The sequence below is a fragment of the Brachycentrus maculatus genome, unplaced genomic scaffold, assembly GCF_059751285.1.
Source record: "Brachycentrus maculatus isolate JH-2025_06_01 unplaced genomic scaffold, ASM5975128v1 h1tg000606l, whole genome shotgun sequence".
Lineage (NCBI taxonomy): Eukaryota > Metazoa > Arthropoda > Insecta > Trichoptera > Brachycentridae > Brachycentrus > Brachycentrus maculatus.
This window is the reverse complement of record NW_028281345.1, coordinates 27,472-99,560: the sequence shown is the minus strand read 5'-3', so window position 1 is coordinate 99,560 and position 72,089 is coordinate 27,472. Positions and strand designations below refer to the sequence as shown.

The window sequence follows — 72,089 nt, the reverse complement described above, 5'->3', positions numbered from 1 at the left end:
AAATTTCAGTATGGGTAGAATTGGTGAATTTGACACGTGTGTAAAGTGATCACTTAAAGCAGCCTATGACGGTCGTCAGCCTCGTAAATGCAAAGACTTCCATATTCTTTGTCATCTTTGATGAGATGTCAAAAAGTTAGTAAAACATTAATTAAAAATGGTTAGATTTTTACACAAAGTGACTGTCGAATCAATTAATGAAATTAGAAAACTTCTTAATAATTCGCTGGTAATCTTACGAGTGGAACCATGAAGAGTTTAAAAATATTTTACTTGAGAGTTTAAGGAAGGTATCTGAGAACGTAAGCCAAGAAAAATGAGAAAAGTTGAGGTGAGTGCAGACAAAGACGTTCAGAAACAGTTAACATTGATGCATAATAGAAAAAGATATAAATGAACATACGAGTGCACATCGCTCACTCCTTTCAACAACGTCATATATCAAAAATTGTTAATTTTCAGTTGTGCATGTTTTTCAAATGCCCAGAAAATGTACTATATCCCAGCAAATGCGACGTATTTTTAACTTAATATTTACCCGCTACAGGGCAGAAAGTGTGGTTTTTGCATTTCGAAGAAAAGGTTTGTTTAGTTATATTTTTTTAAATACAATAAATATTTTTCAAATGGAGAAAAGACCTTCAGGTTTTGTTAAAAAAATCTGTTGCACAGTAAAAACTTCAATAAGTGGCTTGATATTTATTTTGAATAAATTATACTATATTGTTATACTTTAAAAACGATCTCCTTAAAAATCAAGTTTTTTGAAATGTGACGTTGTTGAAAGGAGTGAACGATATGTATCTAATATAATGTGGTATGTAGTGAGCTTAATATGGAGGTTAGTACAGCTACAGGACTGCACAAAATTCAACAATATTCGTATAGCAACATTTTGATTGTGTAAAAAAGTCTTTGTTTGCGAATCTGGGTTCTTTCTTTTAGAAGAAATTTTTACTCACATTTTAAAGAACGTGTCAATAACAGGATATAGATTATATATATATATATATATATATATATATATATATATATATATATATATATATATATATATATATATATATATATATATATATATATATATATATATATATATATATATATATATATATATATATATATATATATATATATATATATATATATATATATATATATATATATATATATATACATATATATATTTATATATATATATATATATATATATATATATATATATATATATATATATATATATATATATATATTTATATATATATATATATATATATATATATATATATATATATATATATATATATATATATATATATATATATATATATATATATATATATATATATATATATATATATATATATATTTATATATATATATATATATATATATATATATATATATATATATATATATATATATATTTAAATATATATATATATAAATATAGGTTTTGAGACCTATCCGTCCCTTCGTCAGGACAATCAATACACCACCATGTAAACAATACTACACGTCACTACCATAGCACTATTCACACACTTGTCCCATATATTCCTGACAAAGAGACGGGTACGTCTCTAAACCGTTAGTCACAAATCTCGGTGTTGTTTAGTTATATTTTTTTAAATACAATAAATATTTTTCAAATGGAGAAAAGACCTTCAGGTTTTGTTAAAAAAATCTGTTGCACAGTAAAAACTTCAATAAGTGGCTTGATATTTATTTTGAATAAATTATACTATATTGTTATACTTTAAAAACGATCTCCTTAAAAATCAAGTTTTTTGAAATGTGACGTTGTTGAAAGGAGTGAACGATATGTATCTAATATAATGTGGTATGTAGTGAGCTTAATATGGAGGTTAGTACAGCTACAGGACTGCACAAAATTCAACAATATTCGTATAGCAACATTTTGATTGTGTAAAAAAGTCTTTGTTTGCGAATCTGGGTTCTTTCTTTTAGAAGAAATTTTTACTCACATTTTAAAGAACGTGTCAATAACAGGATATAGATTATATATATATATATATATATATATATATATATATATATATATATATATATATATATATATATATATATATATATATATATATATATATATATATATATATATACATATATATATTTATATATATATATATATATATATATATATATATATATATATATATATATATATATATATATATATTTATATATATATTTATATATATATATATATATATATATATATATTTATATATATATATATATATATATATATATATATATATATATATATATATATATATATATATATATATATATATATATATATATATATATATATATATATATATATATATATATATATATATATATATATATATATATATATATATATATATATATATATATATATATATATATATATATATATATATATATATATATATATATACATATATATATTTATATATATATATATATATATATATATATATATATATATATATATATATATATATATATATATTTATATATATATTTATATATATATATATATATATATATATATATATATATATATATATATATATATATATATATATATATATATATATATATATATATATATATATATATATATATATATATATATATATATATATATATATATATATTTAAATATATATATATATAAATATAGGTTTTGAGACCTATCCGTCCCTTCGTCAGGACAATCAATACACCACCATGTAAACAATACTACACGTCACTACCATAGCACTATTCACACACTTGTCCCATATATTCCTGACAAAGAGACGGGTACGTCTCTAAACCGTTAGTCACAAATCTCGGTGAGTGGTTATATACTAGCATTACTATCATTTATACTTTTTTTTGTTAAAAAAAAGGTATAAATGACTCACTCCAAAGTAAAAGCTTTAAATTTAAAAAAAAAATAACCTTATATTTATACATATAGAGTCTCTTATACTATATCGTTCACTCCTTTCAAGAACGTCATAAATCAAAAAACTTAATTTTTCAAGAGAACGTTTGTAAAGTTAAAAATTTAATACAATGTATTAAAAATAAATATCAAGCCACTTAATGAACTCTTTACTGTGCAACAGATCTTTTTAGGTAAAACCTGAATGATTTTCCTACATTTGAAAAATATTAAGTTAATTTAAAAAAAATAATTAAACAATACCTTTACTTCAAAATGTAAAAACAGCACTTTCTGCACTGTAGCGGGTAAATATTAAGTTTAAAATTTGCCGCTTTTGCTGGGATATAGTACATTTTCTGGGCATTCCGAAAACATGCAAAACTGAAAATTGACAATTTTTTTATTTATGACGTTCTTGAAAGGAGTGTGCGATATATTACATACATATAGGATTTGTGTAATATTTGTAGAACAAATTAATGCATCATACGCGATAATTTCATGAATTTGCCCTGCTGTTTCTGTCACTGGCATTTGTTGTAAATTATGCAATACCACATATGCAGTTACAAATTAACATGTTATCAACAGATAAACTGCTAGATGCAAAGTAATTGCAGTGCGGTGCATTCAATCGCAAATTCAACATTAAAATATTTCAGTTATGATAATTTCAAAATATAACATGCATAATTATCAAGGGAATTGATTGAATGAGTGTAACTAGAGAATAATTTGTGTTATTGTTACCCAATTATCTATTTCAGAGGATATTTTCAAAAATAATAACTCATGGCAGTCAAACAATTATATGCTAAAACTATTCGTACATAGGCATGTAATAATTAACCTCACATAACATGAGAAAACACCCCACAGCAAAGTACACAAATCAAAACTTACACACTTTATGGTAACATACAGAGGACTATAGGATCGAAAACACAGGAACATGTAAAAAAATCAAACACATACCTCTTTTTGTCAAAAGAACTTTGTTTACTATGCAATAATGTTCACTTGCTCCTATTGTCAATAAAGTCATTAATACCCAAATTTTGGAACTCATACATATAACATCACTCTCATGACGCTTCATCATTGAATTCACAAAAGCTATCTATGGTTGAATTGAGAAAGCTTTGATTTAGCAGGAACCCTTTTATTTGGATGTATGCAAGATCCAATGTAAATACCTAGACTTCTATATTCTTCTCTTTTTATATGTATATAAACATACTACTACTACTACTACTGGTACAACCAACACGCCGTTTCCCCACAGAAGTAGGCAGAGAGGATGGAAAGCCACACTCTTCTGTCCTGACATACACTCCTCGCTTCATTCACATCCACACATATAGTCACACATGCCCTCCGATTACGCAGACTTTTAACACCATCAAATCTTAGATTCTGATTGATCTGATAGTGCCAAGCTTTTTTCGACTGTCATCGTTCTGTTTACCCGCTCACTTTCGCAACATTTACTTTCGAAGTCATTCTCTCCTTATCCATTCGCTCCACATGTCCGTACCTCTTTCAAACTCTTCCTAATCCTTTTAACTATCCTTAGTTAAGCCTTACATTACTTTCTAATATCTTCGTTTGTATGCACACGTACATTTTGTAAAATGTGCCCTCGGCACGGGAAATTCCAGTAAGGTCACAATAATTACCGTATATTAAAAAAAAATGTAAAAAAAAACACTTTTTTACTACAGAAAACTTCTCTTATATCCCAAATAACAATTTTTAAACCTAATTTTTGGATTTAAAGATTTATCATTTTTATTTTGTACTTTACTTTTTGTTGTGCTCTGTACACGGATAAGGGAGTTAAGATATAGTGCTTCCTGGTGGAGATTTAAGTTCTGAGAAAAGATTACGGATTGTCGGGATAAGAAAAGTATGTTAGTCAGTAACCCAAATGCTATGTGCAATCCGAGATACATCCGAGTGTAAAATGTATATATAATACATAATATAAAGACTCAAGGAAGTAACATGTATAAAAGTTTGAGGATTCGAGAAAGTTTGCCATTTTTGAATTACCTAACGTCCAAATGACTCCGAAATCTAACTACAGCTTATGCAACACCGCTTAGCATGGCTATACTTAGGCTTGAACTACAGGGGGGCACAAAAAAATCACCCTCTCAAAGGATGCTAAATTTTTTTGTAAATGGCGTCGCACGTCAATCGTATTTGCCATTTGTGAACTAGATGGGTGCACTATACAAACAAATTGATAAAACTTGCACAAATATTTCTATTTAATAAGATTTCTTTCAGTCTATTATTTTTTATCACAAATATATATATATATATATATATATATATATATATATATATATATATATATATATATATATATATATATATATATATATATATATATATATATATATATATATATATATATATATATATATATATATATATATATATATATATATATATATATATATATATATATATATATATATATTAACAAAAAATCTATCAAAACTAAAAGTGTAAAATAACGTACATGGGACGACACTCCAATGAAACACTATCACGGATACTTCCAGACTCTTTTTTCGATTATCGATTTGCAATCCTTCCATGTGTTTGATACTAATGTAGAAATTTATTCGAGAAAACTTTAAGCTCGCTGTGAAAGTTGCTAGTTACAGAAAGGGGTTGGATTACCAAAGACCCTCAGACCTGAAATTTACACTTTCAGGATTACCCTGAAAGGGTTTTTTTCGACAAAACTAATCTCATACGACATTTCGACCTTTAAACGGGATATTTGTTTATTTGTGATAAATTAGATTCTTTTTTCCTAAATTAATGTGTTTGGGGACATATGCCCTCTGAACTAAGAATGTTGCTATAATTGTTTTTTTAGAGAAATATTTATATTTTTACTATAACTTACTAACTAACTAACCATCATGCCGCTTCCCCGTAGGGGTAGGCATAGAGAATAGAATGCCACACCGCTTTGTCCTTGCAAACATTCTTCGCCTCTTCCACGTTCATGCATCTGTTCATACATACCCGCCGATTGTTTCGACTCCTAACCTGACCACTTTCAAGTTTTTGGCATACATGATCGTGCCAAGTTTTTCTCGGTCTTCCTCTGCTCCTTTTTCCAATTACATTCGCCTCATAAATTTATTTTTAATTTTTATTACTTTCACAAATATTTCAATTTCATACTATTTCTGTGAGTCCAAGCGGCTCATTATTAGAAATTGGTATCAAATTGTGGTAGACTGGGTTCCGAGAAACTTTGACTTAAGAGTCCGCGACACTAACCACGGGACCACAGCCCGACACAAATGTAATCAAATTCAACTAACTAACCATAACGCCGCTTCTCTGCAAGGGTTGGCAGAGAGAATAGAACGCCATACCACTCTGTCTTTGCAAACATTCTTCTCCACTTCCACATTATTCTATATCCATTTTTAGCGCTCTTGACTTAGTATTTTACGAAAATGGCGCTTTATAAATAATCCAAAATTATTATTATAATACAAATTTATATGACAGGCGCCGTGGCGTAGTTAGGTAGATGCTCGACTGTGAAACGGGCGTTGTGGGTTCAATTCCCGCCAACTCCAAATTAATTTTTTTTTTAAATTCTTGATCTAAGTGTTTGTGATGTATTTTTCATATTTACATTCCATTTCCTTACTGTCCTACCTTCAAAAAACCCTTTAAAAGAAGAGGCTTTCCGGGCTATTTCTTTTAATATACATATTATTGTTATTTTTTTTATCTCACCAGGCCCAAGTTTTTGACAAACTTGATCATCTTCTGTCTTCTTCTTCCTCGGTCTTCTTCTGCTCCTATTTCCAACACCTCTCACTTATTCGTTCCATATATCCGAACCATCTCAACACACCTTCTCAATTGTGTCGATTATGCTTATCTCAGCCTTGCATTCCTTCCCTATTTCATCATTCGAACATCTTTTGTTCGTCGTTTTGCTGCACCTATATCTTAGAGATCGCATTACGACTACAATCGGCCTACATTCATCTTGCCTTGCATTCCTTCCCTATTTCATCATTCGAACATCTTTTGTTCGTCGTTTTGCTGCACCTATATCTTAGAGATCGCATTACGACTACAATCGGCCTACATTCATCTTTGTTGGCATACCAAGTTTAAAAAGTATGAAAGTAGAAAATTAAAAAAATAACTAGTGCACTCAAGATTGCATGCCACTACTCATACTAGCAATCATCATTTATGTAGATATGTTTTTGCTTACTTAATATTTATTTAAACGCTTTTTGAAAAAATAATTCAAAATATTTTGGACCTTTTTCAATTTATTCCACCATTACCTCATATTTTCATGAATTTTCTGTAACACTGTTATTATTTATTCTTGGGTATACAATCTACAAGACAGCTTGGTCACGTCTTGATATGAATAACGGACGTATACGTTCCTGTGATTTATTGCAACATGTAACGTACTACGTTTTTACGCAGGCGAGCGGCAACTATTGAAGAATTTGTGGGTTAAGAGGTATAAGTCCAAAATTGAATTAGCTCAATTAATCGCATAGAAATATGGCTCTACGGCTTAAAAATACACAAATTTGATTATGATTTCACACTTTTTGTATCAAGAGTTTAGAAAAATATTGCAGAAAACGATATTTAACCCTTTCAATACTGTAGGGACATATTGTCCCAGAGAATTTCTAATAATTATAAAATCTAATAATTAATAATAAAAATGAAAATGGTATTTTCTGGCGTTTCTCATGTGTGTGATTATAATCCAGGATTCGGATCTCACATACTGATAAAAAAGTTTCTGGTCAATATCAAGCTTCTTTTCATCTCACCAATAGATGTCTCTAGTGAAGTTCTAGTGATTCAAGAACAAAGTTTCTAAATTGGTTCATATATATAAAACACTTCCAAGAATTTGAGTAGTGTGGTTGTCAATAATGGGTAGAATTGGTGAATGTTACACGTGTGTAAAGTGATCACTTAAACCAGCCTATGACGGTCGTAAGCCCCGTAAATGCCCAGACTTCCATATTCTTCTTCATCTTTGATGAGATGTCAAAAAATAATATTATAAAATCATTGAAATGCTTACAAATGCATTGGGATCTGGGATTTTAATACTGTACGGTCATAGGCTCACAAGTCCAAACCTGTATTTTTTTCCTTTCACTGCAACATATATTTTATATGCTCCACTATTTTAGTATAATTACTACTATTTTAGTGTAAAATACTGTTGGGACAAATACCACCCACTCACCAATACTATTGGGACAATATGTCGTCTGTCGTCGTTTAAACTAGTCGTGCATAATGATATAATCACTCATTTAATAGTATTACACAAGTTTTTTTTTTTTTTTAATTTTGCATTTTTTCCGTTTATCACCATTTGAACATCTATCATACATCGTACCTACTGTATTCCAGATGAATTGGTTGATAGACGTCTCACGCTTCGATCGGCTACAACATCTGCAATGGGCAAAGTGATCTTACCAGCTCGCAACCAACGCACTAAATTTGGCGAGCGTGCCTTTGCTGTTGCAGGACCGACGGCGTGGAATACTCTTCCACCAATGGTTAGAAATAGTGAGAGTGAGATGATCTTTAGAAAAAGACTAAAAACACATTTGTTTGCTAAATCATTTCCACCATAATATTTTCCCCAATTCATTCACAGTGAAGCGCTCTTGAGGTATTTTTTTACGAAAATGGCGCTATATATGTTATCCAAATTTATTATTATTATTACTGTCGCACTGAGAGATCGCATTTTGACCGCGAGAGATCGCGTTTCATTCTACTTCTATCCTTAAGTAAGTGGATTTAAAATACCCAAACTAGAGAAGTCTGCAAGGAATTAAAAGAGTCCTACATCCGGTGACAAAGAAGATCATATCTAGAAAATTCCATATATTAGTGTCGGACGCCATTGCGCACTGTCAGTTAAGCTTAAAAAAAAGTTCAGCTTAGTAAAATTGTAACTTATCTCTCTTTCCCCATGAGCCACCAGGCTCGGCCTTATAACAGCCCCTAATAAGGCCATGGTTGCGTGGTCGCTTTATAAACATAATTTATGAAGGTAAAACACTTAATTTTCACGATTTCACAACGCAACGCCGGCGGCGTGTTTTTATTATGTTGTATTGTGGTGATAAATGACAGATTTGGGGGAAAGGAATAATAAACGAAGTAAGGGAGGAAAATGTATTAGCACGGATGAAAACATTTTGAAGATTTTCCTCTAGGTGCAGCTGACAGAGAGTCTCTCAGAACTCTATAACTGCTTCGGGTGGATGGCGGGCTCAGATTCCACAAAAAAAAAAACAAAAAAAAGCATGGCTGAAAACGTTCAAAACGGGCGCACAATTAATCACCTCATCGGAAGATGTTATAATTTTTGCAAATGGCATCGTACGTCAGTCATATTAGACGTTTGTAAACTTAACAGCTGCAGTATACAAACAGATTCAATGTGGCGCAAAATTAATCATCCAATTTATATTTTAAGCACTAACTTTGTGATTTTTCATTTCATAATTAAAATGTAACTTTGTTTTAAAATCAGTTTGAATATTTTATTTTAACTTAATTATAATATCTACCTAACCGTTTCTTTATGAATACTGATTAATACTAATGTCCGCCTCCATAGTGTAATGGTCAGCACGCTCGGCTACCCTTCTGGAGGTTCCGGGTTCGATTCCGGGGGGGGGCGGGGGTTGTCAAATAAATATAAGTGATCTTTTTCACTAATATTTATTCAATTTACCCTGGACTGGTACCTGAAGTGGAAGGCTGATCACCTTTCCTTCGTGTGTTAACGATCAAGATAACACTGTGTTTATATGATGCAGTGCCTTATGCACCATTGGGGTGAGGATAAGGGTTTGAAGAAGAAGATTAATACTAAAACACTATCTAGAATATTCAAAATATTTTCACGGTTAGGCAAAGGAGTATCGTAACGTGTTACGTCACGATAAAATGGCTCCGGTCAGTCCCTACCAAAAGATAATGCGATATGACTCAATTGAAGCTAAATTGTTCGAAATCTTACAAACCTAAAAGGGTAATTCTATTCCCAGTCCTTTCCTTTTCTTCTTTTCCTATCACTGTCATCTCCTTTTCTCTTCATCCCATCCCCTTCTCATGTCTCTTCTTATATATAGACTTTTCTTATGCATAGGTGTGAAGAACTGTAATTGGTACTACATTTTGAGTGTGTCCAAATACTTGTTCACAAAATAATAAAATACTTATATAAGAGTTTCTGCCTAATAAAAAGCTTCTTTACATCTCACCAATAGATGTCTCTTGTGAAGTTCTAGTGATTCAAGAACAAGGTTTCTTAATTGGTTCATATATATAGAATTTCCAAGAATTTGAGTAGTATGGTTGTCAATAATGGGTAGAATTGGTGAATGTTACACATGTGTAAAGTGATCATTTAAACCAGCCTATGACGGTCGTCAGCCCCGTAAATGCCCAGACTTCAATATTCTTCTTCATCTTTGATGAGATGTCAAAAAATTAAAAAGTAATTGGTACTCATGATTTTCTTTTGTATTCTAATTTATCATATATTGTAACTGTTGTTTTACTTTCCAACAAAAAAAAAATTAAAAAAAGACTCTCGAGGCAATGGCATTCAACTAATGTCAATATATTCTCCTTTTGAATGTTTCGAATGCAATACGGATCTTTTGAGAGATCATAAGATGTTGTACGGATGATTACAGTAGTACCTATAGAGAATCTACACTCGAATTTCATAAGTGTTTACACGGAAATTACCACAATCGTCATATGCTAACTAACCGTGTAATTCTGCACCACAACCGGAAACGTGTAATGTATTACGTTTCAATCATATCGCTCACTCCTCTCAAAAACATCAAATGGTTTTTCAGATCGTTTTCAAAGTTTTAAACTTTTATAAAAAGTATTAAAAATAAATATCGAGCCACTCATCGAACTTTTTACTGTGCAAACAGATCTTTTTAGGTATAACGTGAATGTTTTTTCTCCATTTGAAAATGTTTTAGTATATTTAAAAAAATAATTAAACAATACCTTTTATTCAAAATGCAAGAACAATACTTTCTGCCCTGTAGCGGGTTAATATTAAGTTAAAATATGCCGCTTTTGCTGGGATATAGTTCATTTGATGGGCATTCCGAAAACATGCACAACTGAAAATTGATGATATTTATATAGTATGAAAGGAGTGAGCGTATGTGTTATCTTAAAGCCATACTCGCAAATACAAAAATCCATCAGCGGCCGACCTCTTTTTTTAGTTTTTGGCTTTAATCACCTTTTTTGGATATAAAAATAATAATGTTTTCCTCAAAATAAATATAAGGTTTGGATAAAAAAGAGTTATTGATAGGTTTTTTTTCAATATACGAATATATTCTTAAAAATCAAATTCCTTTATTATTCTTGTAAAAAATATTGTGCCTGCAGACACATCTGGCTCCTCGCGCAGCCGTTTGCGTACTAAATTCTATATTTGCTACCCACTATAGATTAAAATAGCTTTGGATCAGTACACTTTGGAGCTCTGAGGGCGGATTCTCTGATAAATCATTTTCAAGTGGTCCGTAGAGATGATTAAAACAAATTTATTGCTAGAAAAGAGATGAACGCCAATTTCTACAGGGGTAGGCAGAGAGAATAGAACTCCACACCACCCCGTCTTCTCAAACAACCTTTACCTCTTCCAAATTCAAGCGTCATTCACATCAGATAGAGCCGCCGGTTATTCCGATTTCCTACCTAATTACGCATACATTTGAGATTCTTGATCTTGACTAATTTTCCTCGGTCTTCCTCTGTTCATACTTCCATTCTCATAATAAAATAGTATCGTTGTATTTATGTCAACGGTGTCAGCATAGTTGGTGAAAATTATTTTTTATTAACTTTATAAAATAAAATAACTTTGTTTTAACCACTTTTTAATCCTTAATGAATAACATTTTGGATTTAGTTTTTGGTAAGGGATTTTAATTCATTATGAGTATTTTGATGTTTTTAATGTTTTAGAATTTAATAAACCCTGATTATGACAAGGTTTTCGTCGAAACCGGTAGGTTAACGTGTGCATATAATAAAAAGTGGTTTAAAAAAAAGTTGTTTTATTTTATAAAGTTCATAAAATGTGCCACAAAGTATCTGCGAAAAGCATTCAAGAAAAAAGTATTATTTATTACTTAATAAAATAAATCTTACATTTTTTTATTTACAACAATTTGAGTGTGTCCAAGTTCATCTCACTAATAGATGTCTCTAGTAAAATTCTAGTGATAGCGCAAAGATACAATTTTTTTAACCCTTTGCAATGGAAACATCGAATAATTTAGCAAGTTTTTCTTGTATCGTCATCTTTTTCTATACTTTTTTTGATATTTTTTTATGAACTTCACAACTTAAAACAATTTTTCATGTAAAATGTTATCATATTATTTTTTGACATCTCATCAAAGATGAAGAAGAATATGGAAGTCTGGGCATTTACGGGGCTGGAGACCGTCATAGGCTGGTTTAAGTGATCACTTTACACACGTGTAACATTCACCAACTCTACCCATTATTGACAACCACACTACTCAAATTCTTGGAAGTTCTATATATATGAACCAATTTAGAAACCTTGTTCTTGAATCACTAGAACTTCACTAGAGACATCTATTGGTGAGATGTAAAGAAGCTTTTTTATTAAGCAGAAACTCTTATATTATTGGACACACTCAAAATGTTGTAAAATGTTCTCGCAACGTCACACACCGAGCCATAGCATTGCGTGGCCCGGTCGCTAGTCTTTAATATAAAAAGCTCTACATCGTCACCCTTTATAATGCAAACGAAGCTTTCAAGTTCACAGCGATTAGAATACACCAGAAACTTTTCAATTGGAGTGGAAATCTATGTAAATCGAGGAAGAAAGGCGTGTGAAGAACAAACAGAGATGAGACGAGACTTTCCGCGACATTTTGAGATATTTCGAGATACCTCTGAGATATTTTGGAGCTTCAGACTACATTACTTATAGGACACAAAGCCAATAGCAAAGTTTCCCCGAAGACAAACACAAAAGGACTAAAGCCTTATCCTATCCGTCAGTGAGGGTCATAAATAAAAATTTATTTTGCCTTAGGGGTTGAACGTGAGACGTATTGGCGTCTCGTCGGGGGTTAGAAACCTAGAATTGGGTGATTTGGGAGGGAACACCACTATGATAATTTATATGTTATTATATTTATTTTTTTTATTTTATTTTTTAAGAGAATTTCCGAAAAACAAGTTATACAAAATAAAGCTATTAGAAATATATTTCGTCTACCGTACACCACTCATGTGAAAAACATTTATTTTAGCACTAACATAATACCTTTTGACATTCTATCAACTTATAAGATTACAAATACAATGCTTCGAATAATTCCGCCTCCGTAGTGTAATGGTCAGCACGCTCGGCTACCGTTCTAGAGGTCCCGGTTTCGATTCCCAGGGGGGTCAAATAAATATTAGTGATTTTTCACTGTAATATTTATTCAATATTCCCCTGGACGGTACCTGAAGCGGAGGGCTGATCACCTTTCCTTCATGTGTAAAGGATCAAGATAACACTGCGTTTATATGACGCAGTGCCCTATGCACCATTGGGATGCGGATAAGGGTTTTTTATTATTATTATTACATTTTAAAACTTTAAAAAGTTCTCCTGAAAAATCAAGTTTTTTTATTTATGACGTTCTTGAAAGGAGTGAGCGATATGTATTTAAGTTTTAAGCCAGCCATACGCCTAGTCGTAAGCTCTTTCATATTTTTAATGCTTCAAATAATGTTGAAAACGACTCACAGGAACACCATACCGATTTTTAACAATGAAATTCATAAGCATAATACACGAGGACATAACAAAATGCATGTGGAGCCGATAAACACTACTTAATTTGGAGTAAGGTCATTAAATTAAATTGCAAATATCCAAATTAACCAGCTGTCTGACATAAATAAATGATCTGAGAAGGTATTTTATGGAGATATATATTTAGTGATTAGTCATATTCTCTTATTTTGTTTTTACCTTATGTTTTTTATATTTTCTCATTTGTTATATTTTCTCTTTCTTTATATTTTCTCATTTGTTATATTTTCTCTTTCTTTATATTTTCTCATTTGTTATATTTTCTCTTTCTTTATATTTTCTCATTTGTTATATTTTCTCTTTCTTTATATTTTCTCATTTGTTATATTTTCTCTTTCTTTATATTTTCTCATTTGTTATATTTTCTCTTTCTTTATATTTTCTCATTTGTTATATTTTCTCTTTCTTTATGTTTTCTCATTTGTTATATTTTCTCTTTCTTTATATTTTCTCATTTGTTTATTTTAAATATGCTTCTATCCTTATGTTATTTTCATTTATTTCTTTTAAATATGCTTACTGTGCCTATTTATTATACCTGTTTATTGTTTTATATTTTGCCATGTATTAGTATTAGTTTTGGTAATTTAAAAAAAATCTTTTTTGTTACTTTATTATTTGTGTTCCAGTTCTGTTAACCTTAATACCATGTCCCAAACTGGGAAATAGAAATTACTCATCGGGAATATTATACGTATATATGTATGTCTGATGTATGTTATATGTTTTGAAATAAATAAAATATTTTTTATTAACGGCTATGGTCTTCAACAATATAAATAAAAATATGTACAACAACAATAAAAAATACACTGATAAAAATCATCACTATCAGCGGCCAGCGGAAGTGGAACGCACAGTTTAAATTAGACATTAATTACCTAAGTTTGTTTCAATTTAAAATATTGCTTAAATTATTTTTTAGAAAAAAACAGATCGAAGCACCTTCTTCTTTTAAACGTATAACTCATGTACTTGTAGTACATAGTTGCTAACTTTTTTCATTTTCATATTTTTGATTTATTGTTTTCTGTTAATTAAAAAAATATATAAAACCCTTATCCGCACCCGAATGGTGCATAGGGCACTGTCATATAAACGCAGTGTTATCTTGATCGTTTATACATGAAGTAAAGGTGATCAGCCTTCCGCTTCAGGTACCAGTCCATGGTAATTTTAAATAAATATTACAGTGAAAAAATCACTAATATTTATTTTACCCCCCTTGGGAATCGAACCCGGAACCTCCAGAACGGTAGCCGAGCGTGCTGACCATTACACTACGGAGGCGGACTGATCGAATTTTATTTCTGATAATATATTTTGTATTCTTGCCAGTGCCTCTATAATATAACCTAAAATTTAATGTATACCCACATACTGGCCATGCCTTTGTGGGATCTTTTTTGTATGAATATTTTTTGTATTTGTAATTATAATATAATAAGTTATGAAATGCAAAAGAATTTAAATATAGAAAAAATAACCATTTTAACATGGAGAAGAAATGCTAAGAAAGTACAGACGTCAAGGTGGATAACGATACATTAAAAAATTCTATACTTTCAAAAGCATTTGCTTCCATGTGAAGCCGCGGAATAGGAGAGAACATTTTAGTAGTTGGCCTTTCATTATATTTGTATGTTTTTTTGTTATAAATATTCATATTTAACACTGATTTTTACGGTCACCTTAGTTGTCTATTTTTTTAAAGATTAAAACATTAGTGTGATAATACCCTTAAAAGGCAAAATATTTGCTACAATTTTTCTATTTATGTTTTTGCAAAATAAAATATACTTCTTAATAGGCCTTAAAAATCGGTGTTTGATTATAATATTTCATTTAAAAATTAAAGAGTTCAAATTAATCGCCAAATCAAAAAATATTATATTTCTTTAAATATTTTGTATTTGATATCAACATACTTATATGGAAAAACGGTCTGGATATTTGCAGGACATACGACCTTACACAGTCTGTTTTTAAAAAATGTCGATTTTTTTGTGGCAGATGTTATTAAACTGTATAAAATAAAACTTAATTAATTTTTTTTTCTTCTTTTATTTCTTTTATTTTTGTCTAACAGGTTTTGACAAGAATTTGTCATATTCAGAGATGGACATGTACATATTCCTGAAGATGACAAGACTCTTGTCGAAACCGGTTGGAAAAAAAGTACCAAAAATTGGTTAAAATCAAAGTACCTACTTGATTTATTAAAGATCCTTAACCTCCATATTCTCGTCGTAATACACGTCTTCATTAATGCTGAGTTATCAATTTAATCTCTGAATCGATGAACACTTTATACTTATACTATAACGGATTGACTTTTTGCATTTTTGAAAAGGTAAATAATTTTTACCCCTTTTTAGCTGCTATTGTGGTATACCCTTAAGGGTGCCAATTGATCCGGGTTAAAGTTTAGTATGGATAAGGGGATTTAAATAATTCATCTTATGTTATGTTACGGCATTGTGTAACGGATATGATCAGGGTTCAATCAGGCATAACAATTGAACGATTTGAAAGCTGAAAATCCAGTTTCAATTTATCCATCAATGTTGCTGAGGCAACAACGCGAACAATTTTCTGATAATAATAGAATATTTAATTATTATTCATGTATAAACCAGAATTTTAATTAAAATTATCAGTTTATGGATTCAGCACTCACTTTGTGGTTAATATCGATCCATTTTAATTAAAATTTTACTTGGTAAAAAACATGTATTCCTTTAGTATATTATGAAACGTGTTTTGATTCATTACTTCTACATCATTTTTAAATACTATATTTATGAATTTTATCTTTAAAACGTTGAAGAATGAGAAGGGACTAGAAGCTGTTTCTTTTTTTTATTTGAAAGTATTTAAATATTTTTTGATAAGTGAAATTTTATTTGTAAGTGAATACCACTATTTCTAAAAATATATTTTTTTAATAGTGGTAATTACGAAGTAAAAAATAAATTACAAACAAAATTTTCAGAGTTATTTTTTCCCTCTTTTAAAACAAGACCAAATATCTTTTTTTCAAACAATTATCTTCATGTCAACTGTAGTCATGAAGTAGTATTTTATATCACACATCTTTATCACACACAGTGAACGATGAAAAATAAGAAGAGTGTTATATTACCGTATCACAAAGTTAACAATGCTAAATAGTACAAAAAAAATTTAATAATTAGTAAACAAGCCCATATTTTTAAATTCTTCTCGTGTTTTTTTTTCATGTGATGCCGTGGAACGGCGTTCTGGCACCGTTTTTCACTGATTTTTTTAGTTATTACTTTTCAAAATCAATCAGACGAAACAATGTTTGCGCTTACATAATAACATTATATATTTATATAATTCATCAAATTCATAAAAAGGTAATGCAATGAATATTTAAATGATATTTGATTTCTTATATATTTTTTTAAGTAAAAAGCTTCACATGAAGTGAGTGTTGGGTCTTTTTGTTTTATTAAAAAGCCTTTATTCTTCTTGACCCATGTTGAAATGCTAATATTATTATTATTTTACACCTAAAAGGGTTCGGAAGATTAATATTTAATAATTAAAAAGTTTTTTTTTGGATTTTAAGTTATCGACCTTGTCAACTACACACTTGCAAAACACCTGCACACGAATGGTGCACCGTTATTATAAAAATACGGAAAATATAATTTGACGCTCACCGCTGTAAGCTGTCAATAGGAAATGTCGCCTGTCAATGCCTGCAGTGTATTGCTACAGAGAATATTAAAACAACCGAGCTCAGTTAATAGAAAACGGATCTTTGAAGCTTGTCAATTTCAAAAACAAAGTTGTATGTACTCTTACGTTTCATAAACAGCCATATCAATGTAAATATCGCTCACTCCTTTCAAGAACGTCATAAATAAACAATCATCAATTTTCAATTGTGCATGTTTTCGGAATGCCCAGAAAATGTACTATATCCCAGCAAAACAGGCATATTTTTAACTTAATATTTACCCGCTACAGGGCAAAAAGTGTTGTTCTTGCATTTTGAAGAAAAGGTATTGTTTAATTATTTTTCTTAAGTATACTAAATATTTTTCAAATGGAGAAAAAAACCTTTATATATATATATATATATATATATATATATTTATATATATATATATATATATATATATATATATATATATATATATATATATATATATATATATATATATATATATATATATATATATATATATATATATATATATATATATATATATATATATATATATATATATATATAAATATATATATATATATATATATATATATATATAAATATATATATATATATATATATATATATATATATATATATATATATATATATATATATATACATATATATATATATATATATATATATATATATGTATTTTATTTATTGTTTCGGCATTAACTTTGTGGTAAGACATGTTACAAAATTAAAGAAAACATAAATAAATGTTATTATACAGACCTGAATGATGGAAGTTTAACTTCTGAAACATGTAGTCTTTAATAAAACTCAAGTGGTAAAAAACAAAGTGTTTTCTTTAATTATTATATATATGTATGTGTGTGTGCATAGAATTATAATTCAGCATCAAGCCGCTACCCACCGAGGTAAACAGAGAGAAAAGAACGGCACAGAATGCAACTCGATTTTCGAAACTTGTTGATATATTGTTTAATCCTTTTACCTACTACACGTGAGTTCACAAAAGCCATCTTTGTTGGAAAAAGGAAAGCTATTTATAAAACTCTTTTTATTTGTTTGCAAAGTCCAGATTAAATTGCATGATACAAGTGCATGTTTAACCTCGGCTCGTAACGCATGTTTGTGCTGAAACCTTTAGTGCATGTTGGTCAATCGCATGTGTCGAATATTTTGTGTAGTTTTAAGTGTGTAAATAGTGCTATGGTAGTGAATGGTAGTATTGTTTACATGCTGTGGTATTGATTGTTCTGATGATCCCGTAAAGACGGGTACGTCTCGAAACCGGTAGACATAAAAGTCTCGGTGAGTGGTTATAAACTAAAATTATTAACATTTTTGTAAAAAAATAAAAATGTAAAGAAAACATAATTTTTAATTTTTATGTAGCCTACAATTCGACCAGTTATTTTATATATAACATTTGGAGTGTGTCCAAAAGTTATATATAAAAACGAATAACGAGTTGTGACTCGTTCACAAGTCTGGATTATCTTCGTAAATGCCCAAACTTTCATATTCTTCATCATCTTGAGATTTCAAAAAATAATACTTTTTTCGCAGATACTTTGTGGTACATTTTATAAACTTTATAAAATAAATCAAATTTGTTTTAACCTATCTTTAAACTTTTCCTCTTGAATGTACATAGGTACATCGAGCCCTGTTGTTTAATTGCGCCGAAACCTTTAGGCTTCCTGGCGGCCCTTACCCCATCTATATCAGGCGGACGATGGCTGCGGCGGAGCCCGTTAATTGCAATCGCTAACGGCTAACGGCTAACGAGAACAGTAACGAGATCCTCCGAACGACCTGAAACCCTGAAACGCCTGAAAAGCCTGAAAACGATATCCAAACGGTTGCGAAACACCCAATCGAGAGGTTATTGCATTCTGAAAGAGAGATTAAGTGAGACTCTTATTTGTCCCGGTTTTATCGGATCTAATCACTCTTGAGAAAAACGTATTTATATTTAAAACGCTCTCTATATCATCCATTGTTCACTTCCTTTAATACCACTTTTATATAAAAATATAAACACATAAATATACATTATAAATACATAAATATATATCAATATATATATATATATATATATATATATATATATATATATATATATATATATATATATATATATATATATATATATATATATGTGTGTGTATATTATATAACCATATCCGCTACCTATGTGGAGCAAATGGAGTCCACAAACTGTCTCCAGCCAGCTCCCTTGCATCCTCCCAAGTAAGATCCGCGTCCCAAAGTTCTGGCGAGAACTGCCGACGAATTGTCAATACACTTATGTATCCTGCCTTGATATCAGTTATTTTGTTTATAACATTTTGAGTGTGTCAAAATACTTATTCACAAATCTGGATTATCTCAATGCCCAGACTTCCATATTCTTCTTCATCTTTGATGAGATGTCAAAAAATAATACTCACTTATTTCTTGAATGTTTTTCACAGATACTTTGTGGTACATTTTATAAACTTTATAAAAGAAAACAACTTTGTTTTAACCACTTTTTATTGGTACACTTTTTCCAACCGGTTTTGACAAGAACCTTGTTATTGATGATAACAAGGGTCTTGTCAAATTAATCGATTTATATCATTTAAAATGTTCGAAATTAAAACTTTTCACTTTTGGTAAATACTTTATTTTATTGGTACACTTTTTCCAACCTATTTCGACAAGAACCTTGTCATCCTCAGGGTTTATGTACTAATTCTAAAACATTGAAATACTCATGGTTAGGTCATAGTTAATTGCCCTTCCCTTACGATTACAAAAACTTTCACTCACTTCGTACACCATATGAAAATGTGATTTTAAAAAACGTGATTATAAAACGGGGGAAAACTCCTAAATATTGCTTTTATTGAACATTGCGCTTCGAATACGTCCATTTATTTATTTATTTAAAATGTATAAAGTGCTACATCAAACTAGCCGATGAAAAAACTTCCATAATCCCTCATATAATAAAAAAAAGCTTTCATCCAATTGAGAATTTTTTAAAACATCTTTATTTTATTACATTAAGTATCGTCGTCTCTGTCAACACCTCATATCGTTTTCCCTTGTAATAAATAACTCAGTTATTCGAGTATCAGTCTAATATCATTTCCTCCTCCATATTGGAAAAGTTTGTCCTTATCAATTTTATATCTCATCTCGTAGATTGCCTATTGGCCGAAGTTGATGATAAATAACTGTCAAAGTATGACATAGTCGATAAACTATTGGCAGGACCTGCCTGTCAGCGAAGGATGGTTTACAGCGACCTGCTTTTGAAATCAGCCAACGACGCACAGTGTGTAAACTATGTAATCTAAATAGATTTAATCGATAAACGTATAAATAGATTTCAGAGATGGAAAGATGGGTGACGTAATCGATTATTGATAGTTAAAGATATCATCTTAATTATGTATTAGACTTTAGTTCTATTGAAATGTGGAAAATGCCGCATATTTGACCATTATTTAATTCAATTAGTATTTTTAACATGTTGAAATAAAACTCACTCCTTTCAACAACGTCATAATTTTCAGTTGTGCATGTTTTCAGAATGCCCAGAAAATATACTGTATCCCAGCAAGGGTGGCATATTTTTAACTTAATAATTACCCGTTACAGGGCAGAAAGTGTCGTGTTTGCATTTTGAATAAAAGGTATTCTTTAATTATTTTTTTATATACTAAATATTTTTTACATGGAGAAAAAACATTCAAGTTTTACCTTAAAAGATCTATTGCACAGTAAAAAAGTTTAATAAGTGGATTGATATTTATTTTTATATATTTTATTATATTTTTAAACTTTAAAAATGATCTTCTGAAAAATCAAGTTTTTCGATTTCTGACGTTGTTAAAAGGAGTAAAGCGATATGTGAAGAATTTGGACATACCCAAAATGTTTTGAAGAAAATGAAAATTTGGGCATTTTACATATATTACGCCTGTCAAAGACTGGATTAAAGTGACTTCTATATGCACTCTATCCATGATTGAAAACCACACTACTAAAATTTAATTATTTTACTTGGTAAATACTTTTATTGGTAAATACTACACACCCACACTATTTCTTTTAATCTATTGTCACACATGTTTCAAAGCATTCGCATCATTTCATACATCGGTGTTTAAAAACCATACGGTGTTTAAAAATGATGCGGAATGCATCGATACACGTGTCACAATAGATTTTGAGAAATAGTGGTATTTCTCAAGTTAAACATAAATTAAAAATGGAAATATATTACCAGGGGCGTGCATTCCACATAGGCATAAAAGCAGTGCCTATCCTAACTTACCCACGTGACATATGAAAACGCAACCAGTACCTACCCTACCTTACTAAGTAGTACTAGCTTACCTTACTACCTACCGTTACTACCTACTCTAGTAATTAGCTTACCTTACAACGTAACTTGATGCCTACTCTAATTAATTCTCTATTCATGCCACTGGATATAACCACAAATTGACTCCCAAATTAATTTATCAAATTTTGGAAGATACTTTTATGGTTCAATTGAACCTTCTTTTATATGCTAGTTCCATTTAAACCAGCCAACGAATACTCAGACTTCCGTATTCTTCATCTTCTATTTTGAGATATCAAAAACGTAAAAATTGCACTTAGATGGAGAAAACACAGATTTTTTAAACGTACTCGAATATTTTGACAAAATCAAAATATTTTGACGAAATCAAATATTTGGACATAATCAAAATATGTTGACAAAATCAAATGTTTGGACATTATCAAAATATTTTGACAAAATCAAATATTTGAACATAGTCAAAATATTTTGACAAAATCAAATATTTGGACATAATCAAAATATTTTGACAAAATCAAATATTTGGACATAATAGAAATATTTTGACAAAATCAAATATTTGGACATAATCAAAATATTTTGATCAAATCAAATATTTGGACATAATCAAAATATTTTGACAAAATCAAATATTTGGACATAATCAAAATATTGACAAAATCAAATATTTGGACATAAAAAAATATTTTGGCAAAATCAAATATTTGGACATAATCAAAATGTTGTTACGCCACTACTTAAATTTATCCCTTTATTTCCGGAATATGATGCACTGTGCGAAGGGATGTTTAATTTAATATCCCCTGAAAACATGGGCGGAATAAAGTGGAAAATTTACTAAAGGTTAATACCCCTGGGTGAGTTTGTGGAGGCAATGTAAAACACATTTGGTTTATTTATTTGTTGTGTTTGTTTATTTATTTCTCGGCAATAAATCCCTCACTCCAACAAGAGAAAAATAAATACGGAATTTATTAATAGATGCCAGCGCGGGTCGGCAAAAAGAAGTTCGCTTACAAATCCGGTGGAAAACTTTTTCCCACATTGAAATTATTTCGTTACGTTTCGTGTATTCAATTAATACTAGAAAAAATCTCTACGTGCTGCCGTAGGGACACGCAAGGATTACCTGAATTTCAGCACTGAAAATTTGATTTCAGGACCTACTGAAAACGGTATTTGTCGATCCCAAACATTACGAATCTTTGTCACAAAAAATTATCGTTTTCAAAAAGAAATTAGTTTTTTTTGTTTTCCCTATACAATTTTAGTATTACTGACATCATTATGAAATAAAATTTTTTTTTTTTTTAATGAAAACTTTTAGACTTTTGGTAAATGTTTGATTACACGATAGGGAAATAATAATTCATTGTTATAATTTTATTCAATCATTTAGTTTTAAATAATAAAAAACATTATTCATCTTTCTGAAAGGTTTAACTAACTGACAAACTAATTAACCGTCATACCAGTTCTCTATAAGGGTAGGCAGAGAGTATGGAACGCCACTTTTCTGTCCTGACATGCACTATAAGCTTCCACATCTATCCATACCTCTAATTGAGATAAGTGATCACTTTGACCAGTCTTTAATATTATTTTATTTTATTTATTGTTTTGGCATTCGCTTTGTAATAAGATATGATTCAATTGTAAATAAAAACACTTGTTTTATACCACTTCAATATTATATTTATTTTTTAATGACTAGTCTCAGAAGCTACAGATGCTTCCATCATTATTATCTCCACCTCCTAACTAATTAAATTATTTCAACAAAATAATTTAATAAAATGATTAATTTGATTTATTATATACCTACTGTGTAATCAAAATCTTTCCTCAAAGTTTAAAAGTTTTCATTTCGGACAGATTTTAAATAAGAAAGATCAATTTCATAAACTTCCCTAAATTCAGCATCGCCGGAAGGAGCGTCTCATTTCAAAAACTACCCCCAGGATACAAGGGTATAATTTGAGACTATTATCACAATTGTTAGGGGATGTTAATCAATGATTAATTATCTTACCTTTATGCCATTTTTTGTACAAAAAATCATTGAAATTTGCGATAAATACGTTCATATGTTCATTTTACCTGAATAATAAGGAAAGTCAGTGGCGTGCACAGAGTTTTTATTTAGGGATCTGCTGAATATAAATCTGCCGAAGAGGAGACTCAAAGCTTCAGATTTATTTTCATAAATTGGAATTTTGAAAAAAAAATGTTAGGAATTGCAATTATTATTTACTTTACTTACTAATTTTGTATTCAATCTATTGTACTTTCATCCTTCTTTTGCCAACTCCATGTTTCACTTCCATACATTAGGGTCGAAACCAGGACTCCTTTGTGCACTGCCAGCTTAGCTTTCATTGATAGGTTTTTATTTGCCATAACTGATTTCAGTGCAACATTCCCAGCCGTCGAAGTGCGATCTCTCAGAAGAATGTGCGACAAAACGATGTTTGATAGATGTTCGAATAGTAACATAAGGAAGGAATTCAAAGCTGAGATAAGCATTATCGATAAAATTAAGAAAGGTGAGTTGAGATGGTTTGGGCATGTAGAACGAATGAGTGAGGAAAGAACGGTAAAAAAATTATGAAGCAATTGTAATTAGAAAAAGGAGCAGAGGAAGACCGAGAAAAACTTGTCACGATCAGGTATGCCAAATACTTGAAAGCGGTCAGGTTAGGAGTCGAAACTATCGGCGCGTATGTATGAGGAGATGCATGAATGTGGAAGAGGCGAAGAATGTTTGCAAAGACAGAGTGGTGTGGCATTCTATTCTCTCTGTCTACCCCTGCGGGGAAGCGATGTGATGGTTAGTTAGTTTGTTAGTTATTATGTACAAGGTTTTTAGATCATTAAGTGGATTTTTGCTTCTTCTAACTGAATAAAGATGTTTTATTTGAATCTGTGTTGGGAACAGGAGGGATAATCTACTGTGGGCCAATCAGGAACTTCTCAGCATTTGCTCATTGCTCATTGCAAAAGAAATTATTGTCGTGTTTCTATATGGAACGCGAATAATCTAGGGTAGGCGCTGTTTTTCTGTCTTTATGGAATGTACGCCTCTGGGGAGAGTGTTATATAACCATACCACAAAGTTAACGATGTTTAAAATATACAAAATGTCACATATTTCCGATACTAAACAGAAGACGCATCAAATCTTACTTTAAAAAAAGTTTTCATACACTAATGAAAAGTTTTTTTTGGTTATGGCATATAATTTTTATAAATCCTCTTGAATGTATATTTAGGAAGTATTTTTTTTAAAAACTTGAAAGTGTTCAGGTCAGTAGTCGGATTATCGGCGGGTAATACGGGCGTGTATAAGGATATGCATGAATGTGGAAGAGGCAAAGATAATCAAAATTTGTATAAAAATAATTGTTAAATACAAAGACAAGTTGGCGAGGCGTTCTATTCTCGTTACATCTATCTTTCCATTTAATTTTTTTCTTGGTAAATACCACTTTTTTTTTAAATATAATATTGTATATTGTAGTCCGTATTTCTTCAACCTTCAACGTCCCAAGTACACAACTCTATAATTTAGACTTCACATACGATGTTTATAAATAATACCAAATACATCGAAACACGTTTGAAAATAAATTTTAATAAAAAGTGGTATTAATGAAGTAAAAAATTAAATTTAAAAAATATTCTACTCAAATTATGTAGCTATTGCGACCCAATGTTCTTTCAGAAAAAGCGAAAAAAACGCTAAATTTCCGAATGGCTAACACTATGAAGAGACCGTTATCTTTTTTATTGAACCTTTGCTAAGGGTCCCTTATTGGACCAGCCTCGTAAATTATATGAGCACTTGCATTAATTAATTTCTCAAGTGCCGTTCGGTCTGCGAATAGATGCCCTTGTATATAACAATAGCAGCGACAGCTGACTGAGTGCGCTGGGTAGTGACGAGAATGAGTGACAGTGTGACGTCACCAAGGTGACTCCTCTGCATACTCGATTGAATGCCGACAACTGTTCTATTAAGAGTAATTATTTTATTGTAAGTAAATTAGTTAGTAATGCCTGCATTGCATTTATTTACTTGTATAGCTGTGAAACATGGCACCTTACAAGGGCCCAGAGCAGCCGTGTACTAAGCTTTGAGAATAGGTGTTTGCGGAGAATTTTAGGCGTGCGGTGGTTTGACTTTGTGAGGAATGAAGAGATAAGGCGTAGGACGCAGCAAATCTTGGTCACAACTGTCGTCAAGAAAAGGCAATTCAGTTGGCTTGGCCATGTACTCCGCATGCCTCCCGAGAGCCTTAATCAAGCTTGCCTCTTTTACAAGGCATCAGGTTCGCGCCGCCCAGGACGACCACTGCTGACAATTCGTCGGCAGTTCTCGTCAGAACTTCGGGACGCGGATCTGACTTGAGAGGATGCAAGGGAGCTGGCAGCCGACAGAAAAGCCTGGAGACAGTTTGTGGACTCCATATGCTCCACCTAGGGAGCAGATATGGTTTATTATTTAATTAGTTACTTAGGGAATTGAACTCGAGACCTCCAGTATGGCCAAACTTATTTTAGTACATGAAGATGACAAAGATCTTGTCGAAACCGGTTGGAAAACAGTATCAAAAATAAAAGTATAATTAAAATGTAACTTTGTTTTAAAATCACTAAAAATATTTCATTATAACTTCATTATAATGTCTATAGGGTTTTAAGGCCAACCGTTTCTTTATTAAGACTGATTAATACTAAAACACTATCTACTTAACAATATTCATAATATTTTGACGGTTAGGGAAATGAGCTTGGGTAGATCTCAAGTGGCTTTATTTATTTTTTGTTTTGATTAGCAATCTGTCAAAAGGGATCAGGGATATTGAGTGATTGGTAACATATTTAAAAACGGACTTTTAAAAAAATCGTTTTATTGGATATTTATTAGTTGTAAATTATTATTAATTGCTTTTTTTAATGTCTAATATTTCTAAGTAATCCAATTTAAGTCCTCTGTACATGCAACAGATCTACCCAAGCTCCATGTGATTTTCCATTTTATAATTAAAATGTAAAATTTATTTAAAAATCACGATAAATATTTAATTATAACTCAATTATAATGTCTACAGGTTTCGAAGCTAACTGCTTTTTTATCAAGACTGATTAATACTTTTAATATAGTATCAAGTATTTTATAATTAAAATAAAACATTGTTTTAAAATCACTACTAATATTTAATTACAACTTTATTATAATGTCTACCGGTTTCGAAGCTAACCGCTTCTTTATCAAGTTTGATTAATACTTTTAATATAGTATCAAGTATTTTATAATTGAAATATAACATTGTTTTAAAATCACTACTAATATTTAATTACAACTTAATTATAATGTCTACCGGTTTCGAAGCTAACCGCTTCTTTATCAAGACTGATTAATATATTTAATAAAGTATCAAGTATTTTATAATTAAAATATAACATTGTTTTAAAATCACTACTAATATTTAATTACAACTCAATTATAATGTCTACCGGTTTCAAGGCTAACCGCTTCTTTATCAAGACTGATTAATACTTTCAATAAAGTATTAAGTATTTTATAATTGAAATATAACATTGTTTTAAAATCACTACTAATATTTAATTACAACTTAATTATAATGTCTACCGGTTTCGAAGCTAACCGCTTCTTTATCAAGACTGATTAATACTTGATACTTGATTAATAGTATTAATCAGTCTTAATAAAGAAGCGGTTAGGTTCAAAACCGGTAACATTATAATTAATTTATAATAAAATATTTATGGTGATTTTAAAACGAAGTTACATTATTATTATTTAATTTTAATTAACTAATATCTCACAGTTTTAGTTTCACGGAAGTTTAAATCAGGAGCCATTTATTACTAGCATTCCAAGTGGTTAACATATCAATAGCGGATAGACAGCGAATTGATTCGTCACGAGAAGATGTCTGTTTTGAGGATTAATCCTCTGTTCGTCCACTGTCCGACGTCTGCCTTCTGGAGTCCATTGTGTACCATGATTGATAGGTTTGTGACGATGAGTTGAATGTTCAACTATGATTCGATTCGCTTCTAAACGTGAACTTGAAATATAAAAGATGTAAGAATTTGAAAATATAACACCTTAAATACGTGATGGACAATGAGTAAAGTCCCTTTCCAAGCAATAGAGCTTAGTATTAAGATGTGTTGTTACAAATAAAAAATTAAAGTTAATTAATTTAATTGAAAAAATGTATTACTTTATTATATAAAAAACTGTGCATTTATATAGTATTTATATTTATTTATATATATAAATATATATATATATATATATATATATATATATATATATATATATATATATATATATATATATATATATATATATATATATATATATATATATATATATATATATATATATATATATATATATATATATATATATATATATATATATATATATATATATATATATATATATTATATATATATATATATATATATATATATATATATATATATATATATATATATATATATATATATATATATATTTATATATTTATATATATATATATATATATATATATATATATATATATATATATATATATATATATATATATATATATATATATATTTATATGTATATATATATATATATATATATATATATATATATATATATATATATATATATATATATATAAATCTATCCGCCTCCCGTCGTATAATGGTTAGCACGTTCAGCTACCGTACTTGTGGTCCCGGGTTTGATCAGGGGGATCGAATAAATATAAGTTATTTTTTCACTCTAATAAGATCATCTTTCCTTCATTTGTTACGAAGTGTACTTCCCAAATATACCCGTTTCACAAAACGAACTTGCTCCTAGAACGAATTCATTACGTTATACGAGGCATCACGCTAACTAGATATTTGAGAGTAGGTTGTTACGTCAAGGTGTCGTCAGGTGGCCTGTATTCATCGTAGCGTAATTTATTTCGAGTGCTTGCTTAACTCAGTGCTCACTAGGCCAGGGGTGTCAACACGACAAACTTGAGAGTCACTCAAGGGTGAATCCCATTGATTGCTGCAGTACCATGCTTGTTTACAATCAGGTTAGAGAAAGTTATCTCAATCTGGCCCTGGAATAATCACACATCGCTCACTCCTTTCAACAACGTCATATATCAAAAATATTGATTTTTCCGGAGATCGATTTTAAATTTTAAAAATATAATAAAATGTGCTGGAAATAAATATCAAGACACTAATTGAATTTTTTTTCTGTGCAACAGATCTTTTTAAGTAAAACCTGAAGGTTTTTTTCTCCATTTGAAAAATATTGAGTATATTAAAAAAAATAATTTAACAATACCTTTTCTTTAAAATGCACAAACAACACTTTGTGCCCTGTAGCGGGTAAATATTAAGTTGAAAATATGCCGCTTTTGCTGGGATGTGGTACATTTTTTGGGCATTCCAAAAACATGCAACTGAAAACTGAAAATTTACGATTTTGATATATGACGTTGTTGAAAGGAGTGAGCGACATCTCCCAAATTAAAAAAAAATTAGTACTTTTTCAAAGTATGCAAGAATCTTCCCAATTTATGTTACATTTATGTGACACTTACATATAATTTGATCAGTTGAAGAGGTCCTAACCAAAACGTTACATTTCCATTATAAATAATTTTAGGTTAACAGGAATACTAGCTTGTAAAATTTAATGATTTCATATTGCTTTAACACAGGATTGGTCACGTTTTATCGCAACTTTAATTAAGATTTCGATAGGATACAGTAAACAGAACAGATTTGCATTTAAATTATTTATGTGTGCAATATTGAAAATGTAACGTTTTGGTGAAGACATGTGCTATTTATGGGCAGGTGGAATCATTGGCCCATAGTTTTTTAAAGACGATGCCGGCCAGAATGTTACGGTCAATGTAGAGCGCTACAGAACCATGATTACTGACTTCTTCGTACCTCAGTAGAATGGCATTGATGTGACAGAGCTGCGGTTTCAACATGATGGAGCATCACGCCACACGGCGGGTGCCACCATTAATTATATGGAAAATTCGAATTTGTTTAACTCTTTAAAAAATATTTATTGCATGGGTATATATAATACAATAAATATTACACTTTCAATTTAGTCTTCTGAGCTAATTTGAATAATTTTTATTAAATTTTGCACTGACATTTTGATGGAACTGCATTTTTGACATAACCGACATCATCAGACAGGGATGTCGGCTACGTCAAAATCTAGTCGCTAGTCAAATAAAATTTATGTGGAGAAAACTACACAGTTCTTGATTCATTACATGTAATAATTTTAAACCAAAATAGGTTGAAAACAAGATAAATTTGTAATAAAAAGAGTTTATTTTTTACATTGAAAACATAATTTAAAGTTATAAAAGTTCGAAGGTTAATGTCCTTTCATAACCAATATTTTTTTCAGGGATTTATACAATGTAACATTTCGAAAAACCGATGTAAAAACAGAATGAGTTATCAGGAAAAGTAATAAGTTAAAATAGCATTATCGAATTTTCAAGGAAATTTCCAAAGCCTCAAGCTCCAATTTTCGCTAATGCATAAACACATTCGAGGATTTATTCAATAAAAAGACACGCTCTTTCGATTTTAATGCGCACGGAAAGATAAATTCAATTTTCCAAGACAAAATTGGTTTATTTTCGTTTCTACACGGTTCTTTTGACTTTTTACTCATTAATTATTTTTTTTAAATGGTTCGGTTAGATCAGAGGTTCCCAAACTCTTTTATCTCGTAGACCCCTTGCCGTACCTGATATTGATTTTTATCAAATTCATTAACTTCAAATGTATTTTTGACAGCCGGTATATGTAGTATTACTCACTTTGAGCCACACATGTTAGGTTTTATACATTTATATTTTAAATTCAAATTAAAACATAGACCCCTTGCAAGTTGTCATAGACCCCTGGGGGTCGATATAGACCACTTTGGGAATCACTGGGTTAGATTATCATACCTCGAAGTAGGCAATGCTTTAATATAATGTGTAATACTACTTAAAAACATTACTTCATGACTGTCGTACTTGTCATGAAGTAATGTTTTTGTAATTGTCATGCCACGTCATTCATTGTCAAGTCATTTAATAATATGAAAAATAACTCCTATAATTAAACAACTTTATTCTAACCACTTTTTTATTATAAGTACACTTTAACCTACCGGTTTCGACATGAACCTTGTCATCATCAGGGTTTATTAAATTCTAAAACATTAAAAATATTAAAATACTCATAATTAATTACATTCCCTTACCAAAAACTTCCACAAAAAAATTTGAGGAAGTTTTTGATTCAGATTTGTTAACAAGTATTTAGACACAGTCAAAACGTTATAAATTCATTGTCATGCTTTTTTCACGAAGTAGTGATTTTAAGTGGTATTACACAATACGATGAATGATAAGTAGAGTGTAATATAACCACACCGCAAAGTTATCAATGTGTTTAATATAATGTGTAATACTACTTAAAAACACTATTTCATGACTGGCTTGTTATGAATTGTCATGCCACGCTTTTCACTGTCGTGAAGTAGTAATTTTTAAGTGATATTACACAAAGTAAACGATGAATGATAAAGAGAGTGTATTATTACCATACACCAAAATTAACATTGCTTATAATATGTATACTACTTAAAAACACTACTTCATGACTGTTATGTAATGAATTTTCACGTCAAGTCATTCATTATCATAAAGTAGTGTTTTTAAGTGGTATTACACAAAAACTGAACTATGAATGATATGAGTGTTGTATAACAATACCACAAAGTTAACAATGATTTAAATATTCACAAAATATTGTAATTATTTCTTCATTCATACAGTGATTATTTGAAAATTATTATTAATCATTTTATTTTTCATACTTATGTACAAACTTCACTTGTCTTCTAATTATAAAAAGATGAATGATAAGGAGAGTGTTATATTACCATGCCACAAAAATAACAACGTTTGTAATAAACAGAATATATACATCTCTATAAGATTCAAACTTTTGAACAATATCACCAGTTAATTATTGGTTGTTCGGAAGATATTGCTTCTTTGCAATAAGCCCGCCAAATTACTATTATTCCGCACAAACACTTTGAATTAATAAAATAATGAAAATTTCACGACTACTTCCAACCTGTAGACTACTTTTAAGTTACTAAATATAATATTAAAAATTAAAATAATCCAGTCACAGACGAAAAACTTTCTGAAAACTTATTTGAAACTCACCCCTGATATTTCATCCCCTAAAGATGGATAATAAGGCCTTAAGGTGGCAAGAGGCGACGAGGGGTGGGAACGGTCGGCAGGTTTGAAACAATTTTCACCAAATCAAGAACGGTATTCGATCAATTTTCTTATATTCTTTTATCGCCGAAATTCCCACCGCGAAATCGCTTCAGGTTTGTGTTTATTGATGTTTATTTGTATTAACATGGGTAGCAAACCTTTTTAATATGTGATTAATAGTTGACAATTATATTTTGTTTGTAAAAAGCATTGCTAATTTTGTGTTATGATAATAAAACACTGTCCTCATCATTCATCGTTCACTTTGTGTTATACCTCTCAAAATGGTGGTATGACACACAGTAAACGATGAATTTTAAGGAGATTCTTAACATAAAATCTGATCGTAAAATTGAGAAAGGTGTGTTGAGATGGTTCTAACATGTGAAATGAATGAGTGAGGAAAGAATGGTAAAAAAAATATGATCGAAAAAGGAGCAGAGGAATATTTATTTTATTATGTTAATTGAATAAGTGATGATAGAATAGTAATAGAAATTCATGGGGTAAATGTGGTTGATAATATAATAGAAACAGAACAATACTGAGAAAAACTTAACATGATGAAGATTCTAAATACTCGAAAGTGGTAAAGTCAGGACTCGCAATAATCGGCAAATATGTATGAGGAGATGCATAAATCGCCCACTCCTTTCAAGAACGTCATAAATCAAAATACTTGATTTTTCAGGAGAACGATTTTAAAGTTTAAAAATATAACACAATGTATTAAAAATAAATATCAAGCCAATTATTGAACTTTTTACTGTGCAACTGATCTTTTTTGGTAAAACCTGAAGGTTTTTTCTACATTTGAAAAATATTTAATTTATTTATAAAAATAGTTAAACAATACATTTTCTTCAAAATGCACAAACAACATTTTCTGCCCTGTAGCAGGTAAATATTAAGTTAAAAATATGCCTCTTTTGCTGGGATATAGTACATTTTCTGGGCATTCCGAAAACATGCACAAGTGAAAATTGACGATTTTTGATTTATGACGTTCTTAAAAGGAGTGAGCGAAATGTCAAAGAGTAAAAAATACTACTTTAGTCATTTTCCAAGACATTTGTTTACATTCAACTGGTTCACTATCCCTGTGTAGACTTTTGATTTAAGCTTTCACAAAAGAAAACGTTTTTATTGGAAAACAAATTAAGGAAGTCGCAGAGAAAATCCTCGATAATTTAGGCGTAAATATAATAAATATAATTAATCACAATTAGGCAGTACATTAATGGAAAATCAAATACTGCGGCAGTATTATGATTCCGTTTGGTACCTACCAATACATTTTATTAGGTACTTACATATAGTACCTACATAAAACAGATCTACCACCAGATGTCGCATGCGTCGCGCTAAATAAAACAAAAGACATCAGATAGAAAAAATATAATATTCTGAACTTTCAGAATCAGATAGATAGATAGAAAAATATTATAAAGATAAATTAAGAGTAAACATTAATTTTAAACTTTAATTACAAAGCAACACATTGTTTATTTTATTATTATACACCCACTTTACATATTATTTACACCCAATTTACAAAGAAAAATATTACCACGTTATATATATATATATATATATATATATATATATATATATATATATATATATATATATATATATATATATATATAAATATATATATATATATATATATATATATATATATATATATATAATATATATATATATATATATATATATATATATATATATAAATATATATATATATATATATATATATATATATATATATATATATATATATATAAATATATATATATATATATATATATATACATATATATATATATATATATATATATATATATATATATATATATATATATATATATATATATATATATATATATATATATATATATATATATATATATATATATATATATGTATATATATATATATATATATATAAATATATATATATATATATATATATATATATATATATATATATATATATATATATATATATATATTTATATACATATATATATATATATATATATATATATATATATATATATATATATATATATATATATATATATATATATATGTATATATATATATATATATATATATATATATATATATATATTTATATATATATATATATATATATATATAAATATATTTATTTATATATAAATATATATATATATATATATATATATATATATATATATATATATATATATATATATATATATATATATATATATAAATATATATATATTTATATATATATATATATAAATATATATATATATATATATATATATATATATATATATATATATATATATATATATATATATATATATATATATATATATATATATATATATATAAAGGGAAGTCTGACTATTTACATTTTGAAATAACGGCTAAAATTATAAGTTTAAAAACAATTCACGATCATATTCTCAGGCATCTCTTGTTATGTAAAATACTTCAGAAATAATTATACATGCATTTTTTAGGTCTCTACTAAATAAACTTAAAACTTGCCGCTGCCAAGAAATCATGTGATATATATAAAACTTCCAAAACATTTGAATGTTGTCTATCATGGATAGAATGGTGAATGTTATACGTATATTAAGTGATCATTTAAGCCACCCAATAACAGATTGTAAACCCTGTAAATACTTAGTCTTTCATATTCTTCTTCATCTTCAATGAGGTATCAATATTTATAAAATTATATGTGGATAAAAACAAGATATGTGAACGAAAATTTGGACAGACTCAAAATATTGGTATAAGTTCCTTGTTATTTTTTTTTATATTTATAATAAATTATAAGATAGTTTCAACTCCGAATATCGGTGGTGGTATATGTTTCAATTTAATGCCAAAACAAGCGAAAAACTTATTTTTCTCCGATATTACCGTCTTCAAGTAAAGTTTTTTTTCCGAAGCACCCAAAAAACTACAGTGATTGATTGTATTAATATAAAGGGTACCTTTCACCGGCTGCTGGATATTAACTGTATAACAATATTAACTTAAAAATTTCTCTTTGTTTCAGGAAAAATGAAATTGAGACAACGCCCCTCGTCGGAAATTCTATAAGCCAAAATTTTTACTAACAATCGAGGAAGTTTGGAAAATTTGAACATCACGGCTTAAAAAGTTTTGAGTAAGATAATGTAAACTCCGTGTAAAAATTATGTGCTGCCAAAAATCACGTGGCGTTGAAGCGGTGGTCGTTTTTTCACAATGTTACTGAAACGCTGAAATGGTGAAATCCTGAAATGCTGAAATTACACACGGTGTGAGAGTAAACGTCATGTCGTTCGGGGAGTACTTTTTCGACAATTCTTCCTTCCCTGGTTTCGCCTGCAGGCTTCTATCTGGTAGGCTTCGATCTTGCTCCTTGGCTGGAGCAGGATTAGACTGCCTACCAGACGCCGCAGAAAACCGGAGCCTCAGTAGTACAATAGCATATCCTTCTTATTCCTGTGATCTCAACGTGGATGTCCAGAATGACACGTTTTACAATTGCAACTCTTGCTCTTCCAACTGGAACATTTCAAACTGCCTGGATAGCTTTGATCTTTCGTTCACTGGTATGGTTTTTGAATCCGCGTTGCGAACGCTTTGGTTGAGGGTCCCTCTGGATCCTGGTGAAACATGCTTTCTCTCAAGAACGTCTGATAAGCTTACAAAGCATCTTGAGTGCTTCACGAGTGGATTTCAGTACTTAAATCAGAGTTATAGGCTCAGAGACGATCTGGAGTACGTTGACAGTGAAAGTGGGTCTGTGAGTTCTATGGACAAAGTGCAGTGTGTTTGGGGAAGCCACAATTCGACTGTCGATTCTCACGTTTTGGAATACGATTGGAGCTTCTTGTTCGTGATTGTTTTCATCCTTGCTGGAGGTCTTGGGAACATCTTGGTCTGCCTGGCAGTCTGCCTCGACAGACGACTGCAGAATGTGACCAACTACTTCTTGCTCTCGCTGGCCATAGCTGATCTTTTGGTCAGCTTGTTCGTGATGCCTCTAGGAGCGATTCCTGGATTTCTAGGTGAGTGATTTTAGTTATATTTATTTAACAACGTATCCTTCCCTTCATGTATTTCCGTTTAAACCATTTAATGCTTTTGAACGAACAGTGTTCGCGGATAGCGCATGTATCGTAGAACGCACTGCATGTGTGTTTCGACTTGTTTAGGTTACATAAGAAAAACAACTAAACCGAGCTCGCTAGTTGCCATTCGGCAAGAATTATTATAACATATTAGAAATTCTTCCACAAATGACGAAATTTTATATTTTTTGTTGTTGTTTTTCTTTATTATTAGGTAAAGTAAGACGTTTTTGTAAGGTAACCTTTTTTAAATTTTTCATTGCTTCTGTTTTGTTTTTTTTTTGAACTGGACAACTTTTAAATTATACATGAGTTATTAATGCGAAGTAATCGATAGCCCAGAACAAAGTTTTCTTTAAACCCAGGTAACATTTCACGTAATTGAATATTTTGGGTAAAACATCGTATTTGTATTGAAAAAATTAGTTTTATTAGAAATAAAAATATGGTGTTTGTAAAAAAAATTGGTTATTGAAAGAAATGAATTGAAAAAAATTTTTCATAATATTTTTTCAATTTTAAAAAAATTAATTAATTTAAAAAATTAAAATTTAAAAAATGTGGGCATACAATACGTCTGGCTTTTGGCACGGCCTGGATTGTTTATTTGATAGTACACCCTTAACTAGTTCTATACGCGAGAGGGTAATATTTGTGTCGTTCTTGTAAGGAAGCAAAATATCGTAAAGTTTATTGAGTTTTTCGTAACGACGATATTAAAATCCGAAAGATGGTGACGTTTTTACGTCGAGTATTCTCTTTGTAATTTTAAACATAAGCGCGTTACGGAGGTATTTTTATTGAAATTGTTTATGGGATACTAAAAACTTACGAGTACAGTCATGTTGACGACAAATTTTGATCCGAAATTACTGTAAAAAAATAATCAGATTACAGATTACAACAACAAAATATGTTAAAACGTTTTTTGATACTTTAAGCGGAAGGCTTTTATAAGTCTACTACTACATACTACTACTAACAAAATGACGTTTCCCCTTAAGGGTAGGCAGAGAGGATAGAATGCCTAACTCTTCTGTCCTGACATACACTTCTCGCTTCCTTCACATCCATTCATCTAGTCATACGTGCCCTTTGATTACGCAGACTTTTAACACCACCGGATTTTAGGTTCTGATTGATCTGATCGGGCCAAGTCATTCTCTCGTTATCCATTCGCTCCACATGTCCATGCCAACTTGAAGAACTCTTAATATTTTCATTTATCCCTTATTCAGCCTTACATTCCTTTCTTCCCTTTTATAAGTCCTATACGGCTTTTAAGCTACCGAAACATTAAATAACAAACTAATCATCACGCCACTTCCCCGCTGGGATAAGCAGAAAAAAGAGAACGCCACCCCAATCTGTCTTTGCATACAATATACCTACGTCTCTTCCAAATTCATACATCTACTCATGCATACTAACCAATTATTCCAACTCCTGACCTTATCTCTTTCAAGTATTTGAAATACTTGATTCATCTCGATAAAGATGCAGAAACCGGGGTTTTCCAAAAATTTGAGTAGTGTGGTTGTCAATCATGAATGTTGAAAGTCACTGAACCATCCCATGACAGGTCATAAGCCTTGTAAATACCCAGACTACCATATTCTTCTTCATCCATCTTGAGACGTCAAAAAAATAATTCGTAAGTGGAGAAAATCCAGATTTGTGAACAAGTATTTGGACATACTCAAAATGTTGTAATATAACACTCGACTAATATGTGATGGAAAAGCTCTAATCTTATATATAGACAAGCGGCAGAAACGCATATCAAATTTCCGCGTGACTTTGAATTTTGATATAAATTATAATTAATTGGAATTTGTAACTGAATAAGTTCGCTAGTTTAAACAATCAGGTTTAAAGATCTTACCGTATGTCTACCACGACAGTGGTCCCCAAACTTTTTATCGCCAAGAACCGGTCGACGTTGGGTAATTTATTTAATTTATTTCTTTTAAATATGCTTCTTATGCCTATTTATTAATCCTTTTTATTGTTTTTACATATTTCCATGTATTAGTTTTGGTTATTTAAAAAAATATTTTTTGTTTCTTTATTATTTGTGTTCCAGTCTTGTTAACCTTAATCCTAAAACTAATACATCGCTCACTCCTTTCATGAACGTCATAAATCAAAATTCGTCATTTTTCAGTTGTGCATGTTTTCGGAATGCCTAGAAAATGTACTATATCCCAGCAAAAGAGGCATATTGTTAACTTGATATTTACCAGCTACAGGGCATAAAATGTTGTTTTTGCATTTTGAAGAAAAGGTATTGTTTAATTATTTTTTGAAATAAACTAAATATTTTTCAAATGGAAAAAAACTTCAGGTTTTACCTAAAAAGATCTGTTGTACAGTAAAAAGTTCAATAAGTGACTTAATATTTATTTTTAATACATTTTATTATATTCTTTAACATTAAAAACGTTCTCCTGAAAAATCAAGTATTTTGATTTATGACGTTCATGAAAGGAGTGAGCGACATGTGAAAATATAAAAACAATAAACAGGTATAATAAATAGGCATAAGAAGCATATTTAATAGAAATAAATGAGAAAAACGTGAGGTAAGAAGCATATTTAAAACAAACAAATGAGAAAATATAAAAAATGAGAAAGTAAAAAAAAAAGTAAAAGCAAAATAAAGAAAATATGACTAAAGACTACATGTATATCTTTCCATAAAGTATTTTTTTAGATCATTTATTATGGATCCCCGAATGGGTTCTATTTTTATGTTTGAGAAGCAGCACTCGAACTCTTTTGAAAACAGCGACTGGTGATCTTGCACCTATCAGGGCCCATACCAATCCGCGACCCAGCGATTGGGAACCACTGTTCCACGGCACTAAGAAAACGGGCTATCTTTATAACAATTTATGTGCTTAAAGAAAAGAGATAATTTAAAACTTTGTTTGAACATTTAAAAGGTTAAGATCATCGATCCGGATCCCAAGTATGTATCTCGAAACGTAACGCTATTCGTCAGAAGTTCGTAATCTAATTCTATGTCAAATTACAAAAGACAGTCGAAAGACTAGTCAAATTTCCTGAAGAATAAATCATTCATGCGAGACTCTTCCAAGAACATAAATACAAAATGTACTTGTGAAAAAAATGTTGATCGCGTTTTAAAAGAAGCACTACTCTTGTATCATATAACAGATATACATGTTTGTATGTTATATGTTTTAAAATACGATGTTATTTTCATATGAAATGAAATAACAATCGTTTTTTATACACAAATAAAATCTAAGTAAATACCAATATTTACGAAAAATGGATAGATTTTACCACAGATGGTATTTACTAAGTAAAACTTATTATTTTTTGACATCTCATCGAAGATGAAGATGAAGAATATGGAAGTCTGGCATTTACGGAGCTGACGACCGTCATAGGCTGGTTTAAGTGATCACTTTACACACGTGTAACATTCACCAATTCCACCCATTATTGAAAACCACTCTACTCAAATTCTTGGAAGTTCCATATATATGAACCAATTTAGAAACCTTGTTCTTGAATCACAGAACTTCACGAGAGACATCTATTGGTGAGATGTAAAGAAGCTTTTTATTAAGCAGAAACTCTTATATTAGTATGTGAGATCCGAATCCTGGATTATAATCACACACATGAGAAACGCCACAAAATACCATTTTCATTTTTATTATTAAGCTTATAATTTGACCACATAATTTATTTACAACATTTTGAGTGTGTCTAAACACTTGTTCACAAAATCTGGATTATCTCCAATTAATTGGAGATAATCCAGATTTTGTGAACAAGTATTTGGACACACTCTAAATGTTGTAAGTAAAACTTACATTCAAAATAGATAGATTTTACCATGAAGTGACTGCCAAATCAATTAGTAAGACATAAAATCTTCTTTTTCACGTATTATTTTTTGACATCTCATCAAAAATGTAGGAGAATATGGAAGTCTGGGCATTTACGGGGCGCATTAACGACCGTCATAAGCTGGTTTTAGTAAACACTTTACACACGTATTCATATTCATTTCCATATTCGTCTTCATCTTTGATGAGACGTCAAAAAATAATATGAAAAATAACTCCTATAATTGGATATAATCCAGATTCGTGAACAAGTATTTGCACACACTCAAAATGTTGTTAATGTCCAATGTATTAACAGAACATTCACCATTCTACACATGATACACAGCTAAAGTATAAGTTGTATGATTAAAAACTTCAATATTTTTCTTCATCTATTTTAAAATGTAAAATAATATCTTCTAAAGGCAAAGACATGCCCAAACTCGTGAACAAAGATTAGAACACACTCAAGATATTGTCAACATAACAAATCACTCGATACACTGATTTTTTTAAACCCTTCTGATATGTTATGTCGAAGTCCTATGGTAATTTTGGAGTAGGTTGTGTTTATATAATATCCAATTAAATTGATTGTATTATTTGGAGCAGTCTGAAGTTAGGGATGTACAGGAGCGACAGATCTCACCCTTGGTGACATTAAATTCTGGCACTTCATGGTAAAATCTATCTATTTTGAATGTAAGTTTTACTTACAACATTTAGAGTGTGTCCAAATACTTGTTCACAAAATCTGGATTATCTCCAATTAATTGGAGATAATCCAGATTTTGTGAACAAGTGTTTAGACACACTCAAAATGTTGTTAATGTCCAATGTATTAACAGAACATTCACCATTCTACACATGATACACAGCTAAAGTATAAGTTGTATGATTAAAAACTTCAATATTTTTCTTCATCTATTTTAAAATGTAAAATAATATCTTCTAAAGGCAAAGACATGCCCAAACTCGTGAACAAAGATTAGAACACACTCAAGATATTGTCAACATAACAAATCACTCGATACACTGATTTTTTTAAACCCTTCTGATATGTTATGTCGAAGTCCTATGGTAATTTTGGAGTAGGTTGTGTTTATATAATATCCAATTAAATTGATTGTATTATTTGGAGCAGTCTGAAGTTAGGGATGTACAAGAGCGACAGATCTCTCACCCTTGGTGACATTAAATTCTGGCTTGGCAACATCTAAATTGATTAATACCTACTTAGTATACAAGACTCACCTCTACTACAAACCCTCGCCCTCCCCTAACTTCAATTTAGATCAATATCACTCACTCGAAACTGTAATGGGGTAACATCATTTTGAGTGTGTCTAAATACACAAATCTGGACTATCTCCAATTAAAGGAGTTATTTCACATCATTTAAATTGGTAGAATTGGTGAATGTTACACATGTGTAAAGTAATCATTTAAACCAGCCTTTGACGGCAGTAAGCCCCTTAAATGCCCAGACTTCCATATTCTTCTTCATCTTTGTTGAGATGTCAAAAAATACTATAATGGGTTAAATTTTGACGTACTGTCTGTATGCAAGGTGTTTTTTGTGTAGCTTATAATTCGACAAGTTATTTTATTTTCATATGAGTTCACATCAGCCATTCATTGACTAATTATTACAGTATTGAAAAAATATTTCAATTTTGTCATCAGTCGCTAGTAATATAAGTACTATTCGAACGCGATATTTGCATTAACACAACATACATGTGGTTGATTCTGAACCCACTCTGTAATGTCACTTTGCACTGCCTTTCAAATATGCTGTATCAACATAATATTATGATCCTGCAAATTGCATCGTAATTCAGAACGCAGTATGTAACATTTCAAAGAAATATATGACGATATTAAAAACAAGAATCATAGAATAAGAATTATGGTTAATAAATAATATTTTTTTCAGAGTTAGCTTACATTTTAACTACAACACAATCAACAACAATAACGTAGAAATCCTGAAAATGTATTCTTCTTCTTATTATATTTGTAGATCCTAAGGATCTGTTTGTGCCTCCGCCTGTCGCTCTTGGGATGTTGACTCCCTACTGTCTTTCCATCTTTTTGGAGATCTGCCTGGGAGTCTGCGTCCTTCAGGGTTTCCTTGAAGGGCGATATGTGGAAGTCTGTCTTGTGACATTTACATGCTCATTCCAGTATCGCCTTCGTTGTCGTCCCCACCTCACGATATCCTCCGTCTTACACATGCTCCGGATATCGGTGTTTCTTACTCGGTCTCGCAATGTGTTTCCGGTTATAGATCGGGGAGTATTCATCTCGGAGGTTCGAAGTCGAGATTTTGTTCTAGAATATGCTCTTGCTTAAATCCCATAATTGGCCATCGGTCGAAAATATTTTTTTGTATATCTTCATTTTACTTTCTATTCTCATGTATTGGTTCCTCCACACCGAGTTTCTGAGGCTTGCGGATATAGCTGCAGCTGCAGCCTTGTTGATTTATTTTATAAATATACAATTTTTAATTAACAAAAAATATAAGATTATTAATAATAAATTCCTAAAAAAACCAGCTCCCTGACATATGTAAAATATAACCCAGTCAGTGATCCAAAATGAATTAACTGAAAAAATGTTTAATTGAAAGATATTTGTGTTGGTGATTAGTTATGTTCCCTCTTTTTTTCCTTTAAACTTGCTTCTTACCTTATTTTTTGTATGAAATATGTCTATTTACTGTACCTTTTCGTGCTTTTTGCCCTGACATTTCTCGTTTGATATAATACGTTCTTATCTGTTTTTCAGTCTTGTTAAACTGAATCTCATATCTCAAAAAAAGTAGTGACACATTTTTTCATGGATATTTTTCTTTCTATTGTAATTAACAAAATCAATTAGACTAATAATAATCTATATTTATATAATTCGTCAAAATGGTCAAAAGCTTGACATTATTTGCGGGACCTTTTTTGTTTAAAAAAAGCCCTGTATAAATATGTAAATATGTACCCATCATTGACAACCGCACAACTCAAGTTCTATATATACGAACCAATTTCGAAACATTGTTCTTGAATCACTAAAACGTCACTAAAGACATCTATTGGTGAGATGTAAAGAAGCATTTTATTGAGCAGAAACTCTTTTATTAGTATGTGAGGTCCGAATCCTGGATTTTAATCACAAACATGAGAAACGCCAGATAATATCATTTTCTTTTTTTCTTTTTATAGCTCACAATTTGATCAGTTAATTTATTTTACAACATTTTGTGTATGTCCCCATATACTTGTTCGCAAATCTGGATTATCTCCAATTATAGGAGTTATTTTGTGTGCGTATATGATTACGGTGTTTTGGTATTACAGCGTCGTGTAGCCAGATACTAGGAATGAGTTAATACTTTAAAGCTTTCATCTGCAAAATGTTCAGGGGGAGTTAGTTCTATGAAACTTTATCATTCGAAACGCATTATGGTATTAAAATGTACTGCAATGTTGATTAATAACTCCCTGATGTAGTATTATGAAGAATGCTCTGTGAATTTTCATATCCAACTTTGTAGAACTTTTAATATTTAATTTACAGTGCAGACTTTATTAAAATATGAATAATCCGAGTTTAATATTTAAAGTCTCGTTTAATATCACTTTTTGTGTTTATTAATTTAAACACAACTATGTAGTTTCGACGACTATGAATGTTCTCATGGGAATATATTTTTATTTAGATCATCATGTTTTTCCACAAAAGTGATATCCTTTCAAGACACGTCATAAATAAAAAAAACTTGATTTTTCAGGAGAACATTTTTAAAGTTTATAAATAAAATACAATGTATTAAAAATAAATATCAAGCCACTTTTTGAACTTTTTACTGTGCAACAGATCTTTTTAGGTAAAATCTGAAGGTTTTTTCTCCATTTGAATAATATTTTGTATATAAAAAAAATAATAAAACAATACCTTTTCTTCAAAATGCAAAAACCACACTTTCTGCCCTGTAGCGGGTAAATATTAAGTTAAAAATATGCCGCTTTTGCTGGGATATAGTACATTTTCTAGGCATTCCGAAAACATGTAAAACTGAAAATTGATGTTTGATGTGTCGCCTTCTTTCGAAATCCACCAGATCCGTGTTAGTCGATTTTAGAAAAAATGTAAAATTCTCCGGGTAACATTTATGTTTAAAAGATTTGTCTATCTTTAGATAAAATATAATGAAATGGAGAATTTTCTCATTTTTTTTTAATTTCTTTCAGTATTTAAAAAAAAAAACACGAGACACAAACCGATAATGACGTCAACTTAATTTTTGACCTATCTCCGCTCTCTGATTGGCCGATATGGGTCAGAAGGCTAATTCCATGAATATAGGGGAATTCGAAATACAACGCCGTTTTTAAGTATTTTTTAGCAGGGTTTCCAAGTATATAAATATTTTAAACGATAAAACCCGCAATTGGCATTCCGATAGAGTATTTATTTCAAAATTTTATAAAATTGCATCCGCCGGATTTTGAAAAGAGGCGTTAATTTTGAAAGTAGTACACATATTGCTCACTCCTTTCAAGAACGTCATAAATCAAAAATCGACAATTTTCAGCTGTGTATATTTTCGGGATGCCCAAAAAATGTACTTTATCCCAGCAAAAGCGGCATACTTTTGACTTAATATTTACCAGCTACAGGGTAGAAAGTGTTGTTTTTGTATTTTGAAGAAAAGGTATTGTTTATTTTTTTTTAATATACTTAATATTTTTCAAATGGAGAAGAAAAACTTCAGGTATTACCTAAAAAGATCTGTTGCACAGTAAAAAGTTCAATAAGTGGCTAGTAATTGATTTTTAATACATTGTATTATATTTTTAAACTTTAAAAAGTTCTCCTGAAAAATCAAGTTTTTTTTATTTATGACGGTCTTTAAAGGAGTGAGCGATATGTATATAAGTTTTAAGCCAGCCATATGCCTAGTCGTAAGCCCTTTCATATCAAGAGGAACGTAAGATTTTTCATATCAAGATGAGACAACTTTAATATTGACATCTCATCCGTAGTGTAAATAATCTAGTACCTGATATAATGAAAAATATTAATGTGTTAACAATTATCACTAGTAAAGCTTTCTATTCCTTTATTTTATCTTCATTTTTAATTCTGTAATACAATGTTTTCCTACACATTCGTCTGAGGAAACGCATTTCAGTGCATTAATTACAAAATATTATATTTACAGCTTCTATATTTTATTTATTGTTTCGGCATTAACTTTGTGGTAAGACATGTTACAATGATTAAAGAAAACACTTGTTTACAACATTTTGAGTGTGTCCAAATACTTGTTCACAAAATCTGGAAAAAAAGCTAAGTGAGATGTAAAGCTTCTTTACATCTTACCAATAGATGTCTCTAGTGAAGTTCTAGTGATTCATGAACAAGGTTTCTAAATTGGTTCATATATATAGAACTTCCAAGAATTTGAGTAGTGTGGTTGTCAATAATGGGTAGAATTGGCGAATGTTACACATGTGTAAAGTGATCACTTAAACCAGCCTATGACGGTCGTAAGCTCCGTAAATGCCCAGACTTCCATATTCTTCTTCATCTTTGATGAGATGTCAAAAAATAATATGAAAACACTTGTTTTTTACCACTTGAGTTATATTATAGACTACATGTTTCAGAAGTTAAACTTCCATCATTCAGGTTTGTATAATAACATTATACAGACAGTATAATGTTATATACAGTTATTATACAGACCTGAATGATGGAAGTTTAACTTCTGAAATATATAGTCTATAATAAAACTCAAGTGGTAAAAAACAAGTGTTTTCTTTAATCATTTTTTACAGCTTCTAGTGAATGATAAATATGGCATCTACATATTTATGTACAAGTTCCAGAAAATTATGAATGCAATATTTACATTAGAAGCTATTCACGTTCGCCTTATTTGTGTAAGTGCTTCCGATATTTATCTCTGGACGCCGAACGATTTTCAAGTTGCATTTCCGTTTTCGGACGCCAGTGCGCACGTGAGGACCATTTCACATCGTTCAAAAGCCAATATAATCGCGAGATATATTTATTTATTTATTTATTTATTTATTCATTGAACGGCTTATGCCTTTAACATAATACATCTATACAGTATCTAATATAAAAATACACTAATGAACACACTAATAGAGAAACAAAAAGTCTTAAACATGAAATAATAATAAAATAACAAATAGTAAGCACTGGTTAATACACGTCTCCTTCACAGACTGTCAGTGAGCAGCGAGAGAGAGTGAAACACAACGTTTAAATTTATCTATTATAACATGGAGAAGAAATGCTGAGAAAGTACAGACTTCAAGGTGGATAACAATATATTAAATAAATCTGTACTTTCAAAAGCATTGGCTAACATGTGATTTATGGAAAGTTCTCTTCATTTCAACCTGCAAAAAGTAAGAAATTAAAACAAAATACAGAAAACTACGTTGAGATTGGTACGTTATTATCGGAGAGAACGTTTTAGAGGGAAAATGTTTTTAATTTGTATTTTAATTTCAGAATGACATATTTCAGTCATTTCATATTTCAGTCTCTGGTTTAAATGTAAAAAATCAATTGAAAACATTTACCCCTTATAACGTTCCCTCCGATAGCGTGATACCTATCTCAACGTTATAGGGGGTTAACTCTATCGAGACTCAACCTTTTTCGTGCAGATCATCCAAACATTACACAAAAGACCCCAGTTCATATTTGTATGGAAAATGTAGTACGCAGCTCGCAGTCAACACCAACTCGCCGCCAACTAGTCATACGCGGTACGTCTGTTCCAACGCACCGTCAGGCAGCGACTGAATTCCACCATTCAATAAGAGAGAGATTATTCCCACTGCTGATTCGACCACATTCAAGTATTTGAAATACTTGATTATGCCAAGTTTTTATCGTTCTTTTTCTTCCCTTTTCAAATTTTTTCTTCAAATTTTCATTTTACCGTTATTTTCACTCATTTATTCCTCATCTCATTGGATCGAGAAAAAAAACATGTTTACATCAAATTAATAACAATGCTTAGAGGTATTGTACCTACTAGTATGTCTTCTTCGTTTTCTTCTTTAGCCCTCTGTCCTCCACCGCTGGATTCAGGTCTTTTCCATATCCTTTCATTTTTTTGGTCTGTTGCTGCTTGGAGCCAGTTTCTACCCTCCCACAGCGGCCTTGTCATCGGACCATCTTTTTTGAGGTCTTCCAACACCCCTCTTATTCTCCATCTTAAAATTTTAGTAGTCCATCTTGTGGGGTCTTGTAACATGTCTTGCCGATTGCCATTTGAGTCTAGATGCTACTTACTTGTATGTATAGGCGTTTTTTCTTTCGATCTAAAGAGATGTGGGTTAAATAAGAGGAATAGTAATAGTGAAACAAAAAATTGAGGCATACATAACTTTATATCTTTGTCTAACTGTACCCGACCATGAGTTGCTGTAGCGTAAGTGTTCCTCAGGGCCCGACAAGTTTCCCTATGCCTTCCTCTACATCATCCATTTACAGTATCATCAAGACTTGATGTACGTTTGATATCCTGAGGGAAGTCGAATTATTTTGAAAACAAAATTTTGTCAGTTAAGTCATAAAATTTATTTTTAGATCGACGTAAACTTCTTATCACTGTTATTTTAAGACAACCAACTAATCCACTTTGCTCAACTTAGTGTAATTCAAGACTTTATTATCTCATTCCCATATTAGCAATCTGGTGAGAATTCAGTGAACGTACATATATGTAAATATATATACATATATATATATATATATATATATATATATATATATATATATATATATATATATATATATATATATATATATATATATATATATATATATATATATATATATATATATATATATATATATATATATATATATATATATATATATATATATATATATATTTATATATATATATATATATATATATATATATATATATATATATATATATATATATATATATATATATATATATATATATATATATATATATATATATATATATATATATATATATATATATATATATATATATATATATATATATATATATATATATATATATATATATATATATATATTTTACTTAAAAAGATCTGTTGCACGGTAAAAAGTTCAATAAGTGGGTTAATATTTATTTTTAATACATTTTATTATATTTTTAAACTTTAAAAACGATCTTCTGAAAAATCACTTTTTTGATATATGACGTTGTTGAAATGTATATATTAAGGAAGATGTAGTGGTACCGGAAAGTTTGTACGTTTTTTGTTTAAATGAAAAAAAAGGAAAAAATAAACGAAAAATTAAGCATTATTGAGGGAAACAGTATTCCTCATTATCCATAACTTGTTGCTTCTTCAAAGGAAGAGAAAAGACGCCAACTGTATAAAAATCTTCATTGCTAACTAACTAACTAACCACCAAGCCGCTTCCCCGCAGGGGTAGGCAGAGAGAATAGAACGCCACACCACTCTGTATTTGCAAACATTCTTCGCCTCTTCCACGTTCATGCATCTCCTCATACATACGCGCCGATTGTTACGACTCCTAACCTGACCACTTTAAAGTATTTGGCATACCTGATCGTGCCATGTTTTTCTCGGTCTTCCTCTGCTCTTTTTTCCACTTACATTCGCCTCATAAATTTGTTTTACCGTTCTTTCCTCGCTCATTCGTTCTACATGTCCAAACCATCTCAACACACCTTTCTTAATTTTATCGATAATCTCAGCTTTGCATTCCTTCCTTATTTCACTATTCGAACATCTATCATACATCGTTTTGCGGCACATTCTTCTGAGAGATCGCATTTCGACTGCGTTCAGTCTACTTTCATCCTTCTTTTGCCAGATCATCGCTCATAGAAAAAAATCTTTAAAGGCCATTTTTACATGAATTACATCTCTGGGCATTTTATCCCTCAAGATATCAGCCTTCTGCCTACAACTCATCGACCCTCTGTTTTAAAAAATATTAAAAGCGAATGTTATTCAGCATTATTGGTGCATTTGATGAAAGAATTAGAATAAATACCAAAAATTATAATTTTTCAGTCATCTTATGAATTAATAATTAAAGAAAACACTTCGTTTTTTACCACTTGAGTTTAATTATAGACTACATGTTTCAGAAGCTAAACTTCCATCATTCAGGTCTGTATAATAACTAAAATATAAAATATAAAATTGTTCTATAAATAAGGATAGGGGGAAAGTAAGGGGAAGGGGTTAGTCAAGGAACGGAGTTTGAAAACAAAGGAAAAATTGAAAGCAATGGCGAAGAATTTTGAAACAATATATTATTTAATAAATTATTATTAGAATTCAGGTTTTTTTGTATTTCTAAATTTTCAAGATAATTCATAATTTGGCCTTTATATGGAACAAGGTGTAATAATTTTAATTTATGGGAGTGAAATGAGTGATTAGTATCTATTATATGATTTGCAAATTCCGAAAAATAATTACTAACAAGACCGCTTTGATGTTCTTTAATTCTAATCTTTAAATTTCTCGCAGTTTGGCCAATATATTTTCTATCACAATCTCCACACGAAATTTCATAAACACCACTTTTTTGTAATAAATCAATTTTAGATTTTGAGTTATCGAGGATTTTATGTAAATTATTATTTGTATAATATGCAGGTTGGATATGGGAGGGTAAGATTTTCGAAATATTTTTAGTTATTGAACCCGTATATAAAATTTTTCGCCAAGATTTATTTTTTATTGAATCATTATTAGGTGCTGAATATATGTATTTTTTGGTAAAATTATTTTTAATTTTATTTTTTAACATTTTATCTATTAGCGCGCTATTATACCCGTTGTTTTTTGCTATTAGTTTAATTGTGTTTAATTCACGATTATAATTTGAGTTACTGAGGGGGATATTAATTAGTCTATTTAATAATGAATGGAAACTGGCCATTTTATGTGAAATGGGATGAATGGAATCAGCTGGAATGACTGTGTCAGTGTGTGTTGGTTTACGATATATATTAAAATCTAATTTATTATTTATAACTTTAATCGATAAATCAAGAAAATTTAGGGTATTATCGTCATTTTTTTCCATGGTAAATTTAATATTATTATGTAAAGTGTTGATGTGGGTAAGGAATGAATCTAATTGTCTATCAGTCCCAATAAAAATACAAAAAATGTCATCAACGTACCTAAACCATCTAAAAATACATGTTTTTACAATAGGATGATTAGAATTTAATAATTCTGTCTCAAAATCATTAAGGAACATATCAGCTAATACTGGCGAAAGAGGAGAACCCATTGGGAGTCCGTCTCGTTGTTCATAAATTAAGCTATTAAATTCAAAATAATTTTGAGATGTACAAATATCATAAATTCTAGTCATTTCTTTTACATACAAATCATCTAAATCTGAATCACATAATAGTTTCATAAAAACACTTTTGGCATCATCTATTGGGACGTTTGTGAATAAATTTACAATATCAAATGAAATAATTTTAGCATTAGAAGGAATATTTAAATATTTAGTTTTCTCAATAAATTCCAAAGTATTCTTTATGCTATATGTTGGTGAAAAAATTTTATGACATATAATTAAATGATTTAGTAATTTACAAAGTTTATAATTTGGCGCACTCACGTATGATACAACTGGTCTAATTGGAACATTTATTTTGTGTAATTTAGGTAACCCGTATAATCTTGGAATTTGGGGATTTTTATTAATAATAAAATCTTTAATATTATCAACAATGATAGTAGGGCAACGTTTAAGTACTTCTTTTAATTTCGTTTGATATTTTAATTTCGTTTGATATTTAATCGTTGGGTCTTTTTTCAAAATTTCAAATTTTTCACTATCCAAAAACTCTTTACATTTGTTTATGTAATCAGTTTGATTTAAAATGACAATGCTATTTCCTTTATCTGATCTAGTAAAAATAAGTTCTTTATCATTTAAAGTCCGTTTTATATTGTTAACCAAAACACTTTCATTGTTCACATTCTTCTTTACTTTCGGTATGATTCAATAAAAAATAAATCTTGGCGAAAAATTTTATATACGGGATTTCGAAAATCTTACCCTCCCATATCCAACCTGCATATTATACAAATAATAATTTACATAAAATCCTCGATAACTCAAAATCTAAAATTGATTTATTACAAAAAAGTGGTGTTTATGAAATTTCGTGTGGAGATTGTGATAGAAAATATATTGGCCAAACTGCGAGAAATTTAAAGATTAGAATTAAAGAACATCAAAGCGGTCTTGTTAGTAATTATTTTTCGGAATTTGCAAATCATATAATAGATACTTATCACTCATTTCACTCCCATAAATTAAAATTATTACACCTTGTTCCATATAAAGGCCAAATTATGAATTATCTTGAAAATTTAGAAATACAAAAAAACCTGAATTCTAATAATAATTTATTAAATAATATATTGTTTCAAAATTCTTCGCCATTGCTTTCAATTTTTCCTTTGTTTTCAAACTCCGTTCCTTGACTAACCCCTTCCCCTTACTTTCCCCCTATCCTTATTTATAGAACAATTTTATATTTTATATTTTAGTTATTATACAGACCTGAATGATGGAAGTTTAGCTTCTGAAACATGTAGTCTATAATTAAACTCAAGTGGTAAAAAACGAAGTGTTTTCTTTAATTATTGTAACATGTCTTACCACAAAGTTAATGCCGAAACAATAAATAAAATATCTTATGAATTTATAGAATAATGAATAAAAGTCAAACATAAAAAACCACAAGTCTAATGATGAAAAAATTATGAAAAAATCTAAGAATTTAATTATTAGTTATTGTCAAACCTTTTTGTACTATTCAAGCTAAGTTATGAAGAGAGATTGTATAGTTTTTTATTATTACTATATTGTTCCAGAACATACTGAAAGTTCACTCTTGACAAATTGGTGCAATACGAAAAACCTACTGTTTTTACATGAGCGACATGCCTTTTTATAAGAAATATATGAACTTGGCTAAAAGCCTTCTCTCTAAAACAGAGTGGATTTCTTCGGAACAATTTTATTATACTTTATGGCTTCCACTTTCCACTCGTGAAATATACAACTTTATGTTCTACGAAACCCCAAACTTACGAACTTTCAACTTCAGTTGGATATCTGATAATTTTATAAAATTTTATTTATACAAATAAAACAAAATTCAATGAAAATTGACTTAAATCATCGAATTTCAAGGATTGAATTTCAGGATCATTTACGTATTACAGAGTAAAGAAATATAGAAGCCTTTTACGGAAAATCTTATTTATTGATTTGGCATTGACTTTTTGGAATAACGAGATAATTTAATGATAAAAATGAAGCACTTGTTAAAGACTTTTTTAGTTTATTTATGCTAATTTTTAGAACTTATTTGAAAGATATTCTCAACAGGGTAAAATACGGACCTCAATAAATTTGTATTTGTAATAATTGATGAGAACATCTGTAGTTCTCTAAACTAGTCGAGTTTTCATTAATAAACTTAAATAAATTAATATATATATGTATATATATATATATATATATATATATATATATATATATATATATATATATATATATATATATATATATATATATATACATATATATATATATATATATATATAAATATATATATATATATATATATATATATATATATATATATATATATATATATATATATATATATATATATATATATATATATATATATATATATATATATATATATATATATATATATATAAATGTATATATATATATATATATATATATATATATATATATATATATATATATATATATATATATATATATATATATATATATATATATATATATATATATATATATATATATATATAAGTTACAATAAAATTTCAAAATCATGTTTTAAGGCATCTCCTAGTATGTAAACTAATTCTGGAAGATTCTTACGTATATATATATATATATATATATATATATAATATATATATATATATATATATATATATATATATATATATATATATAAATGTATATATATATATATATATATATATATATATATATATATATATATATATATATATATATATATATATATATATATATATATATATATATATATATATATATATATATATAAGTTACAATAAAATTTCAAAATCATGTTTTAAGGCATCTCCTAGTATGTAAACTAATTCTGGAAGATTCTTACGTATATTTCATACAGGTCTCTGATAAATAAAAAAAACTTGCTTAACTGAATGTACAGATGCTGCCCAGAACTCACACGGGAAAGGACAAATTTATTTATACGAGTACAAGTATGCAGTCTGATGAAAAATTAATACCACCTTTTCAAAGCGTCTCCTAACGATTCCGTTCAATTGTACGACTTTTTTTAATGGCAGTCTTATTTTATCCTTATTTCTAGTAATATGTCAACGTTTTTATCATTTAAAACTACTTTGTTCTTTAAATATATTGACATTTTTAATTACAAAAATAGTTAATTTTAAGTATCTTTTTTAAGTAAACAGTTGCATTGTTCTCTCATTTTTTCTACATTACATATATATTTTTCTTTAGGTCTATTATAGCTTTATTTTGAAAAGTCTCCCATTCTTTTCAACTTCTTTTATCATTTAGATTAGTGAATGTTACACTTATATAAAGTGATTTTTAAAACCAGCATGTGTTGAGATTATCAACATCATTTAAAATATTTAAAATTTATTTTTTAAAACATGGTTTTTATTATGAAAATCATACTTTTGTTTATGTTTTGTATTAAAAATAATTTAATTTCATGAGGAAATTTCAAAACGTCATATTCGCTGTCTCCACGAAAGCTCGTTTTGAAATCAAGTCTCACAGATGATCGAGAGCTTTCGGCCGAGACTGAACATCACCCAAACAGACCTACATACTCGTATTATGTCGGCATACAATACTACCTAATCCAATAGCAAGGGTATTACCGGCACTCGTGTAGGTACTTGTATAAGTAGAGATACCAAATCAAACACTGAATATTAATTTATTTGTGCTTGCGTGTATTTGGCCTGATTGCGAATAAGCGCGTTTGAGTTATTAGGCGAACAGTGCGTAGAATAGTAAAGTGCGTCTTTGTGAATCAGAATTAACTAACCAATCATTCCCCGCTTCACTGCAGGGGTAGGCAGAGAGAATAAAGCCCCAATATTTCCTCAAATTCTTAGCTTTTTCATATCAATGCTCTCCTCATAGGGCGTTTGTGCACAACACGGAATTTTACCGTCCGGCACTACAGTTAGGGCGTTTGTCCACTACACGGATTTCACCGTCCGGCAGTCCGGTTTTAAAAAATGAAAACGACTACGACAGTTTAGCGTGATCGAATTTACGCGCAACGCGTTCACGCACCGATCAAGAGCACCGATCCTAAGAAATATGGACAAAAGCACATGCCAATCAAAGCCAATCATCGTTTTAAAACTCTAACTGACGTGCCAGACGGTAAAATTACGTGTAATTCCTGGTAGTGGACAAGCATTTAGTTTGCAGCCATGAAACATTTTCGCTTTCTTAATTTTTATCTGGTTTTTCATTATGTTATTGGCAAGTGATTTGAGATCTAACATATCGTTAAATCTTATTCATTAACATTATATGGATCAAACTTTTTTTAAATTTTACGTTTGTAACTTTTACGCCATTTTCCTGTACGTATTTTGCCTGTACACTTTTTCCGGTAATCCTACATATACAGGGTGGGTTGAAACCCGACCGAGTGAATTGTACGCAGGTCTATCTGAAACCGATCTAACCGCCACGATATTTGATCTAGGACTTAGCAATCCCATTAAACAGGATACATCTTAATTAATTGACGCCTTATTTATTGGGCCCATAAATGCTTCATTACCATGTATTAATTACCAAAGTGAAATATTGATGGCGCTTTAAGTCAGATCAATAACTCAAAGCACAAATCAAAATAATGTATTAACGGCTTGAGTAGGATGGTATTATATATGTAGATATATATATAAGAAAAAAAAAGAAAAAAATAAAAATAAAAAAATAAAAAAATATATATATATATATATAAATATATATATATATGTTTATATATTTATATATATATATATATATATATATATATATATATATATATATATATATATATATATATATATATACATATAAATACATATATGGAAGGTAAAGTGAAATGTATATTTTGTATTTAAAAAGCATTATCGAAGTTGGTTATATATAACAATCTGCTTATCATTCATCGTTCACTTTGTATAATACCACCCAGTAAATGGGGAAATTTTGTAACAAGTAGACGATCTCGTATATTTTAAGTAAGTTAGTTTGTAAAAATAAATAAAATATTTATTAGTACCGAATGCGAATCAAAAAAGGTTGTTAATCACTCTTTTCACTTATCTCTTCCAAAAGCTAAGCTAATCTGAAATCATAAAAACGTGAAAAATACCCAAAGACTTCAGTTATGCCCCGTGCTTAGTACGTACGTAAGTTTAACGCATATATAGATAAGGGACATTAAACGTGGAGATCGAACCGTGATACAATTTTTACAGCTCAGGATATAAAATCTAGTTTTAACACTCCCCGCCTTTCAACTCAATGCAACAATATTTTCGCCCTAAAGTTACATTATACCTTAATTGAATTGATAGTAGTCCAACCCGGCGAGAATGTCGTGAGAAAATGTACAACTTAAAATGTGTAAGGGTATAACATACCCAGACTTTAACAAACTATATATTGTATATATATATATATATATATATATATATATATATATATATATGTATATATATATATATATATATATATATATATATATATATATATATATATATATATTTATATATATATATATATATATATATATATATATATATATATATATATATATATATATATATATATATATATATATATATATATATATATATGTATATATATTAACCATATCCGCTCCCTAGGTGGAGCATATGGAATCCACAAACTGTCTCCAGGCTTTTCTGCCGGCTGCCAGCTCCCTTACATCCTCCCAAGTCAGATCCGCGTCCCGAAGTTCTGACGAAAACTGCCGACGAATTGTCAGCAGCGGTCGTCCTGGGCGGCGCGAACCTGGTGCCTTGTAAAAGAGGCAAGCTTGATTAAGGCTCTCAGGAGGCACGCGGAGTACATGGCCAAGCCAACTGAATCGCCTTTTCTTGACGACAGTTGTGACCAAGATTTGCTGCGTCCTACGCCTTATCTCTTCATTCCTCACAAAGTTAAACCACCGCACGCCTAAGATTCTCCGCAAACACCTATTCTCAAAGCTTAGTACACGGCTGCTCTGGGCCCTTGTAAGGTGCCATGTTCAGAGAAGGTCACGAAACACCAATCCACATTCGTGAGGCCCTCGCTCGCAAATGAAGTCACATCCTTGGAGGATCACTACTGGACTCCGAGAAGGTGAAGCTCCTACCACCAAGACAGGTCGTGACCTACATGACTCATGTATATAGGTCTTGCGAGTGAGCTTTGATACAGAGGAAGGTCAAAATAGACCTAATATGGTCGCAGTGTCATAAGGGATGCAAGATCCCTTGACTTCATAAAAAAAACTATAAAAACTAGTAAAGGCAGGCACAGAAAGTATTTGGACACACTCAAAATATTTTTAATTAAATCTTCTTCTTCTTTTTCTATGTTTGCTTCCTAGGTGGAGCATATGGCCAACACGAGACGTCTCTAAGTCACCCTGTCACGCGTCGTCTCCTCATAATAAAATATCCGATTAAATTCTATGCTGCATGAAAATTGAAAATCATGTTTTCATGCGTTTCCAGTAAATAAAATAGTCTGGTTTGGACCTTGCATACATTCAAATAAAGGGTCTCTGTTAAATAAAAGCTTTCTCCTTTCCATGCCTTCGCGCACTCCTTTCCCTATAGCTACTAAACGCGCCAGTGTTGCCAGACAAATATTTTTTGAAAATATATTCTTCTTCCTCTTCTTGGCGTAGGTAGGCCTTGTGGCCTGTTTTTAATAGGAGTTAGCCTCCTGCGATATCGATTCCCAGGATTTCTTTGTTGGTCTGTCTGGGAGTTATCTACCCTGGGTTGGCCCTGCGTTACAATATGGGGAAGATTTGATGGTTTCATTTTCCTTACACGGGCATACTATTGTCTTCTTCGTTGTCTTCCCAACCTAACGACATCTTCGATCTCTTATATTTCTCTCATCCTGGTGTTCCTTATTCCGTCTCGTTGACTCTTGCTAGATACGCTTCTTAGAATCTTTATTTCTGACACCCTTAGCGCGTTTTTTGTTACTACGGTGTCCGCTCTGCATTTGATCCCATATCGCTCACTCCTTTCAACAACGTCATAAATATAAAAACTTGATTTTTCAGAAGACCGTTTTTAAATTTAAAAAATAGAATAAAATGTACTAAAAATAAATATCAAACCACTTATCGAACTTTTATTGTGCAACAGATCTTTTTAGGTAAAACCTGAAGATTTTTCTCCATTTGAAAAATATTAAGTATATTTTAAAAAAATGATTAAAAAATACCTTTTCTTTAAAGTGCAAAAATAACACTTTCTGCCCTGTAGCGGGTAAATATTTTGTTTGAAATATGTCACTTTTGCTGGGATATAGTACATTTTCCGGACATTCCGAAAATATGCACAACTGAAAATTGACGATTTTTAATATATGACGTTGTTGAAAGGAGTGAGCGATATATCATGATGGCTCGCGCACAGGTTTTGTGTTAATATTTTTTTAAGGTATTTGTTTTAACTAGCGTCTGGGTATGAAATACCCTACTACATTCTCACCGGGTTAAGCATAACACATTGTTGTCATACAAGTAAAATGTCTATGACAACTATGTATGTGTCGGGCTGTGGTCCCGTGGTTATTATGGCGGACTTTGAGTCGGAGATTCCGGGTTCGAACCCACTCTACCACAACCATGCAAGGTTTCCCTCAATCTTTCACTGCTCCTATTTCTGACTTAATTCACCTTATAATTTTTATTGTCTGTTCTTTCTTCACTCGTTCGATATACATTCCAAACCATCTCAATACACCTTTCTTAATTTCATCGATAATGCTTATCTCTGCCTTGCATTCTTTACTTATTTCACCATTCAAACATGTATCACACATCGTTTTGCTGCACATTCATCTGAGAGATCGTATTTCACTTTATTTTGACTCACTTTCATGCATTGGGACTTCGTTGTACGGTGCTTTTTTAGATTTCACTGAAACGCTTTTATTTGCCATAACTGATTTCATTGCACCATTCACTCTCCTTTTTATGTCTTTATCAATCTTTCTATCCCTAGAAAATAATTTAATGAGCTTTTCATCACACGCTTATCAACAACTTGACTATGGTGCCGAAAGATAAATCCATGTATAAATTATGGTAGTTGCCAATATAATAAATCTTCTCTAAGTGGAATTCATGATAAGGAATGTAAATAATAAATACTACTACTAATATTATAGGGTAATAGACCAGTAAATGAACATTTTATTATTTATTTTTATAATTAAAATAAATAATCTCACATATCGCTTACTCCTTTCAAGAACGTCATAAATCAAAAATCGTCAATTTTCAGTTGTGCGTGTTTTCGGAATGTGTACTATACAATTTTCAGTTGTGCATGTTTTCGGAATGTGTACCCAGAAAATGTACTATATCCCAACAAAAGGGGCATATTTTTAACTTAATATTTACCCGCTACAAGGCAGAAATTGTTGTTTTTGCACTTTGAAGAAAGGGTATTGTTTAATTATTTTTTTAAACACTAAATATTTTTCAAATGCAGGAAAAACCTTCAGGTTTTACCTAAAAAGATCTGTTGTACAGTTCAATAAGTGGCTTGATATTTATTTTAATTGTTTAATTATTTTTTGAAATATACAAAATATTTTTCAAATATAGGAAAAACATTCAGGTTTTACTTAAAAAGATCTGTTGCACAGTTAAAAGTTCAATAAGCGGCTTGATATTTATTTTTAATACATTGTTTTATATTTTAAAACATTAAAAGAGTTCTCCTGAAAAATCAAGTTTTTTTATTTATGACGTTCTTGAAAGGAGTGAGCGATTTAATATATTTACAATTTCAAATCTACAATTAAGTCTTCTCTGGTTTTTCCCGTCCCGAGGGCACAATTTGCAATACGTGTTTTTTTTATTATTTATTACTGCTTACTTCAGCCTTCTTCTTGTGTCCAGTATTGAACAAAGGCCTCCCTCTTGGACTTCCACAGTTCTCTGTTGGACGCAACTCTCTTCCAGTTCAGGCCCGCCACTTTCCTAATGTCACCGGACCATCTTGTCTGGAGCCTACCTGCGCTTCTACGCCCTGTTCTAGGTCTCCAGTCAAGCACCGTTCTTTGAAAACCTTTGAAAACAATGATCAATTTGTAACAAAATGGAATCAAACAAAATCAAATGCCTCATATTTTATTAATTTATTTTATTATATACAAATGAAAAAATACAATATTGTGCTCTCACTGATTTTTCCCGTACCGAGGGCACATTTTACAAAATCTTTAAAAATTTTATGTAAGGAAGTTGTTTATCCAAGCGAGTGTTTTTGCCTAGAATTTTCACTCATGAATTACATGAAATTATAGTTACTTTAAACATAAAGAGTAAATCCACTCACGAGTAGGCATAGGCTTTTAAACTTGAATCCTGAATAGGGTCATAATAAGCCGTAGCTATAGTATATTTCAGAGTCACTTTGACGTTAGGTAATTTTTTTAAAAATTGTTCATACAATCCAAATCGACATTGCCGAATGATGCTATCTATTGTAGATCTGCCCACTTCCATTTTCCACTCATGAATAGTATTAGTTTATTTAGTTTATATTTTTAATGACTTTGTATATATTAGAAGCAGGCTGTACAACTTCATAGCTTTATTCAACTTTATTCATAGTGTGCAACAATTACCAAATAAGTATATTTTATATTTATATATGATTTATGTATGAATTTTTGTTTTATAAAATAAGTAAATAAGTAAAATCGTTGACATTACGAGTAAAGTCGTAGATATAAAAATTATCTAAAATTTGCATGATAATCGAATGCGTACCAGTTATTGGCCAGGTCTCCTTCGGCACCAAATTCAACAATAATCACGACATGTGATGAAAACGTGCCTTCCCCGCCTGACCGAGATAACATCGCATATTAGATTGTAGAGGGTCCTTATCAACCCATTAGAGCGACTCACTGGAACATTATTGAATGAGACAACAGTTTCATTGTGCATTCTAATAAAGCCCTTGTCAAATATTTAACCAGGAATATCATTATAGCACGCACTAATGCGTAAACAAGCTGAAGAATAATGACTCAAATTGATATACAGGGAGTATTTTTATGAATAAAACGAATCAATTCAATAATATATAATAACAATAATTAAGTTAATACTCATGAAATGAATTAAGTCAATAACAATTAATAACAAGTTTTAAGTTAATACTCATGAAACGAATTAAGTCAATAACAATTAATAACAAGAATTAATTTAATACTCATGAAATGAATTAAGTCAATAACAATTAATAACAAGTATTAAGTTAATACTCATGAAACGAATTAAGTCAATAATAATTAATAACAAGAATTAAGTTAATACTCATGAAATGAATTAAGTCAATAACAAGAATTAAGTTAATGCTCATGAAATGAATTAAGTCAATAACAATTAATAACAAGTATTAAGTCAATACTCATGAAACGAATTAAGTCAATAATAATTAATAACAAGAATTAAGTTAATACTCATGAAATGAATTAAGTCAACAATTAATATCAAGAATCAAGTTAATACTCATGAAAAGAATTAAGTCAATAACATTTTTTTTGACATCTCAACATAGATGAAGAAGATAATGGAAGTCTGGGCATTAACCGTCATAGGCTGCTTTAAGTGATCACTCTATTCACGTGTAACATTCACTAATTCTACCTTTGATTGACAACTACACTACTGAAATTCTGAAACTTCTATATACATAGTTCAAATTCGAAACGTAGTGTTTGAATCACTAAAATTTTACTAGTGACATCTTAAGTGAGATGAAAGAAACTTTTTTATTAAGAATTTTTATTTTTTATTTTTTGTTTTCATTCGCCTTCATCTTCTCTATTTTGAATTACCTAACATGCAAGTTACTCTGGCTATGGCTTATTTAATATCGCTTATCATAGCACAACTTATGACCACGATAAGCAGTATTGCATAAGCCGTAGCTAGATTTCAGACATACATAAATAAAAACATACATACAAACATACCTGTTTATACAAAAAAAAAATAATAGGAGTATTTGTGTTTTTTATTATTTACAAAAATACTTCAATTTCATACTATTTTTGTAAGCCTAAGCAGCTCGTTATTAGAAATAGGTATAAAATTGTGGTAGAGTGGGTTCGAACCAAGAAACTCTGACTCAAGAGTCTGCGACACTAACCATGGGACCACAACCTGACCTTTAAATATTTTGAATATATATGAAGGTAAAATACACCGTAAGTGGGTTTTTTTACATTTACACACATATTTATGGGTGTATTTTACATTTTTATGCACATAAAAAAAAAACACTTCAATCACGGTTAAGTATTGTTTCTGACTACACCCCAGTGATTCCGCAAGTAGTGCTCTCCCTCTCATTCCTTGCGCCGTGTCCACCGGGCGTGAAGAGACCCGCTGCATCTGACAGCTCGAGGACTTGGAAATGCGGAGACGGAAGACAGCCAGGGGCGTAGCCAAGGCATTACAATTATAAAACAAAGCGTTTTTGAAGCGTTTTGTCGAAAATTTTAATCAAGTGGTTTATTTCCTTTTTATGCTGACTTACCTTAGCGGTATTACGGTCCAATTAGAGAGATTTGGAAACGTCGTCTTTCTTGTTATATCTTTTCTTGTAATTTATTAATTTCATTATGTTTTTTTTACTTAAGACGCATAAAACAAATATTGTCACATATAAAAAAAGAAATTTCCGGGATCATTTATTATACTTTCGTATTATTTTGTTTTTATTGAATATTATTATTTTTATTAATTATTACATTCATAACATTTTACCCGCCTCCGTAGTGTTATGGTCAGCACGCTCGGCTACCGTTCTGGAGGTCCCGGATTCGATTCCCAGAAGGAGTCTAATAAATATTAGTTATTTTTTCACTCTAATATTTATTCAATATTACCCTGGACTGGTACCTGAAGCGGAGGGCTGATCACCTTTTCTTCGTGTGTTAGCGATCAAGATAACACTGCGTTAATATGATGCAGTACCCTATGCACTATTGGGGTGCTGATAAGCGTTCGAATAACATTTTGAGCGTATCCAAATACTTGTTCATAAATTTGTTATTTTTTAAATCTCAACATAGAGAAAGAAGAAAATAGAAGTCAGGGCATTTACAGGGCTTATGACAGTCATAGGCTTTATTAAGTGATCACTCTTCACACTTGTAACATTCACCAATTCTACCCATGATTGACAGCCACACTACTAAATATTACCACTAACTCCTAGATATGTTAACTAACTCGTGATATAGTACACGTGGGTTCATAACAGACATCCATGTTGGAATAGGGAAAGCTTATATTAAGCAAAGACTTTCTATTTCTATGCAAGGTTGGAATCTTGAATTAAATTCACATACTGAATCCTACCCATCATTGGCAATTCCGATACTCAATTTTCGGATGTTTTAATATAAAAGACCTCCATATTCTTCTTCATCTATGTTGAGATGACTATACAAAAAACTCCTTATTGAACAAATACAGGACACACTCAAAATATTTCATATGAATACACTCTTTTTAACTTTTTTTTTTAACATCGCGATCTGAAATATGATTTAGTTATTTTTTTTAATTAAACACTTGAATATACTACTTTAATGAGTTTTATTTATATAGACGACTAGTTTCGAAAACTTACAGATATGCATAAATTCATATAAAACGTTAATTAAAAATTTACTGTTTCAAATAACATCACCCTTATTATCTATGTTTCCTTTTACAAAAAATCTTGTTCCTTAACCCCCTCTTCCCTATATTTATTAACCTTTATATACCCCTAAATATATTTTTTGTTTGTTAGTTTTAATTTTTACCACTAGATGAAAACTTTTTAAGTTTTCGAAACAAGTCGTTTGTATAAATAAAACTCATTAAAGTGGTATATTCAAGTGTTAAATTAAAAAAATAATAATTAACATGTCATTCCACAAAGTAAATGTTGAATCAATAAATAATATAATATAGTTACAACATTCTGAGTGTGTCCAAATACTTGTTCACAAAATCTGGATTATCTCCAATTACAGGAGTTATTTTCATATAAATTTTTGACATCTCATCAAAGATTCATCTTAAGTATTTGGACACACTCAAAATGTTGTAAATAAGTTATCTGGTCAAATTATAAGCTTAATAATAAAAATGAAAATGGTATTTTCTGGCGTTTCTCATCTGTGTGATTATAATCCAGGATTCGGATCTCACATACTAATATAAGAGTTTCTGCTTAATAAACAGCTTCTTTACATCTCACCAATAGATGTCTCTAGTGAAGTTCTAGTGATTCAAGAACAAGGTTTCTAAATTGGTTCACATATATAGAACTTCCAAGAATTTGAGTTGGGTGGTTGTCAATAATGGGTAGAATTGGTGAATGTTACACGTGTGTAAAGTGATCACTGAAACCAGCCTATGACGGTCGTCAGCCCCGTAAATGCCCAGACTTCCATATTCTTCTTCATCTTTGATGAGATGTCAAAAAATTATATAATATAGTTACATGAAATATCAAAAACTTAAATGATGAATATTAATAAAAATCAAAAATACACCACTGGTGCAAGTAAGATTAATGTTTGTTGAGAGTTTTGACTCTCTTTGATTGAAAGGAGAGGTAAAATAACAATTTGAAGTATTTTTTCTCAAAGATGGAAGAATCGAAAGGGTGAAAGGTAAAATTTTTCACTTTTAACAATGAAATGAAAAGATGAAACATCACTTTTTACTTAGTATTTTTGATACAATAATAATAATAACACCATTTTATATTATTATTGCACCGACAGGCACCGTGGTGTAGTTGGTTCGTGAAACTGGCATCGTGGGTTCGATTCCCACCTTTTGCAAAAAAAATTCAGGAAAGATTTATTTTCAATTAGTCTGGGTGTTTGTGTTGAATTTTTACATTTACCTCCCCTGTCTCATACTATCCTACCTGCAGACAAGCATCAAAAAGTAAAAAATTAAATAGGTTTTGCGGGTAAAAGGTAGGCATTTAAAAAAATCCCTGGATATAAAATATTAAATAAAACAGTAGAAAATCGGTTTACACTAAGTTGCTAACCATCACGCCGCTTCCTAGCAGGGATCAGCAGAGAGAATAGAACGTCATACCACCCATCTTTGCAAACATTATTCGCCTCTTCCACATTCATGCATCTTCTCATACATACCCGCTGATTATTTCGACTCTTGACCCGGACACTTGTCAAGTATGAGCCATACCTGATTGTGCCAAATTTTCTTCAGTCTTCCTCTGCTTCTTTTTCCAACTACATTTGCCCCATAAATTTGTATAACCAATCTTTCCTCACTCACACGTTCCACATGTCCGAAACATCAAACACACCTTTCTTAATTTTATCGATAATGCTTATCTCAGTCTTGCATTATGTTTAAGACAAATAATAAAAATATATCAATCCTTTTTACTACTATTTTGTCGTGAGATTTTCTTTGGAAACTCTGTCGTATTTATTTTTAAGAATGCTTTCCAATATTTCTTGACAACATTTTGAGTGTGTCCAAATACTGGATTATCACAAAATCTGGATTATCTCCAATTACAGGAGAATTGAATTGAGAATTCTCCTGTAATTGGAGATAATCCAGATTTTATGAACAAGTATTTGGACACACTCAAAATGTTGTAAATAAATTATCTGGTCAAATTATAAGCTTAATAATAAAAATGAAAATGGTATTTTCTGGCGTTTCTCATGTGTGTGATTATAATCCAGGATTCGGTTCTCACATACTAATATAAGAGTTTCTGCTTAGTAAAAAGCTTCTTTACATCTCACCAATAGATGTCTCGAGTGAAGTTCTAGTGATTCAATAACAAGGTTTCTCAATTGGTTCACATATATAGAACTTCCAAGAATTTGAGTAGTGTGGTTGTCAATAATGGGTAGAATTGGTGAATGTTACACGTGTGTAAAGTGATCACTTAAACCAGCCTATGACGGTCGTAAGCCCCGTAAATGCCCAGACTTCCATATTCTTCTTCATCTTTGATGAGATGTCAAAAAATAATATAAAATATTTCTTGGTTTGAACAGCTTCTAATATACCCATTTTTTCAACATGTCCATTCAGTTGTCCTTCAAATACCGTTGAAAGAAATCCTTGTTTCACCCTGAAAACTTTCATATAGATATTTATTATTTACCGAAATTCAATGTTTTATTCCATTCTGTTTGAGCATTACATCATTATTTGTGCGTTCTTCGCAAATCCTTTGTGCTGTGTATTTATATCATCTATTTTAAGACTCTATATATAGAATAAAAGCCTTTAGGCAAATAATATATCCTAGGCATGAAACACAGATTTAATACGAAACGGATTGTCAAATGGCTTACAAAACAAATTAAACACGAATGTAGCTTTATTAAGAAGGTTTATCCGCCATCTTGTTTGAAAATAGGACCAAAAATATCTAAAATTATTTTTTTCTGAGATTATAATTGATATCTCAATTCAATTTATATCACACAGATTTAATACGAAATGGATTGTTAAATAGCTTAGAAAATAAATTAAACACAATTGTAGTTTTACATTATTTTTTGACATCTCATCAAAGATGAAGAAGAATATGGAAGTCTGGGCATTTACGGGGCTGACGACTGTCATAGGCTGGTTTAAGTGATCACTTTACACACATGTAACATTCATCAATTCTACATTTTCAATTTTACATCTCACCAATAGATGTCTCTAGTGTAGTTCTAGTGATTCAAGAACAAGGTTTCTAAATTGGTTCATATATATAGAACTTCCAAGAATTTGAGTAGTGTGGTTGTCAATAATGGGTAGAATTGGTGAATGTTACACGTGTGTAAAGTGATCACTTTAACCAGCCTATGACGGTCGTCAGCCCCGTAAATGCCCTGACTTCCATATTCTTCTTCATCTTTGATGAGATGTCAAAAAATAATATTAAAATAACTCCTGTAATTGGAGATAATACAGATTTTGTGAACAAGTATTTGGATACACTCAAAATGTTGTAGTTTTATTATGAAGGTGTATTATCGGCTATCTTTTTTAATTGATTTTTTGTTTAAATTGTTAAATCAAACACAGACTTTTTTGAGTCTACTAAGTTGTATTTTATTGTTGAAAAACACATAAAAATTAATAATAATAATAATAATAAAACCCTTATCCGCACCCCAATGGTGCATAGGGCACTGCGTCATATAACGCAGTGTTATCTTGATCGTTTACACATGAAGGAAAGGTGATCAGCCCTCCGCTTCAGGTACCAGTCCAGGGTAATATTGAATAAATATTACAGTGAAAAAATCACTTATATTTATTTGACCCCCCTGGGAATCGAAACCGGGACCTCCAGAACGGCAGCCGAGCATTACACTGCGGAGGCAGACAAAATAAAAATTAATATTGTGACAATAGTTTCGCCTAGTTACGACTTTTCAAACGAATGAAGTTTTTTTCAAATGTGTAAGTACTGTCTACCCTCTGATTGCAAACAGCTTTATATGGTATCAAACGTTTTTGAACAATATCACAAGTCTTTTTTTGGTTGCTTGGAAGATAATGCTTTTTAACAATAAGCCCGTCATTGTACTTAATTCTTTTCTGTACATGAAGTTTAAATAAATAAATAAATGAACAGGTCATAAAGGTCTTTGCTAATAATAAAAAAAATAATTTAACCATAAGTAGTCCCGGAGATGTGCTCCAATTGAAGTAGAAATAAAGCTCTTTTTAATAGATTTATATTATCCACTGACACTTCGTGATGGAATTGCATTTTAATATATTATTAGATTAAAACCAATATTTTTAGCTTTTCCACTTTATTTTTATTTAACCAGCGACCGGGTTTCGTCGTAACCAGTCTTATGATGTCGGTAACGACGAAACCCGGTCGCTGGTCAAATAAAAATAAAGCGGGAAAGCTAAAAATATTGGTTTTAATCTAATAATATAAATATAACTTCCTTGTACACAGATACTACTCGGAATATTTAAATTATCAGAAGGTTTCATTTGTGGCCAGAATCGACCCTCAAAGTTTCCCAACTGTTTGGCCAATTAAACTATCCCCGTGCGGCTAATCAAATTCATAGTTTGGACTTTGTTGCAGAAGGGACAAAACTTACACCACAAGTAAATCCCACTTTGGTACAACTTAATTAGACTTTTGTACTACAAACACAGTATATATACGTAGGTACTCGCGAACGCCTGCTAGCAAGTAACTAAAGACTGGAAATGAACGTTTAAACCCTGAAATATAAAAAAAATGTTAACGTCTAAACAATGATGCAAATGAATATATCATAGTCATACAAGAGAAAGTGACCAAGTGCATTTTTTACAAAAACGTCAGGAGGGTCATTTAAGTCACTTTTGCTTGGCGAGAAAATAAACATCAATGCAGCTAGTAATTTTTAAAAAATCAAAATATTATACTTCTACGTTTAAAATCCTTTGGGATTTTTCTCAGGGCAATAAAAGACTAGTAAGATATCAAATAGTCAATTTGATATCTTACTAGTCTAATATTGCCCTGAAAAAAATCCCAAAGGATTTTAAACTTATAAGTATAATATATTGATTGGTTAAAAATGGCTAACTGCATTGATGTTTATTTTCTTGCCAAGCAAAAGTGACTTAAATGGCCCTACTGAACACTTAACGTTTTGGTAGTTGGTCACTTTCTCCTGTACATCTACGATATGTCTGGGTATTTCCAGGGCTTACGACTAGTCGTATGCTGGTTTGAATGGTCACTTTATACAATGATTTCATTGTTATCCACGTACCAATTAAAAAATAGACAGATCTAAGCTCATGCTTGCAAAAAAATGCATTGCGTTTTAATTACAAACCAGTAAATCCGCGATTATCTGGAATAATTGAGTTTGAATAATTTCTTTAAATATTATGCCCAAATAATACGCTTTTAAGGTATAAATAAAAGTGATATTACAAAAAGTAAACAATGGATGACAAAGAGAGTGTTTGATAAATAAACCCTTGATAGATATATATATATATATATATATATATACATATATATATATATATATTTATATATATATATATATATATTTATATATATATATATATATATATATATATATATATATATATATATATATATATATATATATATATATATATATATATATATTTATATATATATATATATATATATATATATATATATATATATATAAATATGTATATATATATATATATATATATATATATATACATATATATATATATATATATATATATATATATATATATATATATATATATATATATATTTATATATATATATATATATTCATGTACATGTACAAGTCCTTGGAGCTTTCTAGAATTCTCGTCTTTATCATACAATACATACATACATTACTTTTTGTAAAGAAAGTATCCCTTGTACTCATTACGGGCAAAACATGACATTTTCAAAAACCCGGAAGGAAATATTTAAGCTTTTACATCCGGAAAAGTCGCGTGACGTTGCAGGGAGATCAGAAGGTACCTTGCATGATATGAAAGGACTCTTTTATTGGAATGTACCTCCTTATACAAGTACCTAATATGTAACATACGACTGTATGGAGGAAAATCGATGAAAGTTGACAGAATGACACACATTCCTATGCATAAATGTGAAAAACTGTAATTGGTTTTCATGATTTTTTTGTATTCTGACTTATCATGTATTGTAACTGTTGTTTTTCTGTCCTTCGTACAAAAAAATAAATAAAAATATACATCAAAACCTCAGTTATCCGGGCCTCTTTTATCCTGATCGATCAAAATATTTTTTTTTTAAAGAAGAGGCTTTAAAGATTTCTTTAGTAGAATTGATGTTTTTGTGGGAACCTTTAAACTTGACGGTTTTGTGATGCACTTCTTCGGCACTATATAGTAATCGAATTCAGTTCAGATTTTAGTTTTTTTAAAGCAAGATGTGACGATGTTTTCTCAGTGTGTTATAGATATGGAAATCTTATATTTATAGGGCTTACGACTTTTCATAGGCTGGTATAAGTGATTTCTTTATACATTTGAAACATCCACCATTCTACCCATGATTAACAACCATCTTACTCAAATTATTGAAACTCCTACATATGTATATCATAAATCTAATGAAGCTTTATGTTTGAGTTCAGCAGCTGATATACCATGTATAAAAGTTCCAAAAATTTGAGTTGGGTGGTTATCAGTCATGGATAGAACGGTGAATATAACGCGTGTGAAAATAGATCAATAAACCAACCTATGACAGGTTACAAGCCCTGTTAATACCCAGACATCCATTTTCTTCATCTATGTTGAGATGTCAAAAATGTACATACTTATCTTTCTTCGTCAATTATGTTTTTTTTTGTTTTTTCAAACACTTTACCACTTATTTTTGACATCTCATCAAAGATGAAGAAGAATACCGAAGTCTGGGCATTTACGGGGCTGACGACCGTCATAGGCTGGTTTAAGTGATCACTTTACACACGTGTAACATTCACCAATTCTACCCATTATTGACAACCACACTACTCAAATTCTTGGAAGTTCTGTATATATGAACCAATTTAGAAACCTTGTTCTTGAATCACTGGAACTTCACTAGAAACATCTATTGGTGAGATGTAAAGAAGCTTTTTACTAAGCAGAAACTCTTATATTACTCTCAGATTTTGTGAACAAGTATTTGGACACACTCAAAATGTTGTAACTTTACCACTTATTAAATTATTTTTTGACATCTCATCAAAGATGAACTTAAACCAGCCTATGACGGTCGTCAGCCCCGTAAATGCCCAGACTTCCATGTTCTTCTTCATCTTTAATGAGATCTCAAAAAATAATATGAAAATAACTCGTATTATTGGAGATAATCCAGATTTTGAGAACAAGTATTTGGACACACTCAAAATGTTGTAAACCACTTATTAAGTTTTATTCCATTACACGTAACCATTATAGTTTCGAAAACTACGGTTGATTTTATTAAAACTTCAATTAAATTCAGTATGTTATATTCAACTACTGTTTTTTTTAATTAATTAACTCGTCATTCCACAAAGTTAATGCCGAATCAATAAATAATATGTTTTTTGTTGATGATTATCGGGATTATTCCTTATCTGGATTACCTTTATCCCCATTCTTGATAATAGCGGTTCTACTGTTTTGAAATTCAAAGCAATGCAGCTTTTTGTATGAGCTTGGATCTGTTTATTTTTTAATTGGTCCATGGCCAACAATGAAGGCATTGTGTGAAGATATGTATGATGAAGAAAAATAATTATTTCAATTATTATGAATCGGGTTTAAGTAAACGTATATAATAATAATAAATAAAACCCTTATCCACACCCTAATGGTGCATAGGGCACTGCTTCATATAAACGCAGTGTTAACACATGAAGGAAAGGTGATCAGCCCTCTGCCTCAGGTACCAGTCCAGAGTAATATTGAATAAATATTAGAGTGTTAAAATCACTTATATTTATTTTACCCCCCCTGGGAATCGAACCCAGGACCTCCAGAACGGTAGCCGAGCGTGATGACCATTAACTATGAAGGCGGACAAAAACGTATATAGCGTAGTCGTACAGGAGAAAGTGACCAACTAACAAAACGTAAAATGTTCAGGAGGGTCATTTAAGTCACTTTTGCTTGGCAAGAAAATAATCATCAATGGAGTTAGTCATTTGTAACGACTCAATATATTATACTTCCAATTTTAAAATCCTTTGGGAATTTTTCCAGGGCCAATATGAAGCTAGTAAGATATCAAAAATCAATGATCACATTTTTGTAAAAAAAAATGCACTTGGTGACTTTCTCCTGTATCACTACGATATTTTCTTTGTGTGGTATGTCCTTTCAATTTGAAAAGTAAAAAATAAAAATAAAATAAAAATAAATATTTACTTACTATCCATCACCCCATTCCCCGCAGGGGTACTCTCATTATTTTCACCTGTTGATAAGAACATCTGTAGTTCTCGAAACTAATCGTGTTTTTATTGATAAACCTTAAAGTGGTCATTAAAAAAGTTTTACATAATTTTATTTTTAAAACTAACTAACTATCACGCCGGGATAGACTGAGAGAATAGAATGCCATACTAATTAGTCTTTGCAAACAATACACGCTTCTTCCACAATTATGCATCTCCTCATATATACCCGCCGATTATTCCGACTCTT

The 72,089-nt window shown here is 30.2% G+C and overlaps 1 protein-coding gene across 1 annotated transcript; it reads left to right on the top strand.

Annotated features, from left to right (window-relative positions):
• The first annotated feature begins 35,686 nt into the window (after positions 1-35,686).
• Positions 35,687-62,308, top strand: LOC148301109 (uncharacterized). Its single transcript, XM_088273808.1, has 2 exons — positions 35,687-36,467; positions 62,184-62,308. The coding sequence occupies exons 1-2, from the start codon at positions 35,729-35,731 to the stop codon at positions 62,306-62,308; spliced, it is 864 nt and encodes a 287-aa protein (XP_088129934.1). The 5' UTR covers positions 35,687-35,728.
• The last annotated feature ends 9,781 nt before the right edge of the window (positions 62,309-72,089 follow it).

Excerpts from the sequence above, each read along its gene's own strand:
- LOC148301109 (XM_088273808.1), top strand. The coding sequence starts at position 35,729 with ATGTCGTTCGGGGAGTACTTTTTCGACAATTCTTCCTTCCCTGGTTTC. Across the intron at positions 36,468-62,183 it reads AGCGATTCCTGGATTTCTAG|TGATTCCGCAAGTAGTGCTC; the intron begins GTGAGTGATTTT and ends ACTACACCCCAG.